This window comes from Tauraco erythrolophus, chromosome Z, assembly GCF_009769465.1.
Source record: "Tauraco erythrolophus isolate bTauEry1 chromosome Z, bTauEry1.pri, whole genome shotgun sequence".
Classification (NCBI taxonomy): domain Eukaryota; kingdom Metazoa; phylum Chordata; class Aves; order Musophagiformes; family Musophagidae; genus Tauraco; species Tauraco erythrolophus.
The window spans coordinates 20,483,535-20,546,657 of record NC_141496.1 but is presented as its reverse complement, the minus strand read 5'-3'; the positions used below and the strand labels follow the sequence as shown (position 1 = coordinate 20,546,657).

The following is a 63,123-nucleotide window of genomic DNA, read 5'->3' as shown; positions in this document are numbered from 1 at the left end:
ATTCTTACAGGGCTTAAACCACACCCACTGCATGAACGGCTGTTGCCTTTGAGCTGTGAACTGTTAGGGCTGCTTCTGCTAAAAGCAATTAATTATAATCCAGTTTTATGCAAATGATACATAATATTACACTTCTTGCTGTGAGAAAGTGATTCTAGTTCTTTTTTAATTCAATTAAAAGCAATTTAAAACAAACAAACAAAAATAGAAGTGGCTTTTTTTTCTGATTTTCATTTAAATACTCCCATGGAAAATGTCCAGCAAACTCTAATGATCATATATGTACAAAGTAGGACATTTGGTAATGTAAATGGACATTTGGTAATCCCCTATGACTAGACAGGATGTTGCTGTTAGACAATTGTGATTCACTATCAAAGTAGTCTCTGATGAGATAACAGTTAAGTAATTACATGCTTTGTAATGTTTTCTAAAAGTTAACTGTGATATAAAATGTGTAATCTTTGTCTTCTAGGAAGTTTTGATACAAATGTTTACTAGGCTTTAAGGAAAATGATGTGAATCATTTACAACTATGCAAGACAACGGACTATGTGGGTCACAGGAGTAAGACGTACAGAAAAATCACTGGATAGAAAGAATAGTTAGATGAATGAATATATCTTCAACTTTTATGTATGTAATGTCATGAAAACAAATCCGTGTCAGGAAGTTGTATGGTCCTCTGAAAAGCTTTCAAATGTGGCTGTAAGTACAGAATCCATACAATTAGTGGCAATATATTTCTAACAGCTTAACCACATTCAAGCTTTCCTTGACGTTGCGTTGTGCAAGAATGCTGATTTCTATGATAGTTCTTTGTTGACAGGTAGATGGATTTGTTTTTAGGTACTGAGATGCCTTTATGTTATTATTACATCAATGACAAGCAAACAAACTACAAAGGAGGCCTGCTAGACTCTTTAAATATTTTTTTTTAATCAATAAAACACATGGAATAATTTTACAGGAAAAAGAAAATGCCGTGCAGAATGCTGTGATTTTTTTAAAAAGAATGTAAATCCCCTCTTATTCCTGGTAAGTGATATAATTAACAGCGGTACATTCTGATTCTCCTGCTCTGCTTTATACATCTATACAATAGTTAAACCAAGAAATTGAAACAATTAGAACTGTGTGGAATTCATTAGATGAGTGTGACCCTAACTCCAGCTTCTCGGTGCCAAATGAGATGAAAACCCTTGGCTCCACTTGAAGGTGGATCCCCCTGACTCAAGCTCTGCAGAAGAAGAACATTGTGCTCGAAATGATTCAGCACAGGATATGTACTGAAGGGCTCAGGTAAGGGGTCGGGATAGGTGGGTTGAGTCTGTAGTAAGGGCTCATGATGCAGACCTAGAGTGACACCAGACAAGCACAGGGACATAAGCAGCAGCTCAGGGAGATCGCTCTAATGTAGGTGCTGTTTTCTAAGTCTTCTAAAATTACGTATGGCATCAACAACCTCTAGAACAGCCTCAAATTGAAGCAGGAGTGCTAGTTTAGAGCTCTTGTTTCTTTCCAGATAATTTCTACACTATAGAAATGTATTATGTCCATTTCCTCTAATAAGCTATTTTGGTGCTGAAGTTAGGAACTGAGCTGGGCCAGATATCCTCCATTGCTTAAGCTCTGGTTATACACCCAATTTATTATTTTTTTTATGGGCTTTTATTTAAATGAAAAAATGTTTAGCTTGTTAGTTATTAGGATCACATTACAACCCTAATGTGTCTTTTTGTTGGAGCAAAACAGATTACATGCTGTTCTGATATTTTTTGTGCCTGCCAAATTTCAGTGAGATGTTCCTGATGTTGTCAATATTGCTTTCAGTAGGCTTTGCTGTTGTATATTGTGAAAAGCAGTAAAATACTGCTCTTGAAGTGCTGTGTGGAAAGGCTCTTATGGATAAAAATAGTGATTTTACTAATTCAGCCTGTGTAAGAATAATGTACTATAGTGGTATTCCCTTTACATACTTATATTTTAAATAGATTTTATAATTGAAAATCTGATAATAGGACAAACGTAAACAGGGAGAAAGCATCACAACAAAGACGAAAGCAGTGTGGCTATATGAAGCTTATTACCTTTTTTACAGTGCAAAGCAAGTCTAAAAAGAATAGAACACTGATCTAAAACATACTGTGCATTGATAAAATACGTATTTTTGTGTAGTCTTTATCTAGGGAAAGAGACTGTTCTATTGACTTATATTTTTTTCAGTTAGGCTGATGCCTTAAAATAAGACATGAAATGTCATCAGAGAAGTAAGAAGCTCTGGTTAACAGCTTATCATAACTAAGAGTGAAACACTTAAATAAAATAAAAGTATACTACATAAAAATGATGTGTGGCTTGCACAACTTGTGAGTAATTTTATGAAGCCAGGAAAAATGACCTCATGGTTAACAAACTGGCTGAATAATAATAAATATAAGTATCCCCTTTGCTACCACAGACTTTCTATGTGTGCATAGGTGAGTCACAATTCCTTCATAATTCTGTTCCTTCACAGAACCATAATAGGATAACAGCCCTGCTATGTTTTCCCAGAGATACTGTAAGCAAAAAAACATTTACAATTCTGAGGCAGTCAGATGCTAAGGTGACAAGTGCCATCTGAATCTTTCAAACAAATCAGCAAAGTTGTACATTTTCTTAAAATAAAACCTGGATCTCAGATGGGACTGAAAACACCTCTGCAAATACCAATTTATCTGCACTGTTCAACAAATGGATTTTTTTGCCTTCCTTTTGAGGACTATTTAACTCGCACGATGAGGAAAGCAGAGATTCGATCCACAACCCCGCTATGTCATTTTCTCACTTCCATCAAGTCTTCCCTCTGTGCTCGGAACCAGGGCAACTCACCTCGTACCCCTTCGGATCGGGTGCGCGTTCAGGCGCGCGGACGAGCACAGCGAGCGCGTCTGCCGAGGCGGTAGCTCTCCCAGGCTCAGCAGAGCACAGCCACCCACGGTGTTCCCACGGAGGGCTCTGCCCTCTCCTCTGACTCATCCTGCTACCTTCAGCAGGCTGTTGTTATTATGGAATAACCACCTTTCCCACAGGCACAAGGAGAAACTGCAAACTTTCAAACTTAATCCTACCCGCTGCTTTCACATAACTCTCAGCCTTTCCTGATAACTACTCTCTCTAATTTAGGAACTAAATAGAAGGGACTTAAGAGTGACAGCATCTTTCAAACAAGAAAGCACCTTCTGACACACTTCCAGAGTTGTACTTGCCAGCATGTTCAACCCAATCTATGGTTTCTTCTTCAAGAAAAAAAGTCTTTATAAAATATATTACTGCTTTTTAAGCAATTACTATAAAGTCAGTGCTAAGTTAAAACCTTTGGAAAACTGCAATGATTTTTTTTTCCATTTCAATGACATTTGTACCAAGCAAAGGAACAAATTATCTTGGCTTCCTTGGCAAGACAAAGCTTTTCTGCAATCCAGTACATCTTATAGAACTTACGACGTCCCCTCAACATTTTCTGATCTATTGGCAATCAATGTTGAGTTGTGTCATGCTGAGGCAACTTTGCACTTTGACAGCACACATCCATTTTCTTCTCTTGGTTTTGTGTGTCTGCAAGTAATAAAGGAATCTCTCAAGCACAAGGCACAGCCCAAGATCCCCTAGGAGAGATCCTTGTGGAAGGAAATCAAGTGTGTGAAAGAAAGGAGGAAACTGAATAGTCTAAATAGCTTTAAAATTTTTTTTTTTGCTATCTAGATTTCAGTATATTCTCATATAAACTTTCAATCTTTGACACAAAATAAACATCATTTGTTAAGTGCTTATTTAGTATGCAAATTCTTCATCACTTCTTAAACTCAAAAGTAACAAAGATGAGGTGTGACTTCTAATACTAGGAGATAATATTTGCCAGTGCTGAGTTTCCTATCTGTGCTCTATTGTTAATTATAATTTTGTACACTTTAAACTTGTTGGATTAAATAGCTACAAAATAAATTTACAGTGACAGTTTATGAAGCACCCTCCCTGTTACTCCAAGATATACATCAAGAGTCAAACTTTCAGGGTACCTCTGATTTTCTGCATAAATACAGACATTTCATTTTGCAGATACAATTATGCCCCTGCTTATTCGAGTACAGTGTGCAATTGGATGGGCTTGAATGTTTTGTGCCTACATTTTTAGGCCTGCCAAAAATCTGTTTCAAGTTCAAATGGTTACATGATTTAACGGGTCAATCCCTTATGGTCCGCTTGACCATAAAAATCTCCTTCTTGGAGCATCCTGGTTTCAGCTGGATGCACTAAAATGAGCAGAAAGATAAGTCCAAGGTATTCAGTAATTTTATCTCAAGATTCTGGAGGTGTTTCTATCTTCTGAATCGTCATGACCATACAGTGTTTGGCGCATTCTCAAAGTCTGCATGTTCCACTTCATGAACTGACAGTCTGCTCTCACAGAACTGGCATACGAAGGAAATTTTGAAAATCATGCTTTTCCTTTTGAAAATCATAAGGTGATAAAATAACCTGGGATTGCTACATACAAGCTGACTTGTTGCATAATTTGGAATGAAAAACAATTCCACATACATAGGTATATAAAAATATGATTACACAATTTCCATATTAAAAAACATAAGAATCTTTGAAGGCAGTTACTCTCAAAAAAATGAGTAACTCTTGAAAGTATGTCCTTGAGTATCACAATATGTCATAAGGCTGTTTATTCTTCCTTTGCATCACTCTTTTGAATGTGTGCTTGATTTGTTTCTTCTTGTTCTGCTTCCTGTTTTATTAATGCACCAGATTTTAGAAAACATTGTGACCACTGTATGTGTATCTAAGTTTATAATTTTACAGTAACAGTTTTGAGGCAGACCTGAGCAAAAATTTCTGCGTATTTTTTTTTCCTTTATTTCTCCATTTTCTTCTTTAGTGGTCTCTTGAAAAATCCAGCCTGCAGAAAAGAAAAAAAGTGATTAAGCACTGCTCAAAGCATACAGTCCATATCAGTAGTATTCATGTGCTGATTCTTACCACTATTTTAGTACTTTCAGTACAATAAAATGTCATTTAATATTTTATCACGGAAGTACCACATTGTTTTTCCTGGAACGGAAAAACTGGAGACATGTCATGAGAGCAGACAAAAAAGTACAGTTAATATACAGCAAGCAATGCTGAATCATTGTTATGCTTACATAATGTCAGAGGCTAAAATGCTTAATAATATCTGGTACTCAACTGAATAAATAATACTTTGTTTTGTACCTGTCAAATTTTTCAAGAGATTATATAAACTGTCACCTTCTAATGCAAGGATGAACTAAGTATTTAGCTTGGAGAAGAGTGCCCACTCGTGGCAATACTCACACCACAGGCCCAGCACCTCACACAAAGAGAAAACCTGGTTATCAAAAGCCACAGTCAAAGCTAACAAAAAAAAAAAAAAACTGAATAAACCCTTCGTAATACTAAAATATCTTTTTGTTTTTCTTTTCAAAACATACCGGCAATACAATTTTCAGTTGGTTAGCACTGCGTGTTACATATCAGAAAAATGCAGCGTTACTAGTTATTTTGTCATTTCTACAAGTTACACTCTACTTATTAGACAATATTACTGTCTGTGAGGTTCTACTTATCAGAACAACATGGCAGAGAATTTAAGCCTCTTTGTTGATTTTCAGGAAGACGAGAAAGTGCAGCTTACCTTCCACAAAGCAAATATAAGCAGTGCAAGAATCAAGAGCCCAGCGAAGATACTCAGGAGGATAACCCATAAGGGGACTGTACCCGGTGGGAGTTCTTTGGAAATCTTAATCATGGTCTGCAAAGTGTTCAGATGTAAGCAGTAAATTATTTGTCCTGCTAAACTATCAGCAGAGCAGCATATCTTTTGCCAGAACGCAGGGATTTTCCAAGGGAACCACTTCATTCCAAGTACAGGAAATTGTAGGAGGAAATTCAGAACATAATCTCCACCATGAAACTCTATATTTACATAATGTCTTGGACTTTGTGAGTGCATTAATTTCATGAGGGTTGGCCCTCCGATAAGTCAGTAGTCATTGTTATAAAGGATATAGGGCCAAAACCACGAGTAGTTGAAATGCATATTAGAGAGTTTCTTTAGTATATCCTTCATCACTCAATGCCTGCCTCCCTGAAAGATGGCAGTGATTAACAAGCTTCTAAACTGATTAAATTAAGTAAGTGAAAAGGATATACAGATACTAATTTCATTTTAAACCAAGTATCTGGTGTAAACTAAATTGAAATAAGGAGTATTCACATTTAAATAAACATGACCATATAGGAGTTTGAATTATTTTAGCTTAAGACATAACTTTATAGTTCAAAAAAGCATTGAAGAGCTGACCACTAAACATTCAACTCAAAACTATGTCTTAAAAAAAAGTTAATTCTGAAATTCCTTTGTTTGTAAAGGCAGGTCGTATTATCTGCAAGCCTCTCAGCTGTGTTTTCACTTCTGGATTAAACTTTAATCTATCACTTAGAAGAAATGCCTGGATACAATACCAGATTACAGTTGACCTGTGATGTTTGTATTTCCAAAAATATTTTTGCACAAGATGTAATTCACACTGAATATTACTTTGCTCTAAATTTTGAGGTTATTGACAGTAAAAACATATAGTAAGATTTTTTCTCTAAAAACGTACATTGTAATAAATAAGCTCCTGCATGTAAAAGTTATCACAGAAAAGGAATGCATTAACCACTATAAATGTCTTAGAATAAAGAGAGTAAAAGGATAAACAACAAATACAACAAAATTAAAGTCATTTCTCTTTATATCTGACACCACTACTATAATGTTGTATACTTTCTTATCTAAGAAAATGACAGGGAACTTCTGAAAAATAAAAGATAACTGTTTCAAATATATATCCTGGGTAACAAAGTGGAAAAAAATAATAAATAAAGAAATAATAAAGAAAATACAATGTGCAAAGAAAGAGTCATCTTCTAAATGATTCAGGACAAATTTCAAAATGCTATTGATTCCTTAAAAGAATTTTAATTATGTTTTTAATCTACATAGATGAAGGAAGCATTTATTCTGCAGCAGGCAGAAATACTTCAGACAGTACTTCTTCTCACCCAGGTACATTAGTGGGTAATGGGATTTTGGTATCATCACCTGACTAATTCTGACACTTCTACTGTACTATGAAATCACTTTCATTTAGAGTATGATAATACATTACAACAAGTAACAATCAGTTCACTAGTAATGAATGAAAATTAATTATACAGTAGCACAATAAATCCTATGAAGAGTAAGTCCATGAATTATCATGCTCTTACCTCCAGTTTTTGATGGTCATTTCTCAAAATCAGTGATGAGTTCTCACTCCTAAGTAATGCTTTCACAACAAGGGTTAAGCTGTGAATACTTGCCTGGAAGAAGAGAGAAATGGCTATGGTTTGTAATTATTTTGACGTAGAAAGCTTTGTAGAAATGAGAAGGGTGAATGCAAAACTTAATGCTGACATTTCAGGAGATGTTGAAATATTCGAAAGTCAGTGGAGCTGTTCATGTGTCTCACCTTCAGCACACATGTTTGCAAGATAGCAATACAGCTTTGACAGAGTAGAGAGCAGAAATTTCCAAGAAATACTAATTAATCCTGGAATATTACTTTGGCCACAGGGACAGATTTGGGCTTTCTAAAATTCTGCTGTATAACCCCTCTTGTGCTGTTATTTTCCAGACAAAAACGAAGACACAAAATGGGAACTCAGTATCAGAAATTTATTAACCGAGCAAAACAGACCACAGCCTGGTCGTTGTTGTAACCATCAGATAATGCTCGGGTGTGCTCTGAGGTGGATTCTCTCTCCTCTGCTCTTTGTGACAAAAACATCCTTTCTAGGCCTGAGAAATCTTTCCAGGCTAAAACTTATTAAAAAATCATATGCTTCTATGTACCCCTCCTTACATTTGCTGAATTAGAATTTGTGGATGTGTAAGTAACTATTAAAAAAAGGAGCATTAATGCATTAAGGAGTCTTCTTACCATGGTTTGAAATTTCTTCTAAGGTCTAAGTACTTACTTTAAGGATAATAAAATGCATGTAACTTAGTTTTGAGGAAATTTTAAAATAGCAAGAGGAATGATTTCAATTGCTAGGGGACTGTGGAGATTTAAGAAAATGAAAGGTATAATTTTAATAGACATTAGGAACATTGTCTTAAGTTTCTCAAAACCAAGAGCATTCTGAACACAAATGGCATTTACTTACTTTTATGATGGTAGGTTTCCATACTCTTAATGAAACATTCACTTGATATACATCAGATGGGACCAGGGCACAATTAATTGAGGCACAGCTGTATGCATCACAGTCCTGTTTAAAAGGCACCAGCATGAATTAATAGGAAGAGATTTTTCACATTACTAACATACAACCATGTAAACTACTAAATACACAGATCATAGACTTGCTACGACACCAATACTAAACTGACATTAGTTACTGGGGCTTTTTATGCAAAAATGACACTGCAGTATATAAAACGAGCTGAGATACTCATGCTGTGGTAGAACAGACTCGTTTTTTGCAGGCTCGCTTAGCCTTGAGGAACCTCTGTTACTGTAGGGACACAGCAAAAGGCATCAGCAGAGCTACTAAAGGAGGCTCAGCCTCTAACAGCAAGTGGTTTTCTGCCAACACAGCTATGGCTTCTCTGCAGTGTTTCTTGATCCTTTCAGATCATGGGACACCTGAATCTTTCAGGCAAAGCCAGGCATGTGTGTGAAAACCGAAGTGTCTTGACTTGCCAGTATCACTTACTAACTGGAAAGGCAGCAGAATTATGTTCAATGCTTTGGAAACATTTGCTTAGTCTAGACCTTTATCGTCTCTGTGAAGGACTGCGATAAGCATGGCAAAATACTCTTCTCATGGCATGGTTTCTTTTGGACCAGAAGCTCAACTCATACCTCTGTGCTGAGGAGGTAGTATGATGGTTTTCTCCCTGACAAGCCAACAGAACTACGGCAGCAAAATTACTTTGCACCTCTTCCATCTAAATGTGAGAGGCTAATCCTTTCCAAATGGGATCATCTATTACATTTCTACCAGTTGTGTGGGATCAGTTAGATCACAATGCTAGCATTTGAAAATATTTTCAGATGGATGTCTAAAAAAGTTTCAACTTGGAGATGAGAAGGTTTTAAAATACTACTATTTATTATTTACAATGGAGATAGAGGACGTGAAGATTTACTCATCTGTCAAAAGTGCTACTGTTATTTACACATTTGTTAAATTTAAGAAAAACAAAACCACCCCACATTCAGTTCCACAGAGAGTTTTGTAGCCAAATAAAAACTACAGCTAGTCTACATAAAGATGTTTTTCAGGCTATTAAGACAATGTGTGTTCCATAAGATACAGTTTAAAAGAAGATTTTATGTGTTTATCACAGAAGTACACAGCTCAAAGATCTGGGTTAATATCTGGGATGATTATATATACTATACGTAGGCTTACCATAATTGTATCCTTTGTAGGTTCTTTTATTTTTGGCAACACAAATGGTTTCCCAGTGCTGATCTTTAAGGGATCTACAGGGTAACTAGTTTTGCAGATGGCATTCTATTAGCAGAAATACAAATGTTATTGTCTGAATATCCAATCTATTACCAAAAAAACGCTCTAGAAACAAGCCAACATTAATAATTATTCAAACATTATTCAAACAACAAATGAGCTTTTTATGAGATAATTTAGCCTAAACTCTATCCAGCTACTTAAACATCTGTAGAAGCAAACAAGAGCTTCCTGAAAGATGACCACTACATCAACCAGCAAGAGTTGGATATTAAAAGAGCTGAATAGTTTTTGCAAAGGAATCCACAGACATTCTGCCTTAGCAAGCAGGCAGGCAGGTTAAGAGTAGGATTCAGGAGCTCCTCTTGCAGTGCCCAGGAGGGGGAGCGGGTACTGGAGCACTGCTAGACCTCCATGGCTCCCTCACAGGCATCTGGAAAATCCTTTGATGTCTTCCCTGCGGGGAAGTTTGTTTTTTTCAGTCAGATCATTCACTTTCCAATTGCTAGCATGAAGAGGATTGCAAATTCCCTGCAGTGCACTTTGGCACACCACTATTACTAGGGTGTAGCTAGTGATAGAGGAATTATACCCACAGAGAAAGCACAGATTTGTTGAGTTTATGTGCAAACTTGGGTCAAATGTGGTGATTTAGTGGGGAGCACTAAAACGGCCAAGCTGGACTTTGGGAGAGCTGACTTTGGACTGTTTAGAAGTCTGGTTAGTAAAGTCCAATGGGAGACAGCTCTCAAGGGTAAGGGGGTGCACGAGGGATGGTTACTACTCAAAAAGGAAATTCTAGAGGCACAGGAGCGAGCTGTCCCTGTGTGCTGGAAATTGAGCCGCCGGGGTAGAAAACCAGCTTGGATGACAAAGGAGATTTGGGAACACCTCAAAAGAAAAAGGGAAGTCTATAAGTCTTGGAAGAATGGGCAGGCATCCAGGAATCAATACAGGGAGGAAGTTAGGGCATGTAGGGAGATAATCAGGGGGGCAAAAGCCCAACTGGAACTTAGACTAGCCTGCTCCGTAAGGGACAACAAAAAGTCCTTCTATAAATACATTAATAACAAAAGGAGGGCTAAAGATCACCTCCAGCCCCTACTGGACACAGAGGGTACGTTAGTCACTAGGGATGAGGACAAGGCTGAGGTCCTTAATGCCTTCTTTGCCTCAGTCTTTAATAATAAGGTCAGTAGTTCCCAGAGGAGCTGGCCTATGGTGTCTGAGAGCAGGGAGGGAGAGCAAATCGAAGCTCCTGTGATCCAAGAGGAACGGGTCAAGGATCTGCTTCATTGGCTGGATGCCCACAAGTCTATGGGGCCTGATGGTATCCACCCGAGAGTCCTGCGAGAGCTGGCGGATGTCATTGCCAAACCCCTGCCCATTATCTTTGGGCAGTCTTGGCTCACTGGGGAAGTTCTGCTGGACTGGAGGCTGGCGGATGTTACCCCCATTTACAAAAAAGGGTGGAAGGAGGATCCGGGGAACTACAGGCCTGTCAGTCTGACCTCGGTGACGGGCAAAGTCATGGAACAGGTTATCTTGAGTGCTATTAATGAGCACATACAGGTTAACCGGGTGATCAGGCCCAGTCAACATGGGTTTATGAAAGGCAGGTCTTGCCAATCAAACCTGATCACCTTCTATGATGGGGTGACCCGCCTGGTTGACGAGGGAAGGGCTGTGGATGTAGTTTTCCTTGACCTCAGTAAAGCCTTTGATACAGTTTCTCATAGTGTTCTGGTTGAGAAACTGATAACTGCTGGCCTGGATAGGCACACCCTCCTTTGGGTTAAAAACTGGCTGGATGGCCGGGCCCAAAGACTGGTGGTAAATGGGGCTAAATCCAGCTGGAGGCCGGTCACCAGTGGGGTTCCCCAGGGCTCAGTGCTGGGTCCAGTTCTGTTTAACATCTTTATCAATGACCTGGATGAGGGGATTGAATGTACCCTCAGTAAATTTGTGGACGACACCAAGCTGGGAGGCTGTGTCGATCTGCTCGAGGGTAGGGAGGCCCTTCAGAGGGATTTGAACAGACTGGATCATTGGGCTGAGGCCAATGGCATGAGCTTTAATAAGGCCAAGTGCAGAGTCCTTCACTTGGGGTATAAAAACCCCAAGCATCGCTACAGGCTCGGGGAAGAGTGGCTGGAGAGCTGCCTGGCGGAGAAGGACCTGGGGGTGTTGGTTGACTACCGGCTTGATATGAGCCAGCAGTGTGCCCAGGTGGCCAAAAAGGCCACTGGGATACTGGCGTGTATCAAGAATAGCGTGACCAGCAGGAACAGGGAAGTGATCCTGCCCCTGTACTCGGCACTGGTGAGGCCGCACCTGGAATATTGTGTCCAGTTTTGGGCCCCTCGCTTTAAGAGAGATATTGAGCTCCTGGAGCGGGTCCAGAGAAGGGCGACTAAACTGGTCAAGGGGCTGGAAAATAAAACTTATGAGGAGCAGCTAAGGGAGTTGGGGCTGTTTAGCCTAGAGAAGAGGAGGCTGAGGGGAGACCTGATTACGGCCTACAAATACTTGAGAAGGGATGGTGGGGAGGTGGGGGAAGGGCTCTTTACATTAGTGTTGGGTGATAGAACAAGAGGAAATGGGTATAAGCTTAGTCAGGGGAGATTCAGGTTGGATGTTAGGAAGTATTTCTTCTCTGAAAGGGTTGTCAGCCACTGGAATAGGCTGCCCAGGGAGGTGGTTGAGTCCCCATCCCTGGATGTGTTTAAGAATAGGGTGGATGATCTACTTAGGGATATGGTTTAAATGGGGATTAGGGACGGTTGGACTGGATGATCTCTAAGGTCTTTTCCAACCTAGAAATCTATGAAATCTATGAAATTGTCTAGGAATGAAAATAATGGGGGAAGGAATTTAAGAACAAACAGCTTTTATGTGGATTCTAAACAAAATATTTCAGGTTCTTTTTTTTTTTTTTTTTTTTTTTGTTTCAAAGTGAACCTTTCATTTAGGCCATTTGGTTTATTTTTCAGTGGTTTATTTTTTCACTTCAAAACCAAGTGAAATATTTGGAGAGAGGTCCACATGTGTGTGTCTTTCAGAGAAAGAGGGAAAAAAAAAGATTTAGGTCACCAATTAGTGACATTTGGGTTCTTCAGCCATCCAGTTATTGATATAGCTCTAGTTTTAATACAGATCTGGAATCATGGGATTTGCTGGAATTCTAATCTCCCCCAGCTGCTCTAGAGGAGTGAAATGGAAAAACTCAAATGAAGGCTGCAGTGAAGAGCCTTTGAAAGACATGAGCTACCATCCCCTTCAAGATGTCTCAGTGCCCCAGAGAAGGAAGAAGCCAGAGGACTGCTCTGTCCTCTGTGCAGGAAGCAGATGTGCAGGAAGGCTAATTTTAGTAACAGAAAGAAGAGAACTACACAGGAGATTGAGCTCCAGATGTAAACAGCAGGACTAGAGCATTTGCACTAAGCACTGCTGACAATGGAGATAATTTGGGGCTCAATAGGCAAAACTGAGAAAGAAACTCCTGTCACTCATATCTCAGTCTGGATTTCTCATCACTTGGCAATATATCACATGAACCTTGTTACAGTCCAGTTATTGTTCAATGCCATTTTAAATTTGCTTGTTTCCTTCTAAGGAAATTTATCACTGTCATCTTATGCACATCTGTACATACTCTTAACACCCCAGCATCTTGTCTTTTAGACTGAAAGTAATATCTACCTTGAAGCAAGGCATAATCCCAAATGCTTGCATTTTGCACCTCCTTACAACAAAAATTTCAAATTTAAATTAATCATAAAAGTATAAATTCCTAGCTTACTTCGGAATGCGACAATGCAGTAAGGTAGAGAAGAGTGTTCTTGGCTTCTGTTACATTGGGAAATAAGATCTGCAGAGTGAGGTTTGGCATTGGAAAGTGTTCACCTTTTTCAATCTATAAAAAAAAAAAGAAAATTGCTTTGTTTAGTACTTTCCTTATTTTGTTGGTTTTTGATTGTGAGTTTTTTCCTTTGCCGTGTTTTCCTTTCCTTCTATGTTTTTTCACATTTCCACAGTCAGTTATACAAAAAGTGGTGTGATGAACTCCTACTTTTTCCCTGAGAACAGCCCGTTGTGTAATAGCAGACACATTTTCTGTGGCCTTTGGTAATACAGTGCTCTATTGAGGGAAATTAAATGAATGGGATGAAAGGGGCCATTTTGACATAAATTCCTTCTTGTTATCTTGTTTACTGCATCCTCTTATCATCTGGGACTTCCATCTAAGGTATTTTCATTTCAATTTTTAATAAAGCCCTGAAAATGCTTTAACATGAGAGAGAAGCCACTGTACCAGTGGTGGCTCCTGCTGCTTCCTTCTCAGGTGTGCTTGGGCAACAGACCTCCTGCTCATCGGCTCCTTTCCCTTATTTTCCCTGAGAAGATCACAGGACACATCTGTGAGCTGCTGCTTCTTCTAAACAGGCCTGCTGTGGCCGAGGATGAAGAAAACACGCAGGTGGAACTTCTGGCAGGGTAATTGGTGATCCTGTTTCTGAAGTGGACGAGCTTACTCAGAAACCTGTTTAACCTTTTTCTTCTGATTACTCATTTGTGACAAGCTGCTTGCAGAGATGAGTTTTGCTTATGAGATCATAAATGGTAGGCTCCACAGTTTGCCAGCTTTTACATTCAGAAAACAAACTTTTTAAAATGAGATGAATAATGTCTTAAATATCCATGAAAGATTGGAGATTACTGGATTTGCACTTTTAGACTAAAAAAAGTAGCTGAGTAAAACACTGAAGCTGGGCTAAAAAAGATGAAAAAGTCCTTTGACATTGCTACATAATGAGAGGTAGAACTTTCCCATGGTCCATTTTTTACAGACAGAAGATGATTCAGAACTTTTATCTTTTGTATATGGGGCCCTTTTTTGGCTTTGGATTTGACACTGGGAAACAAGGATGCTCTCAAGGTAACTAAATTCAGTCCTACTGCAACGTGAGACGGTTTCCAGTTCATTAAATATCTTTCCCAAGTGATTTTAGGTTGCAGTATTCATTCCATTAGGAAGACAACATTCTTGGAACATGGCATTTGCCTTTTACAAAGCTGACTAGATTTTGGAAATATCTGTTCTAATCTCCAGTGAACGTAGGTCAAGTTCTTATTTACCAGAGCATGCTCTCTTTCCCATGCTGAGGGCAGCAGCTTTAAAACCCACCAGAACTACTCTGCAGGGATGGACCACTCTGAGATCCTCTGACTCACCTTATTCTGAAGCAAGCAAGAAATAAAATAGATGTTAAACACAAAATATCCATGTAGAGGGTTTAACTGCTGTTTAAGTAATATGCTATCACATTAAGTGATTCAAACCAAATGAAAAAATAAGATTAAGCCAGTACCTATATCATACAGTTTTAATTGTTTCTTACCCTATAATGTAAAGTGACTTCATCCCCAATCTGCTCTGTTGTGTTAATGGCAGTAGGAACGGTATCATTTGCTGCAATTATAACATGGTGCTCTTTGAAAACACTGTGAATTAAAAGAAAACACACAAAAAAACCAATAAGCACACAAGCTTCACAAAACATCTAGTAGGTAATAATATAGATTTTTTCATTATTTATGAATCCTCTAGGACTAGTCTTGCAAGTAAGAGTGCACTGCTACTTCCACTAAAGTTCAATGCATCTATTTTCTTAGTAGTACTCACTTTTTATTATGCATATTTAAAACGTTTTGTTCAGGTAAAACTACAAAATGAGCAAATATTGTTCTCAAAAATACTACGTCAAGGCCTGATTTTGCTGTTCTTATTCTAGCTATACAGTCTCTTATTCTGAGTATTGCCATGTGAAACAAGCAGAGTCTTACAAAAGACAGATCCAAGTAAAAAGAGAAAAAAATGAGCATGTTCTAAATTGAACCTTATTCCCTACGGGACAAAAAAAGATTGGATATGAGCCATGAAATGCATCTAAAATGAATTTGACTTAATTATTTACACCTGCGCACCATGCAATGTAGTCTACTAATAATGTTTATAATGCTTTTCAAGGATGGAATTTAACTGAATTCTAGCTATTTCTGAAAATACAGTGTACTACAAGACCTGCATTAAAGTTTATGTCTGAATTTATGAAAACAAACCCCTGAGAATCTAAAATTAAGGCTAAATTTTGAAGCTGGAAATCAAACACCACACCATGCAATATTACAGTGATACAAACTCAAGCCATCAGGAAGCTGGAAGTATTTGCTTTCTTCTGTACCTGGAATGCCTTTGAATGAATAGAGCGAAGTAAAAGAATCAACAAAAGCTGTTGTTGTACTTGCAAACTACAGATCAAATTTAAATAGATAAAATGGAGATACAGGAAGAGAGGGACAGTAATTGCTCCACTATTTCATGTAACTGCTCTTTTCAATGAAGCCTGTCCTTCCAGTTCAGGAACGTAGAAGCTGTCATCTGTAGATACTGAGCACAGTTCAACAGCAAAACAATTTTATATTCTCTTCGAACACCTGCTCTTTACTGTGCTAGCAAATAAAAGTACAAAGAAATTGCAAATACCTCACAAATATTAATCCTACTTCATATTTTACTGGAATCGTAACGTGTCCTCTGTTGTCCCTCAAGGTCTCAGGTGGTTCTTCACTGTCACTAAAACAAAATGACATATGCCACTCAGATCAGTGTTGTGGATGTAACATGATTACTAGGTGGGAAGGGGTCTTAAGAACCTGAAATACCTACAGCTCTGGGTACGAAAACACACTACTCGTTTCCAGTTAATTACTATATCCTAAAAAAAATTTTCAAAATACTATTTCGAGTAACTAAAAGGTTAAGTCCTGCACCAGTCCCAGCTCAGAGATGCATTTTTGTTAAAATTACAGACTGCAGTTGACTGGATGAAAATGGACCAAGTCATGGTAAAGGCTCTCACACCATCCCTGGATTTTGCAGGGACAGCAAACACTGAGGGCAAATGCATTCCTTTACTCTATCACAGACAACTTCTGCAAAGGTCTTGCTCTTTGAAGGCCAGACCTTTTTGTTTAGCATAAATTGTGATTCATGCTAAAGTATGCAGTAATTTTGTAAGAGAATAAACCTTTCCTGAAGGTAAAACTACTGGAAATTATGATTCATTTGTGGCTCTCAGGCTGTAGAGACAAACATTTATTTAGTCCACTCAGTCCACTGCTGGACCGAGGACATCTGTAAAGCTGCCAGCTCTACAGAGTGTATAACCACTTCTGAGTTCAGAAAAGTCATCTTGCTTTACTATGACACACAAAGCTGTAGAGCTTTCTAAGGAAAAAAAGAATCAGAAGGTAAACAAGTAATGATTGCGACTAACCTTGTTGCATATACATGGATAGTAGCATTTTCCAGGAGATATGAAGCATTGAATTGGAATGATATTTTGAAGGAAATCTGTTTGGAGAAATATATTATGCATTTTAAAAGGGAAAAGAAAGAAATAAAAGCACACTGATAAGGTCTGATCTGATGAAAAATGAAAAAATTTTTGTAACTTTTTCCTATGGAATCCTTATTCGCAGTTTAACACTTTTCTATGAATGAATCCACTGGTTTTTGAAGTTGTCTCAACCAAGAAGGAAATCTCATAGTTATCACTTATTAAACAGAAGCCTCAAATTTTCAGAAGTGAGAAACCTTGTTATATAGTATATCAGAAATATATAACCAAATAATTCTTAATAGAAACCAACTGGTCTTGCAAGCAATTTATCAAAACCATTTTTTTTTTCTCTACTGAGGAAGAAACAAAGCTTCAAAGCCTGGCAATTACAGAGGACACGAGCTTTGTATGGAAGGGTGCTGGAATCTCACTTAATACATAGTAAGACACCTAGGATATTGAACAGAAATGTTTACAATGGAAATAAATGACTACTAGATGCATATTTTCAAAGGCTTAGTTTAGATGCTCCCTCTCTATTCCAATAGGAGGTAGAGACTTATCACTAGAGCTGTTTAAGCTGGAGCTCGATTTCAACCGAGCTGCTTGCTGGAAAGGTCTCTCACTCCCCACTGAGCAGAGGTGAAGTCTTGATGCCTGGCTTTGGCAGATCCAGGTTAGCATTTCGACGTACCATCTTATTCTCTTTTCAACCAGCTGATTAAATTTGTATATACAAAATAACTAAAGTCATAGGCTCTAACGTGTGGAAAGCCTCAGTATCTAATGTCTTATCAGTATATCCTAACCAATGTCCCAAACACCAAGAGACAGATCCTTCTGGCCAGGTGTGCCACTTGCCTTCTGACAGTGTCAATGATGGCAATGTCCACCTAACACCTCCTCACATACCACAGCTGACTGCCCAAGTTGTGAAGATCTGATGTTTTCCTATCTGGCTCAAGGACAGCTAAGGAAACATTCATGGACAGGTTTTGGGGTCAACGCAAGAGAAAAGAAATTCAGAGGTGATAGGGATTGCCTTGGCCTTAGAACAACATAGAGCAAGGAGAACTTGCATGCAGGGGGACTTTTTACCTCTTCTGCAGGTTTTAGAAATGGATATCCCACTTTACAGGTGATGTTGTGATTAGATTCACAGCTGTCTTTCTGTATATCCTAAAGGAAAAAGAAAGCAAAAAAATGACCTCGTGCAAAGTCTTTTTAAATTTTGACTAAGCATCAAGGGCCTGTTGAACATATATACCATTGCTACTCTTCATCATCAAAGCATTGTAAGAGTCAAAGCCTTAACTGAACTGGAACAAAATCAGGAAGCCACAATTTCTGCAAAACAATTTTGACCTGTGGACATCTGCATAAATTACTAGCCATTATTCCCTTCCAGTGAAATTGTTTGGAACTTTAGCAGTTATATAAAAACTGGACACCATGCAAATTACTCATGGGGTCTAGCAGATAAATATATGTGTAAGTACAGAGTTTTTACATGTCATTTTGTAAATGTTCTCCTAACTTGGCAATAAAAGTGACATTCATACTCCACAAATTATTGCCACAGGGTCAGCAAGAGTGTTATGGATCCCTGACTTCTCCTAATGGGCAACATCAGGACTGTTGTCAGCAAAGTTCCCCAAATGTTTCCCATCTGAACTGAGGTGAATTTGTAGCTTACCTGTTGAGGCAGGCAGCAAAGCACCTACTTCAGAAATGCTGTCTGAGGTAAGGATGAGTCAGGCATGGATCTAAGCCACCCTACCAAGAGAATGCTTTTTCTATACATGTGCAAAAGGAGAATTCTAGAGGCTCAGAAGCTGTACTGGTGAATAATGAGGCATTTCTGGCTCTACAGATGTATGGATGATTTGTGGTGTTGACGTTCATCTAAGATGCAGGCACTTACTATCTAAGTGTCATTGTGAAACTTGCGTATGTACTTAGGAAGGCTTAGGCAAGAGTCCTCTCAGGTTAACATAAATACAGTCTTTTAGAGGGATAAGCGAGGACAGCACTCCCAGGGAATCTCTTCCCATCAGCTGGGATGATGTCAGATCAGTGAAATTCAGGCTTGATGAAAAGGTTTTCTCAGATCTCCCTAACAATACAGATTGTGATAAATGTGAGAATATGAAAAAATTCTTACCTCAATACCAGCAAAAATAATATTTGGAGAATACTGAACCAAAACTCTAGTATTATAGGCACTATCTTTTTTGTTCTTTACAGAGAGCTGGATGGTGAACTTGTCATTGCGTGACTTTACAACGAATGGAGAAGAGCTGTAAAATAAAGTAAGAATGTTGGACATCTTAACTTTTGAATCTGTTTTTAACATAAAGAGGAACTTCTTTCAGTGTCCGGACTATATTGTTTCTGATTTGGAAATTATGCCACAGTATTAACTTATTAGACTACAGAATTTATAATTTACATAGAAATTTTGTACAGATATCAAGTGATACAATAATCCCAGTGTAGTTACCTGTCTCCAGCTATGCTTGCTTTTACATTCAGAACAAGATCTGAAATGCATTTATTTTTGGCTCCACAATCTTTTGTGAAAGGAATCTGCAACAATAGTATTTTTATTCTCAATTTTATTATATTTATTATTAAAATTAAATACTTGCATTTTAATTCACTATCTAATTTTATATAAGGTCTTCTGTTTGACAATCAAAGAAGTCTTCCCTAATATTAATCAGTTAAACATGCCAATATCCAGTAAAATGCACAGGTGAAACATAAGCTTTCTACTCATTCCCTTCTAAGCGATTCATCTAGATTAGAAAAAGAGGCAATGGTAGAGGTATGAATGATGCAAAGTACCGTCAAAGTATATGACTAACATCCCTCTGCTCTTCTGTGTAAAAAACGACAATAAAATTGATTGTACTCTCTTCTATCTTCAGTTAACTCTGGACAGCTTTAAAACCCCAGGCTAGTTCCCAAGCACGTTGAATCAAGCTTTTCACTCCTGAAAATTCATTTAAAGGCAACTCCTGGACAGGCTCAGCGACCCTCCCTCTTTAGCCAATTTGTAGACAATACTTTCAGCTCTTGTGTGGGCTATGAATTTTACCTTAAATACCTCGGTTATCAATAAAGATTCTTGCTGACTTACATATTCAGATATTGAATTTGGCAGGTTGCTATCAAGAACAGGCCCACTCTCTGGATCAGAAAAATTGAACTCCAGCAAAACCTTTACAGAGTCCTGAAAGTCAGGCTTATCCTAGAACATAAAGAAAAAAAAAATCGCTGTTACAGACATTGATTTTAATATCTAAGGAGGTTAAAAACGCCAAACAATGCTGAGGTAAACTATTTTTTAGTCACACTGTCACCATCCTTGCTGGAGAAGCATTTGAATGCTTGCAATTGATGATATAGGATTTAATGTGCAAGACATCCTTTTTATATCTACAAATGTTTTTGTGTATCTCATCTCATCATAAAAATGTCACACAGCCTGAGCATATCCAATACAGTTTCATTTAAGAATGTCTCAGAACAGTCAACTACAGACTTCCCTCTTTTTGTTGTGCTTAAAGGATCAGTAAGAAGAGCAGCAGCAATCACCTTGTGTGAAGTCAAACTGAAGCCTGCTTTTAAGAGAATTATTGCATATTCAAGCAAATTCTGGGCGTTTATCATTCGTTTTGAATTATGATACAACTGTGAAGTCACTAAACATTCTAATACACCTCGATCCACTCTGCACATTAGTTACAGTCTGGGCAATTTCATAGTCACAGTTGCTAATAACATTTCTGTTTTGCAGTAAATAAGTATTCCAAAAACCTAATTTGCGAGTTCTTCTACTGCATTTGAGTGGATGAATTGCACCAATACGCAAACTAGACCTCCAGCTCACATGCTCCTGCTGAGTTTTGAATTCATCCAAACTACTAACCATGCTAGCACTTGATTACACTAAGTGTGTTATGCTCTTTCTTAAGACAGACACAAACAAAGAGACAGAGGTAAATAGACTGTACGTGTAAGTAAATAGTTTATATCTATATACATATACAAATCAATATATCCTAAGTAGCAAACAAATTTTATGTATACTTCTTAAGATCAATTCTGGATGCAGATTTTGTTGCCCAATTTAAAATCAATAGAATATATTTGGGTTATTACAACATCAACACAAGAGAAATACTTTAAATGATTTACTTGCCAACATGTAGAAGTTATGTTTAATACATTCTGACCCTTCAACAGTTACATTTTTTTGCATTTTCCTCTCATGGGTTTCTGTGAACAAGCTTCGAGATATTTGTCTTTGTGAGTCAAGAGTAATCCAATATTGCAGACCTGCAAAGGCAGTTGAGATCAATATTATGAACGAATTTGCATCTACACATTCTTTTTCCCCGCCGTATCTTAATGCACTTTGAATAGCAAATTTAGAAGAGATGCATTCTGGTTTTGGAGAATTAAATGAATGTGAGCATAGCAGTTTTATAGCATCAAGATTCCATAGCTTAGTGCTTATCTACTTACTGGATTCAAATGTATCTTCCTTCGACTTTAGTCTGCTCTTAAAACAAATTGTGGCATTTATGCAGATTGTTTTTCTTTTGTTTATCTGACAATTTTGTTGTTGGATATTGATGCTTCTGGGTGTAAATTGCATGGAAACATTTACTTCAGCCACATCACGAGACCTTAACAAAAACGCAAAGAGAGAAAGTGCCTTGAAAATAATAGCAGCAACTTTTTTTAACTTAAGAATGAACTTAAAAAATGTGCAACATTCAACATTAAAATATACATAGGTGGTGGTCTAGAGAAGTAATTATACACTCTATACATAGTACCAGTCATCAACAAATTACAGAGAAATGGTCACAGGGTTTCTCTACAGTGCTGTACCTGTTTCAGAACAGATACCAGATGAAAGGGAATATTTCCAAAAGCATTTAAGCAACTCTATAGAGCCAGTCCCATTTTAGAAGAGATTGAAGGCCCAGACCCACCCTCAAAGGTACCAACAGATGAATGTATAATTATATATGAGCTGCAGGGTTGCCATCTCTTACACTGTGGGTAGATAAACAGACTGAGATTCACTACCAATTTGCATCACTTTAACTCTCCTTTGCCTCTGTCTCTGCAGTGCATTCCTGCCTCTCCCTTTGCTCTGGCTCAGTTCCCTTTTGGCCTTGAGATGGAGTTTGCTGGTGTACTAAACCAGCAGAAAATTTAGTTGGCAAAACAGCTTTCTTCAGATTTGTCATCTAAACAATGCAGTGAAGGGGCATCTCATTGCATTCACACATGGAGCTTTGAGAAAGACAGACTACTAGATGAAGGTGAGGACAAGCTGGCAGCTTGAGGATGGCAGCAAGACTGGCAAACTTGATCACCTAGCAGGTGAGTTAAGTGGAACAGTTGGACTAGGAAAGCAAGGAGCTGGCTTAGCAATCACCTTCCCAGATAAAGAAATAGTTTTAGTTGTTCTTTAGAAATGAGGGATTACATGTTAACTTGTTTATTTCTCTTACTGGTATTTTTCTCTTCTGTCTTAAGAAATGTATTGCTCACTATGCCATCCGACTCATGCTCTTTTGTAAAGAAAATGAATTTACTGTTAACCAGAAAATTTAGTTAAATTTTTCCAAGATTTTCTGTAGGGATTCAAAGCAGAGTTTTCTTATCAGGAAGTCAAATGAAATTTCTGAGTGACTCCTTTACATTTGAACCTGTCCTTGATATTGCTAATAAGATAATATGCAATATAGTGGGAAAAAGAGAACGCTTAGGATTTTTTTTCTTTTACCTAGTGCCACAAGTGGAATCAGTTTCTATCTTGAATATGGTCTAGGAGGGCAAAGTCTTCACACTAAGCTAACAAGGTTTCTAAAATATTCCTGTATTTATTGCTGTTATCTATCAAGTTTTATACTCGTTCCTTCAGAGAGAGATGGGAAAATACGCAGATTCACAGCCAGTATCAAAGCATGAGTTGAAACCTGTATTCTCCCAACAGTCCTAACAGTAGTGCATGCAAATTACAGTGGTATCCCCTGACAAAGGTTGATTTTCTGGCCTGACAGCTGCTGTGAGTATCCGTACCAGAAGAGGGCAGCCCCACCAAGGCCTCCAATGGTGACATCTATCAGCCCGTCATCGTTTAAGTCCATTTCTCCATGCACAGACTGGCCAAAAAATTTCACTTTTTCTCCATCTCCACCTGATGCAATACGCTGTGAAAAGCATTAAGAGGTTTATGCAGTGCAGATTGAAGGATTTTTTAAGAACATTCAAGACGCATTTGCTGGCAGTTAGATGGCTTTTATACTCTTTAAATATGTTAGATTTTCATTACAATACTCCTAAAGCTGTTACCATGGTGATGAGCACACTATACATTTTAAGAACTGCAAATTTTCTACTTTTCTGGCTGTACAGAACATTTCAGAAGGTTTCTAATAGAAACATGTAAACATAGTTTCTAACATTATTAAAGTCAAATTCAGTTAAATCAATCTGAGTTTAAAAGTACAGAGCATTTTAAAAAAGAAGCCGTCACGACAGGTGAAGTCACAGTTTGATTCTATGTTGGGAATATAGGGGAAAACAGGATTTGTTCTACACACACCTACAGCAGCTGCCAATCTATAAAGTTTTACTTCATACCTGTGAATATTTTTTACTGATTGTGTTGCCACGGCCATGATAAATATAAACAGCTCCTCGATGATCATCCTCTAAGGGAGAACCTATTACAATGTCATTATATCCATCAAGGTTGAGATCCTTCACTGCAGCAATCGCAGTCCCGAAGCGTGCACCGCAAGGCTCATTCTTAAGAACTTTGCAGGTGTCCTGTTTCAATGGCGAACAGCATGTTTGCTTTATGGGTTCGAGACTCATCTGGTATTCAAACTTTGTCTGCAGAAGAACAGATTTTGAATTTGTGAATTTCTATCAACGTTTTAGCAATGCAGGCTTTCAAGAGCTCCTGTCCAGAAGACAAACTGATGAATTAAATGAACCAATTACATCCTATTCCTAGTGATTCACTGTAGAAACTATGATTCTGTAACTATAATTCAAAAGTTCTTTCTGAGCAGTGAGTGGGAAAGACATTCTCGCTCCCTCCCTTCCCGCATCTAGATGCTTCTGCATATTTCCTGAAGTTAGAGGTTCACAGGAAAGTGTAGTATCATAACAATATTTGGATGTTATTGTAAGTAAACCACTTCATTCTTAAGACAGTGTAAAGAGTTCTTCTAAAGGCATTCTCTTAATCTGAGAAGTAAGCCAAATTTCTAATGAAACACAGATGGCAACACTGTTTTTCCAGAACAAAAGTCAGCATTTCTTTTACATAGTCTGAATTCTGTCCTCAGTAGACATATACTACATGGCCTAACATATATATTCTTCTGGTCCAGTGTGTACCCTAGACCAAAAACAGACACACAGTATGGTATGCAACCAATCTTTCCAAGAGATTGGCCCCTTGAGTTTCATGTTAGAGATTGCCAGCAGCAAGCAGTTACTGCATCTCCTTTATTTGGAGATGGATAAAAGGAAGCACAGGAAAAATAAATTTCAAACCCTCACATTACTGGAGGACATGGAATTCTTGTTTTCTTGCCAATCTCATTCACCAGCCATTTGTTGTTAGCAACATGCATGTAGAAACTGGAAGAGTTCCTTGTCAAACAGATCCAGTCTTTTCAAGCCCTTTTCTTGCAATAGTATTTTAGGAGACCATCATTGCTAGGACATGTTTTGATAACTGTTATAATGACACAGAATGGTACTGGACTAAAAGAAGAAAGAAAGAGGAAAAAGTATGCATAGACATTGGAAGGAGAGACTTATCAAATTAAGAAGCTGAGGTGTAGCTGGTATATTCCTGAATGTAGTTGTGACATGTTTAAAAGCTGTTGGATGTATGGGGTTTAGCTCTAGGTTGGTAAGCAAGTCACAAGGATACTGAAGCACACATTTTTAGAATGGATGAGCCCTACTGTTCTCTAATCTGTGAAAGTAAAAAGAAAATGTGACAGAAAATTAATCCCATAAATTTGCATCTATGCCATACTGCAGCTTACAGGGTATAGTGCTTATGTATATAACATACTACATTAGAAAAAAAGTGTAAGACAAGAGTTTGAGAAGAAAGTTTCCAAAAATGATCTGTAATACACCCTCAATTGTCAAAATCATTTTTCTCTGTTTTCAATAGGTTATCTTCCCCCATTCAAATTATCATATTTCTTTAAAATAAGGATATGAAGACAGTAAAGGGCATGTTCTGTTCCTGGTCAATAAACATCATCCTTACCTTGTTCAGACCATAGACATATACTTTCCCTTGCTCCTCTTTCTCAATTCCCATATACATAGGAGCTCCAACAAGGAGAAGGTCTGTAAATGAGTCCCTATCAATGTCAATTGTGGTAATAACACCCCCAAAGTATGACCCAATCTGCAGGAAAACATAAGGTATAAATCAGAGACAGAGTCAGCAACATCATGCAACATTTCCTATTCAGAGACCTGTTTTATGGTTACTTACAGCAATGCCAAATGCTAACCATTAGGTAGAAATTTTCTTTGCTGCCCTAGAAGATCTTTTAGTCTGTTTGCATCTGAAACTTGTTTTCTGTTTTAGAGTCTGTTGCCAGTTTTTTTTTTATTTAAGAATAGTTCATTCAACTTTTAACTCTCCTGAGTTTGAAAGGTACTAATCATACCTTCCGCTTGCTAAGGAGAGTAGGACCTCTTAAGACAGCATTTGAACAGAAGTGTCTTAGGAAGCTAGTTTTCTCTTCAGTCCCAACAGTACATAGAAGGACCAAAATCAATGGCCTTAGGCTTGCCAGGGGAAAAAGGTAAGATGGTGAACAAAAGCTCTGAGACAATGCAGTGCTCCAAAATTCATGAGTTGCCACTAAATGCAAGGAACAAGATCTACACAAAGAGCTAGATACATTCATAGCCTGGATACAAGGTGTGGGAATTTTCTGATGACATTAGCCTCACAGTTGAGCTAGACACCCTGCATTTCCTTTGTGGCCAGCATGAGAAGCATCCCTTCTAATGCAAGGTGCATCTTATCTCATGAAAGATGCTTAAAGTAGGCCAGATCCCTCCAACCCTAAAAACACCTACTTTCCTTCGTGGGCTCTAAAAGGATTGATTGACTAGCTGAGTTGCAGACATCAGCTACAGGTGAAAATTAGATAACCTGAATCCTGCTGAAAGAAGCTTGTACTGCAGACTGGGGAAACCCAAGTAGGCAGGTCTTTCAACCCTCGTGCATAATATTATACTACCATTTTTAATTATGTGAGTATGAGGTTTTGTTTGTGGGTTTGTTGTTTTTTTTTCCCCTGCAGGAACAGCTCTGTCAGCTGCTACTCAATATTTAACAAGCAGCTATTCAATATTTCATGCTATCCCAGCTGATGCTCTCGCACAGAGCCCTGCTTGTTCCATCCGTTTCCTGCCAGTGACATACTCCTTCCACTCAGCAGACATAGAAAACTGCAAGTACAGAAATGGCTACAACCACTTTGACACTGATGAAGGTTTAACCCTCAAAGAGAAAATTTCCAAGGGTCTCTGACCACTGTAGAGTTCGCTTTCCATTACTCACTACACCAGAGCATCTACTTAACCTCTCCTTCTGATCTTTCTTACAACTCTGTTTTATTTGCTCTTCTGATGTAGAGTTCTCATTTGAAATCACTATTGCTATTTCTCATGCCATATTCCTCTCATATGTTAATCATGAATGCATACTTACTTGTTCTCCATTTAACCTCTGAAGTACTTGTACCTCTCTTCCTTCCATTTTATAAATGATAACTTGACCAGTGTGATTGTATCGCGGCTGTCCTGCTATGTACAGTACACCTCCAGGTGTCAATGCTGAATTCACAGTATATCCTAGGAAACAGAAAAGAAGTCAAGATGCAATACACACGATGCATCAGAAATAACTTGCTCGGATTCAAAGCCTTTTTAAGGCTTAGTCTACAACTAGATGTTTATCCCTACTTATGCTAGAGAATAACAACAGAGTTAATTAAAAGGGCTGGAAGAGTGTTTGCCTACAGCTTCAAGGTCATTAAACCTGTTCACAGGCTGGTGAGTCATGTTCACTTTGCCATTCTCACACAGTGTAAGAATATGACGGTACTGATGAAATAACTCGTGAATAGCTGGTTGAAAAGATACTTTCAAAGAACAGTTGTTACCAGCTAACTGTCAAACTAATGGAATCTTCCAAATGTGATTCTGAGAGCATTTTGAACCAAGCTCTGTTTAATACTAACAACAATTTAAAATCTTGGATGAAGGAAGAATTAACAAATTTGCAGATGAATCATAACTGTGGCAAGATTGCAACTATTATGGAGGATAGGATTTATATTTAAAATTATTTTACAAAATTTGAGATATAAAAAATACAGCTAATGGCATTCTGCAAAGAAGACAAACAGTGTACCTAGGGAAAAAATGAAATTATTCTAATGTTGACTCTTCATCAGTGAGAATGTGGCTTAAATGAGATGACAGAGCAAACAGAACCATGAGGTGTAGAAAGCAAGACCAAGAGGAGAGAGCAAAACCACTGATGCTTTTTGGTAGAAAAAGCTGAGAGGAAAACAATAGCTTGCCAATAAGAAAAACATTATTATAAAAAAGATAGTGGTAAACTATTGATCTTGTCCATTGAGTGACAGAAATCAGTTTAATTTTAAGCAAAGACTGAATACTGTATAAAATGTTTTAACTATCAAGGCACAGAAAAACCTTATAAGAATACTAGAGGAATCTGTGAAATCTTCTCTGAACAGATTCTGTATCTCTATTGGGGAAAGTCTAGATATATTTAGGCCTGTAAGTGGTTGGACTAATTTTTTTATTGTAGAAGTAGTAATTTTTTCTTAAAAGAATAAGAAAATCATACAGTAGACATGTCCGTACAATAAAAATTTTTCCAGGCTCCTAGAATATAAGAAAATATTCTGTAAGATACTCTTTGTGAATTAGATTTGAGAAATGTCTTGTAGCACTTGTTGAAAAGTGTTATAAGATGGGCTATTTGTCTTACCTAGATAGGCTGCAAGGGGTTCATTTTTTTCTGAAAGCCTGTCACGAAAAGTGCCATTAGTTGGCATTGAAACACCACTGTCCTTCACCATGAGCACTGTGCCATTCCAGTCATATGCTCCAACTGCTCCAAGCATGATCCAATCCTTATGCAAAGAAAAACAAAAAGCCTGTTCTCTGTGTGAACCATCTTTAGACATCCATTGATCATGATGCTCACATTTGGATGCTTCCTGTATACTTACATATTTAGCCCTGCTTTTCCTATTATAATCTCCCACTTTTTGTTACAAATAACCCCAACATAAACAATAAAAAATAAAGAAAAAGGGCCATTCAGGAAAAGTAGCAGATGAAACACAGGTACTACAACTTCAGCTCACCATTTCAGGCCAAATAGAAAGGTAAAAGGGATTTGGAGAATACAATACACAAATGTATTTCCCAGACAAACTTTCAGAAACTTGACCCATTCTCTGTTGAATCTGTGAGTCTTATATAGTGTGCAAGAGCTTTTAGTCAATGAGAAATAGTTTGCTGACCTTTACTGCCTAGAGGCATGAAGGTAGCCTTCTAGATAAGACAGACAATCCTGCATGTGTCACTGCACCAAGGACTGAAGACTCACTCCTGAAGTGAGGTTCTGATTATAGGAGGCGAGTTGTTTGTGGACTTCGAGAACATGCTCTACCAAGCAGATAATCTTATAAATAATCCTTGTGCCCCCTATCAGGATAATACTTGATTCTAAGACGATACATCATCTGAAGCATCATGTGTGATGCAGTACAGAGAGTAAAAATGAACACAGAGCACTTCTGCAATAAAGTAGTTATGTTAAATTGTATCAAAGGTCTTTTTTTATCTTTTTTACCAGTGATATGGTGAGCTCTATGCAAAGTCATGTTGAAGAAAGTTTTCCTACGTATGTCGTTTGTCTTGGATTGCTTGGTGTTTGCTCTGTTCAGTTACTTTCCCATTGTGTTTTTTTCCACTGCCACTACATTTTTGTATCTTTAAAGCTTAACTCTTCCCAGTTCTTTTGCTCACATGTGAAATTTTAATTTCATTTTTATACTCTGAGCAGATCATCACAACCGATACATTTTGATTTTTCAAGAATAAATAAAATATGTAGGGAGTGATTTTCTGCTAATACAAATCTGAGGAATTTTTGCATCCCAGATTAATAAATATCTACCCCTTGAGAAGGTATTCAATGTGTTGACAGAACTAAGAATATATCATGTTACTAATAATGCAGATCATACCCATGACAGAAATATCGTTTTAATGTATCTTCTGTCTCGGTTTCACCAACACAATGCAATATCAATTTATACATTAATATTTAGAGAGAAAAATTTTCTGGTTCATGGAATCATAGAATGGTTTGAGTTGGAAGAGACCTTTAAAGATCATCTAGTCCAACACCCCTGCGATAGGCAGGGACACCTGGCAGTAGATCAGGTGCTCAAAGCCTCATCCAACCTGGCCTTGAACACCTCCAGGAATGAGGCATCCAGAATTTCTCAGGACAACCTCTTCCAGTGCCTCATCATCCTCGCTGAAAAAATTTCTTCCTTATATCCAAACTAAATCTACTGTCTTTCAGTTTAAAACTGTTATCCCTTTTCCTGTGACTACTGGTAGAAAGTCTTTCCCTGTCTTTCTTAAAATATTATAGACCATTTTCCTGATAGAAAGTGCTATGGGAGCATTAAATTTAGAGCTCTTGTGAATAAGGTAATTATTCTTTTAAGCTTTCATTGTTTATAATCATTCCTTAAACACATTTTTACAAAAAAAACCCCACCTGGATTATGGGAAACTCCAAAACTTCCAATAGCAAACAGGCTGTACAAAGAATTCTGAAATGCTCATTCTAAATTCATGCCATCACCACCAAAAATCTACTTTGCAAAAAACCTATCTATTTTCAAACAGTTTGTTTACCTGAGAATAATGAGCACTAAAACCAGCTTGAGACATTTCCATTTCAAATGAGGCTGCCTGCTGGTCTGTTGTTGCTATTAAACAGAAAAAAATAAGTTTCAAAAATAAATTAGTTTAAACCTGGAAAAAGTGTCTGAATAGTGTAATGAAAATGCTCATATGATAGTAAAGGATAGCATAATTAACTATAATATTCAGTGAATATAGCTTGCCATAGATTTTTTATAATAAATACAGAAATTAAGATCTGTGATAAATGCTACCATTAAGTACGAGAGTTTCCATTTTAAGATCATGTCTCAGAACTTGTCCAAGAAACATTTCTGGGCTAAAACTGAGCAGATTTGACCTCAGGCTGATGGTAAATATGTTTGGAATGTTTGATTAATATGGTTAAGCCATTTTCCACTTGAGCTAAGCGAACAATAAAACACCAGCCATGTAACTCTGGCCTTGTATTCAAGCAACTGAAAATTTGTAGCCAGCTGGTAGAACTTTAAATGAAAACCACTTGATGTTTGTATGAACCTTTGTAAAAAACAATATAGGAAAATCTCCGCTGTTCAAGAGTCATAAGCCTCAGGGAAGGGCTTGGGAACTATAATCCTGCCCAGCAAGTTAAAGGAAAATCTTCCTGTTTCTCTTAACTGACTTTGAAAAAAAAAAAAGATATCAGGTGATTTAGTACTTGTTTCAGTATCTTGTCAGGTAGTCCTATGCTAGTTATTAAACTCTGATAGGCTGCTTTGCTCCCAGGTACACTTGAAATATGATCAGGGAAGAGAAAGGTCTGCCTCTTCCTTTACTTAAAAGCAATACTCCAGGACTATTTTGCCACCTTAAGCACCACAAGTAAGGTAGCTATATTCCACACACTGATTTGTCCTTGAGAGTAAGAAATGGTAACGGGCCGTAGAGGGGAAGTATGAAATCTGCTCTGATGCTTGTCCAGGAAGAGTTCACTATTTGCTACCAGCTGGGTGCTGAGGCAAACCTCTAATTGTGTGATAGAAACTGAGGCATAGCAAGCCATAGCTGCATGAATTTTAGGCATCTGGACTATTAGATAATACTGAACTTTTGATACTCAGCAACTAAACCACAGAGGTTGCTCCGTGGGACATGATCTCTTTGCTAATTTTGGGGATTTGTAGCCAGTCATACCAAGGAGACATGATCTCAAACACAAAATGTTTGACACACAAACACAGGCCATCATGTTTCAAAAGATGTAGCTGCTTTGCTAAGTCTGAAAAACTCCTTTTGAACTATAAAACTCTTAAGTTGCATATCTGCTGATAAACAATATATTCATGCAGTAAAGGATGCTCCTTAACAAGCTGAGAAAGCTAGGACTCTCACAGTCTGAGGCAGAGGACAATGCTGGTACTGTTGGTGTGTGCAGCTCTGAATGCTGCTTAGATAACGGACCCCAGTCTAACTTTCCATTGAGTTTCAAACTGCCAAGCATCCTACAAAGGATATTTTGTGAAAAAACATTTGTGCCTGCCTACGGGTTGGATAAAACATAAAATTGCTATTAAAACCAGAAGTCCATGCCATGAGACATAGAGGCATATGAAAAAGATTATGTGTTAAAAATCCACTGGCTGTCAAGTACAGGTTTTTGTTGGATTTGATTCTTCTACTCTCTTTCAATTTTCTTTTGCATTTTTTTAAAGGCCAAAACCAAAAAGAAAACAAGAAAGCCAAGAAAAAAAGCCAAGTGTATTACTATACTCTCAAGAGGCTACTTAGATTGAGAATTCAAACAGTTTCAGATACAGAATTTCAAGAATCAAGGTTCCTGTGACTTCCACATTATGTACAGAATTTAATTCAGCTACCATGTATGGAGCTAATTCATCTTTTGCACATTGCACACGTCCAATAAAATGGGTTGTTGCCAGAAAGCTGGATGGGTCAGAATTAATCTGCTTCCTCCCCTGCCAGAATAATGCATCCATGGACACAATTGCAAATCTAGAATAGCTCCTGAAATACTTTTGGAGGGGACAGGAAACCATGCCTGAAGAATCAACAGAAACTGATTTAGTCAGCATCTTCTAGCTCCGGCCTTACCAACTCATTGGAGCAAGTCGACCTTGCTATTTTTTGACAAAAAGCTAAAATCCCATTTTCAGTTTCTATTCCCTTGCATTCAGATTATGTGATTTCTGGGACTTTTACAGGTGGAGGAAGCGACATTTCTTGTCTCATATTATAGAACCATAGAGTTGTAGAATGGTTTGGCTTAGAAAGATGATCTAGTTCATCTAGTTTGGCTTAGAAGGTTTTGGCTTAGATGGTTTGGCTTAGAAGGATCATATAGTTCATTAAAGATCGTCTAGTCCTGACCTCCCCTGCCATGGGCAGGGAAACCCTCCACTACACCAGGCTGCCCAAAGCCTCATTCCGCCTGGCCTTGAACACTTCCAGGAATGGGGCATCCACAACTTCTCTGGGCAACCTGTTCCAGTACCTCACCACCCTCACAGTGAAGAATTTCTTCCTAATATCTAATCTAAATCTACTCTCTTTCAGTTTAAAGCCATTGTCTCTTGTCCTATCGCTACAACTCACTGTAAAAAGTCCCTCCCCAGCTTTCTTGTAGGTCCCCTTCAGGTACTGGAAGACTGCGGTAAGATCGTACCGGAGACTTTTCTTCTCCAGGTTGAACAACTACAGCTCTCTCAGCCTGTCTTCAGAGGAGAGGTGCCCCACCCCTCGGATCATCTTCATGGCCCTCCTCTGGACCCGCTCCAACAGCTCCATGTCCTTCTTGTATTGGGGACTCCAGAGGTGCAGTATTCCAGGTGGGGTCTCACGAGAGCAGAGTACAAGGACAGAATCACCTCCCTTGACCTGATGGCCACACTTTGAATGCAGCCCAGGATGCGGTTGGCTTTCTGGGCTGCCAGCGCACATTGCCGGCTCATGTTGAGTTTGTCATCAACCAACACCCTCTGGTCTTTCTCCTCTGTGCTGCTCTCAATCCATTCTCCTCTCAGCCTGTACTTGTGCTTGGGATTGCCCTGACCCATGTGCAGGACCTTGCACTTGGCCTTGTTGAACTTCATGAGGTTCTCACAGGCCCACCTCTCCAGCCTGTCAAGGTCCCTCTGGATGGCATCCCTTCCCTCCAGTGTGTCCACAACACCACACAGCTTGGTGTCGTCAGCAAACTTGCTGAGGGTGCACTCGATCCCACCGTCCATATCGCTGACAAAGATGTCAAACAGCACCGGCCCCAGTACTGACCCCTGAGGAACACCACTCGTCACTGTCCTCCACTTGGACATTGAACAATTGACCACAATTCTTTGAGTGCGACCATCCAGCCAATTCCTTATCCATCAAGTTGTCCATCTATCATATCCAGGTCTCTCCAATTTAGAGACAAGGATGTCATGAGGGACAGTGTCAAAGTCTTAGCATATCACTGAGTTCCTACTGAAAATCTGGAAATGAAGAAACCTTTTGGAAGTGATGAAATTACTTAGCTCATCTCTTATGGTGTGTATGAAAATAATTTTCCACATTTTTTGTTTCAAATCTGTATTTTTTGTAATACTTTCAAGTCTATATAAAATCAAAATTGAAAATATATCAAGGCACAAGTATCCTAACAGTTTATAATACGTTTATGTTAAATAAAAGTAGTAATACCCAAGAAGTACATATTTGTTACTGAATTTTTACAGAAAATTAAAGCTGAATCCAAGGAGTACTGCAGAACTTGTTGATACTTAAAGAGGTACAATATGCTTGAAGTACCAAAATTACTGAAGGACATGATGACAAGGATTAGCCATCCCAAGAGCTGACTATCATATAAAAAGATAACATTTATACAGTTTAATCAGTTAGTTTCACCACTGTCAACATAACTACATTTTTTTGAGATATGTTATTTAGCCACAGCACTTGTTTAATATTAACATAGTTTGTAATTTTTTCTTATGATTAGAGGAATGAATTACTAAAGTCAATGGAAACTCATGATATAAAGCATTCTCCACCAGCAGGGAGTTCAAGCCAGCATGATTTACTCCACCATTTGGAGGCTGGGGTTTCACATGACAGACAGGCACTATCTAATGGCTACTAGTTGCTAAAAGGGACGCGGCGGAGTGTGACAAAGGGAGACCATCTCTTCCAGTGGAATCTGTTTTTACAGATGGTTGAGTGTTGGCACACAACTTAGAATTCGAGTACACCAATGTCCAGAAACTCAGTCACGTTAGGTCTTAACATCCTTTTTGTCATGACTAGCCATTGATTATTTCATTCTATATCAATTATATTTAAAAGGTGTAACTAACAGATTTTATTCTATTAATGAAAGACATTGATTTTTCTCACTTTTCTAGCAGTACAAAGCACAAATTGAAGACTAAATTTTCAATTTCTGTTTGAACTATTTTGTCACTAAAAGTATATTCTTCACAGTAAACAGGGACTTAACAAAAGAGCCCTCTATTCAATGAACTTTGAAGTACTCAATGAGCTTATGTAGGCTAAACTTTGGGCTTTAGAGAGATTAAATCTCCTCAAATTACTTTGTTTCAAAATTGAGGAAATAAAATCTTCCAGAAAGTAAAAAGATAAGAACATATAAACTGGAAAAAAAAAAATTAGTAATAAGCAGCTGAAAATAGTAATATTTGATTAAGCTAAATGGTACACTAAAAAAAAAACCCTCTGTGAAATATATCTCCAATTTAAAAAATTTTGAAATACTCTCTCATATTTGTACTATTTCTTGACATTCATCTCAATGTTATCTTTTGTTCCAGCTGTAAACTACATTATTTCAGCTACTAGTAAAGTTGAGATGTTGAAAAAAATAAGTTCAAATAGATGGATGTTTTCTTTATATGACACAAATCCCTTTAGAGTTGTCTGGTATAATTTATAACTAATAAACTCAGTCTTCTGTTAACCAGTAGTGTGCTTGAAACAAACAGAGATTTGGTCAGTGTTGCCTAATTTGGACAGAGAATGTAAGCAGACATGATGAGAGAATGGCTTTTCTGTGCTAAAATCTGAGTTTCCAAAGGAAAAATATATCTTCTCAACTCTATACACTGAGTCCATATTAACTTGTACAGCAAAGTTATATGTTGTAATTAAAAACTAAACAAAAAGATAACCTAAAGGTATAGGCAGATGAACATACGATCATGGGGCAATCCGGATATGGTCTGGCAATGCTTTTTTACCTAAGGGAAGGCAACTTCATGTTTACTCCAGCTAAAACGTTGGTGGTTACTTACTCTTTTAGGCTGTTGTCTCCATAGGCTCTAATCCATCTGAAAATATTTCACATCATTATCTATGTTTTTGATGTCTATTGTAAAATATTTTTATGATCAGCATGAAAAAAATACCTGCATAATACGTTTTATGCAGCACAATTCATTGCAAAGGAAGATAAAAGCAGGTGGCTTTCTATTTTCTTCAGCTGTAATGCAGGCATGAACTAAAATTTCAAATACCATCATACCTTCTAGAGCAAATATTCTCTCTCCAAGTGCTTCAACAATAGTTATAAGAGCTAATTCATCGGAGACATTGAAGAAATGTTTTTCAGTAGGCTTACTGGCAATTGATTTTATTTCCTCTACAAATTTCTCAGTACTTAAATTTCCTCTGCTGTAGCTGCCAAGAATCTAAAGAGAAATAAAAAAAGAAGTCAAGGATACATTTTATAATCCATTTTAAAAGATACTTTTGAGGAAAGTTGTCAGAGAATATTGGAAAATAATATCTAACCTCAATTTTTTCTATTAAAACCTTCCTTAAACTGATTTGAAACCATTCTTTTCCAATGAGAGCAAAACTGTATGAGGGCTCAGTTGTTTTTCTGAAAATATCAACAACAGCAAACAAAGAAACTCTATGGTGTATTGTCTGCTATCCTCATCTGTCCTTTTTAATCCTTGTTCACAAAATTCTAATGATTTATTCTATGATTCTATGATTTGTTGAAGTAGGCCTTAATTTAGGAAAAAAAACAAGACAACAACACTCAAACCAGAATACACAATTGCACTAGCTTCTGCCTCCACCAATTCTCCTCATAACGTGGTATATAAGCAATTAATGACAAGTTAATTAGGCACAGAATAATTCTTTTCTGTGTGCAGATTTTCCCTATAAATACATACAGCAACACTTGCATTCAGTGTTAACAAACCCATCACAGTGCAGGACTTCAGATTTGGTAAGCATTTTTACGCCACTGCTGTAAAAACTTGGGATGCCTCAGACTGCAAGTATTTCTCATAGGAAAACATGCTCTATACACTTAGTTTGAGAGGAAAATAAAAAACAAACTCCCATTACTAGCATTCCTGGTCACTGGAGCAATTCATATTTGGTCCTAGATAGGGATCTTATTGCTAAAAATTATTACAGCTTCAAGGACAACTTTTCCTTTAAAGATCTCTAGCTTTATGGAGAAAAATACTAAAAATTTGCGTGCTGCTGGATTCAACTTTTGGTTTATGTCTTCCTTTAATTTAAAGATAATGTCTTTCTTGATGTTTTATGGTTCCGTACCATCTCACTGTACCAAAATAAAGCAGGCTAGGAATGGAGAAGCAACAATTCAACATACTTTCAAAACAAACAGGAAAACAGATGATTTGAGTATAGAATACACAAATATAGTGGAGAGTTCACATCGAATCTGTCATTAATGTTTATATTTCTCAATATGGGTTAACTCCCATCATGTTCATCCTCTCATTCAGCTACTAAGTTTGCTCAACTTGAAAATGACAACTTTAGAATGCCAGCGCACAGAACAGCCATAATAAACCTGTTTTCTGTTCATGGTTTATGTTTGCTTTTTTTTCTTTTTTTTTTTTAATTAGGTAATTTGTCTATAGAAATTGCTCAGAAAACTTCAACTAATCCACTGTTCAATATTGCACTTAACAAAAAAGATTTGATTTTATACTGCCCCTCAAACTCTTTCTCCTTTTTCTTCACATGCAAACACATCTGTCATCACCAGGAAGACAGATACATTGCTTTTTCTTACGTGCTGTAAAATCAGAAAGTAAATTTTTAACGTTTTTTTCAGTTTCTTTTTTTCCTCTCTGAAATTATTTTATTTCCATAAAGATGCTGTGAAATGAACTTTTCAAACAGAAATTACATGTGGAAGATGAAACATGCCTTTAAGATTCTGAATTTTCCCATTAAATTTCACTTACGGCAATAGCAAATCTCTGAATGTTTTCATCTTCACAATCATCAATCACTTCTTTTAATCTGTAGTTGTCATGTGATTCCCCATCAGTCACAATAACCATTACTTTTTGTACTCCTCTTCGTGCACCATGAGCCTCAGTAAAAGCCTCTTTCCTAAAGGGAGCATAAAGCGTTTGGAGAAAGACAATGTCAGCATTTACAACATGCATCATATTATCATAGTCAACCATAAACTAAAAGACTTTATATTAACTAAGAAGCAGGAAAAAGAGATTAATATTAACCATGAACAGATATAACAACGATTAGAACTTACATGACAGTTCAAAGCCAAAGAGTTTCACAAACGTTCATTAATTTTTCATTCATCTGAGAGCAACTGTGGAAAATACAATGCTGGATAGTGAAGAGTCGTTCTCTCCAAATAAACTTCTGGCACCTTAAAACAGCTTTTGGCAGCTTAAAAAAACCCAACCCACATCACCTCATCCCAAAACTCATATACAAAAATACCATCAATTTCCACCCTTCCCACTTCAAGCAGTCAAACAGCTTTCTCAGTTTGACAGCCACAGATGGGCAATGGGGGACTGAGATTTTGGGCAGCTGCTCACCCAGACTCTGGAGACCAGAAAAGGTGAGGCTGGATTAGGGCTCTGCAGGAGAAGGAAGGAAGCAGGGCTTCCTCTTTTTAGAAGAATACTGCAGAACTCTAAGACTGGCCACACGAGTGAAAGCTGAAATGTAATGCTGATGATGGCCAAAAGTGGCTGGATAGGAAGTTTTTGCTGATAGTTTCTATATATATAAGCCAGCAACAGTTTGTGGTGCACAGGGACTTTCTGAACCACATATGATTTCTGAGTATTTGGCAATTTTCAACTGGCTCTGCTTTCATAAACGTGTTCAGACTTCTTCAAGCTTCTACTTGTATCTAAGGAAAACACTACTGGTGAATATGTGAGAATTTCATTGGATTTAAGGCATGTATCAACAAAATTTTGGTCAGATAATCAAATAGTTCATCAGGAAGATGCTGCATATTTCACTAAACGGTTGTTTGGAAAGGGAGAATGCAATCCTATACAGAAAAAAGTCATGCTGTCATGCCAGAAAAAAAGTAGAAAAGAAAAAAGATACCAGGACAACAAAGTAAGGTTTGAGATTTTCTGAGAGACTTCCCATTTACTGTCTGTTCTACAAAAGTCGGATTTCATTTTTCTCATAAAGGAAGCATTTCTAAATAATGTTATTGCTGCAATAGATCTTTAACATCCCAATGATCCACAGCTTCAAAGACTTAGGATATAAAATTTCTAGGCTTTCTGGCAAGAGTGGGTTTAAACATCATAATAATCTTAACTTCAGAATGAAGACAAATTAAAATAAAAAATTCTATTTTTTTCATGTTTCCTCCAAGAAACTTCATTTCCTTCATCCTTCTACACACACAGTTCCTACCTGCTCTGCGTGGACGTCAAAGATTGTCAGCCCTTTGTTTAGGACTACAATCTTCCTCTGTCTCTTCTCTTTCCCTATTTCCTCTATTCAAGAGACAGCTGCCTTTCAGGGTGCCATATACGACTGCTCTAGAGGCTGAACAGAGTCTGTTTATCCACCCTCTTCCTACGTTCTGTTTGCTTAGCTAAAATGAAGTCAGATGTCAGCCACATCACATTTTCAATGTATAAAATCAGAACCGTCACAGTATCTGTTTATGTTTGTTTCTACCATATACAGGACAATATTTTGCATGCGTACCTTGCCGTGTCTATTCCCAGGGCTGTCATAGTTTGCGTGCCACCCCGCTGGCGTATTCTTGTGGCTGCAGCCATCACATCGTCGGTTGTCGAGTAAGTATTCAGAAAAAATTCATGAACTACAGTCTGTCCATACTGAACAATTCCAACCTGAAGCACACAGTTCATATTAAAAGTCAACTACCCTTAAAGAAAAAATCTGTATCTCCTGCGGTGGGGTAAATGCCCGTCTGTACCTACGGCCAGGAAAACAATTGAACTCTGCATGTTTCCCTCAGTATGAAACACCTATAGGCATTTGAGTAAGATTGGCTAGAAGTCAATACCATTAAGCATTCTGAAGTTTCTAAATTGTTTTAATTAAAAATAGGAAAAAAGCCAAAAGCAGGCTCAACTCCGTGCTCTTCCTGAATTGAAGTAATCTGTGCTGCAGCTCTGCTCTCCCCTAGGCTAAGGCAGACAAATGCCATGAACACCAGTTACCTCTTCTCAAAATAGTTTTCCTTATAGTGTAAGAGGCCATGGTTTGCTCGCAACTCTCTTCATTCCGTCCAAATATAATATTCCTACATCTAATATTTTAGTTACCCAAAATATAGCCTAGAAACAGCACTGCAAGGACAAATTTAGGTCCTCAGGGTGAAAAGAAGACCCAAGTACCCCTATCTTGACGAAGACACCAGGACAGTCCAGGACATGGCTGTTCTCCCAGCAGGAGGTAAGCCAAAGTAAGACACCTGACAAGTGCCAGAGGGGGAAACGTGAATAAAACAGTGGCTTATGTAAAGCAGGAGAATGATAAGCAGACTCTAGATGACCTCAGCAGGACAAGTCTTTGTGCAAAAGACCAATGCATGGGATTGGAACCCAACCACAAATGCCTGAGGGAACTGGCTGCAAAAACAAGCGTGAAATAAAAAGACGAGGAGTATTCTTAAATATTAATTAATTTCTCTCATTCATCTCTGTCAGTCTTAATGTTTTGGCAAGTTCCTGACAGCTTTTACTGGGCAGAATCCACGCAATGTTCCATTAGCATATTTCAATTTTATGTTACACATGGCAATTTATAGGTGTTATTTAGGATAATGCAGTATTACGTGGCATTTATGTCTCACTCATCTATTATTAAAAGCACTCTAGCATTAAGGTACTGAAGATCAATCAGACCTCTGGGATGTTTATGCCATCATATTATTTTAGAAGTGGCTTAGTATGTACTTTGCAATTGCTTTATAGATAGTTTTTCAGGTACTTTCATAGCCTCTCAGATTCTGCACAATGTTTGTTTGCTTGTTGTAGAAAGGTTAGAGATGGATAAATATTTGATACTAAACATCAATATCATGATAATCATGAAAAGCTCGTTATGTACAACTATGGGACTATAATTATAACGGTATGTGGTAGTAACATCTGTCTCACTTAATTTCTATATTCTTTTGAAAGTACAATCAAATCTGGAAGAACTGATGTAAGTTCACAGTTACAAGTTGCTGCCTTTTAAGATGGTTTGATTCTCTCTTGGAGGCATGCCTGCTTCCACCTGCAGCCGAGAGCATCCAGAAGCTGCATGTTCTTGTGGGCAGCACCCTAGTAATCCTGCACAGTGTTGACACAACAGGTTGGGGCACACACTGTATTACCACTCGGAGTAGTCATGTGGCACTGACTAAACCCGTAGCTGAACATGAAATTTTTTACCTATTCCCTCCAAGGCTACTATTTTGTGGCATGTATCTGAAGTGACACACAGCGTAATCTGGACAGGATGCTGCTCATCACTAAAAAGACTGCCATTGATGGGTGATAAGAGATTTTCATTATGTTTGGTCTTTTGGAGCAGGAGGAGTGCCTTAATTATTCCAGGTCCATGGACAAGTGTAGCCAGAGACTATTATACACCAGGGAGCCCAGCGCTGTGGATTCTTGGGCTTCTTATCTGCAGCTTTGTGATTTTATTGGTACCAAGGATTAAATCAACTATTGACTGCTGACAGTGTGAAAAGTATCTGCCAGTCTTTGATGATTCTAAAGACCCAGGCTGGTGTTGTCATTTTCCTAAAAAAGACTACAGGTTGACATTGAGTTGTATCATTTCCTATTTGAAAGGAAACATTGTCCATGATCACAGCAAGTAAACATTTTGAGCATTTCCTTCTCAGGAAGTGAATGGGAAGAACATCTGAGTCTGGAAAACTGCACTGTGTTGCATAGCTTGTAAATCAGGAAGGAAGAGTGGCATGTGGTTATCTTATGGGATACAATTGTTCTGTGGAACCCTTCCTCAGCACTAGCTATGAAAACACTGATCATTATGTTCTGCGTATTTCATGGGATCAAAGATCAGCCATTCCTCAAAAAAAGGGTAATGAAAAGCTTCCCAGAACTGACAAAATACTACAGGGCTGCATATTCCAGTCTCCTACTGGATCACAGAATCAAGTCCATCTTGTAAAATTAGAATTATATTCTGTTAGATAGAAATGAAGATTTGAGCTTTTGCAGCCTTTCAGTCTAATGGAAAACTATAAATGACACATCTACGTAATGCAAACATGCTTTTATGGCACAATAAACATGCTCAAACTGTGTAACTTCAGCAAGCTACTAAGAATGATGCTTACATTGTTGTGTGTTTTGATCTGCTTGTTCCTCAAGGGTCAGTACTGGGACCAGTGCTACTTAACATCTTTGTTGGAGACATGGACAGTGGGATCGAGTGCACCCTCAGCAAGTTCGCAGATGACACCAAGTTGTGTGGTGTTGTGGACACGCTGGAGGGAAGGGATGCCATCCAGAGGGACCTTGACAGGCTGGAGAGATGGGCCTGTGAGAACCTCATGAAGTTCAACAAGGCCAAGTGCAAGGTCCTGCACGTGGGTCGGGGCAATCCCAAGCACAAGTACAGGCTGGGCGGAGAACGGATTGAGAGCAGCACAGAGGAAAAGGACTTGGGAGTGCTGGTGGATGAGAAGCTCAACATGAGCCAGCAATGTGCACTGGCAGCCCAGAAAGCAAATCGTATCCTGGGCTGTATCAAAAGGAGCGTGCCCAGCAGGTCGAGGGAAGTGATTCTGCCCCTCTACTCTGCTCTCGTGAGACCCCACCTGGAATACTGTGTTCAGCTCTGGAGTCCCCAACACAAGAAGGACATAGAGCTACTGGAACAAGTCCAGAGGAGGGCCAAAAAGATGATCAGAGGGCTGAAGCACCTCTGCTATGGAGACAGGCTGAGAGAATTGGGGCTGTTCAGCCTGGAGAAGAGAAGGCTCCGGGGTGATCTTATAGCAGCTTTCCAGTACCTAAAGGGGGCCTAAAGGAAAGCTGGAGAGGGACTTTTTACAAGGGTGTGTAGTGATAGGACAAGGGACAACGGATTTAAACTGAAAGAGGGCAGATTTAGATTAGATATAAGAAAGAAATTCTTTACATTGAGGCTGGTGAGGTACTGGAACAGGTTGCCCAGAGAAGTTGTGGATGCCCCATTCCTGGAAGTGTTCAAGGCCAGGTTGGATGAGGCTTTGGGCAGCCTGGTGTAGTGGAGGGTTTCCCTGCCCATGGCAGGGGGGTTGGAACTAGATGATCTTTAAGGTCCCTTCCAACCCTAACCATTCTATGATTCTATGATTCTATGATTTAAATCTGGAAAATGAAGTAGTACCACACAGAAGGATGTAATTCTGCTCTGCTCCAGAAAATCTAATATTTTTCCCAGCATTACTGACCATAATCTATTCAACATCTTTGTAATTTCTAAGTTTATGTTCCCTTCCCTAGCATTCCATGGCTTTTATATTACACAAGGGAATAATTCTTTAATTGTCTCCAGTTCCTGTGAAAAAGTGTTGTATGAGAGAACAGGCAAGTGAAGGACTGTTCTATTCTGGGACAAAACATTTCTGAGAGCAATCATTTATTGTTGTTCTATAAGTGATACAGGCCCGTATTTGGAAAGTATATTATTAAGCTCATGTATCTGTTAAAAACCAACAACAACAACAAAACCAAAATGAAAGGAAAACCATTTAGTACATTGAAATGATATATTAGGATTTTCACCATTGGGTTGTGGAGGAAAATCAGAAATATTTTCGGTTGTACTGAAATCATATTTAATGTAAAAAAAAGGAGATGCCTTGGGAAAAACTAATGGATAATACATTTTATCATATGGAGAGCTTGCTAAAGATACTTGAATCAAAGCAAAATTGAATTCTGTTACATTTTGTGTGTTCCCAGGGACACAGACAGAAATTACTTGTAGACTATTGCAAAGATCTTTCTTCATCCTGGATCTTTCTAATACCTCTTTATATACACTTCTTCTGGAGATAAAACTGTTCAAAAGATCTGTCATAGCATGACTTATTAGTCCACTGATTATATCTCCTTTGGCATGACTTGTTAGTCCACTGATTATATAATAAGGTACAGGCCACACACCTCTGACTGCCTATGTCATATGTTAATGGAGAAATAAAACCTGCTTGAAAACTTCTGAAGGCCATTCCAACATGGCTTTAAGGTTGGAATTGAGCATATCAGAGCATTCTGCTTTCTGTTTTGATATTCTTCTACCACAGAAGGTTGTTCATATGTAAAGAATCAAAACACATCGTCATATTAAGAAGACAGTTATCTTTACAAAGTTAAAAAAAGAGGAAAACAACTATCTTGCAACTGCAAACAGTGACATTAAAATATGGAATAAGGCTGGGAGAAACACTTTGGTCCTACTTGTACCATTTTTTCTCATGTAATTCCTTCTTCCTTTTCCACTTTTCTATCATCACTTTCCCTTTAATTCTTTAATCCCTAACCATCAGTATGGTAGTGTGGATTTTCTGAAGGATGGAAAGTGGAAGGGAAGGAAATACTTCTGAAAAAAATACACTGTAAACTTTGGCTTTTTGCCCCTGAATCTTCTGGCTTTCACTTTCAAATTTGCCAAACATGGGACACTAAGAAATTTATCTTCTGACTTGCCACAAATCTAATGACCAGTGTTCATGGAGGGGGTAAGTGGAAAAAAAAAATCTCGTAAGCCTCTAATCAAAACTTGGTTTTGAACAAGTCACACCCAAGCTGCTAAGGAGTTATTCTGTAATCACCTCATTCCTTTCCCGCGCAAGAGGAAAACAATCTGAAGTCAGTAAAAGTCCACTGTTTTCTACGTGCTCAACAATCCCCAAAAGATGAACACGGAAAAAATAAATTTAAACAGTCAGAAAGCAAACAATTGTCCCTATATTTCTACTCTGTGCTCCCAGAAGAGAGGGGAGAAGTCAGCCTGCTCTGTCATTTCTCCCCTTCCCCATTCAATAGTCTTTTAAATACAGTTTCTGAGGAAGGAGACAGTGTGGGTGGAAGAGACGGTATAAACTCGTTGCTACCTTTGGCTGTGCCAGGATTCCCAAGCAGGGAGCTTGCAGCAGAGGAGAGAGATGGGATATGTTCTGGGGAGGTGGGAAGGTAAGAGGAACCAAGAAAAGTTCACCCAGCTTTTGCCTTCCATTTCCAGTATTTCAGCCTCTCTCCTTATCCCATTCTTATCTCCCTCTCAAATGTTTCTGCTCTGTAGCAACCAGATGCCAAAGCTGACGTTATTGAGTGAACAAGTGTACATGTGAGAAGAGGGGTAGCTATGCCAAACTGTGAGTAGAATGGATTTTGTAGGTGGAGATGGCGGGCTGCTGGAGTGCAGGCCAGCAAGGGACATTTTGTGCATGAGCTGAGCCACACAGACGAGGCAGGATTCCAAAACCAAACATAACAGAGGTGTGGTAATGTAAAATTTTAGGAATTGCAGGGTGAGGATGAGGGGTGAGGGTGCAGTAGAGTTGATTGCCCTGTGTGCTATTCCCATGAAGCCCTTTGGGCAGAAGGGCAGTGATGATCCCAGCCCCATACTGTGAAGTTCAGGTTTAAGTCTTTTCCCAAGATGGCACATGTTGGAGTAATCATTAGCTTAAGGGACCAGGAAGAATTTATTATTTTTTTCCTTTCTGCTAAATTTGACAAAGTGTTTTTCCTTCTTCCTCACCATAACTGGAAGAACAGTGTGTTTAAAATAACAGGACATGATTGTAAAGTTGACAGTTTATGAGTAATAATTTTATCGGCCACTGTTCAGCACAGCCAACAGGGGAGTTGGGTGGTAACTCACAAACCCCAATTAACTTGGAAAACGATGGGGATACCCTCTACAGACAGAGGTATCCTTTACACGTTCTCCCAGTCTCCTTTGTGAAGGCAGGAGCTGAATGTTAGGAGCTAACCTGAAGTAGTAAAAACGCTAAGTATTGGCCTACAGCACATCAAACATTATACAGGATCCCAGAAAATCCTTGATTTTGGGAGAGGGAAGAGAGAGAAGTAAAAGGAAGACCAGGGTTCTTCTGTTGCTGTTTAAAGCTTTCTGTGTCAAAATGTATCCCAGTGCCCACCTTTCTGCCTTCCCCGAGTTCTGCTGGAATTGCTATTTACATAATCTGTTCAGCAGACTGTGAAACATATGTCAGATTCTCAGCTGGAGTAATTGGTTGTAGCTACCTTAATTCTGGTGGAACCACGTTAATTTATAGCAGCTGGGAATTTGGCCCTCTCCACTTATTACATAAATGCAGCTTCTGCCATTAATAACATGCGGCTTAACAGCCACTCGTTAATTATGATTTTGAATGTTTAAAAGCTGTACGCTCAGTGCTCCACAGTAAAAAATATTGAATGCTCCTCCGAAAAGCTTATGATCAAAGGCCGTCTGAACTATGCATGTGCACCTCGGAGGAGCAGAAATGACCTTTGTGCTATGAGCTACAAAAGAAGACACGAAGTAGTTCTGGGGAGGAAGGAAGTGGTAAAGGACAATGTTCAAGCGGCCTCACTTAACGCACTTAACTTTTGTCTCTAGGTTAGAAAGTGTTTTTTTCCAGACTGCCTGAGTGGTGGGGGAGGGAGAGACTCCCTGACATCGCTACTTGGCAGCAGACATTGACTTAGTTGTAGTTTCAGCTATTTTGTTTTAGTACCCCGTTGCCATAAGTTCTTGTAATTGAAGAGCTCCACAGATGATGCTCTCATTCCATTTCCTGTAAATCTTTTCTTTTTTTCCTTGCAAATTAAACGACCATAGAATATCTACCACGTTACCTGTGTTTGCTGAGGACCTATATCCATGTTTTTCAGGAGGCTGTTTAGGAAGGCTGTGACACTCTCCCATGGATAAATGCTGTTGGACCCATCAAGGACTATGACAATGTCCAACTGGGTTTTACACTCTGCAACACAAATTGCCATGTAAGAATTCATACTAACAAGGATCAAATACATCTCACAGCTCCAGTTACTTTTGTGATTAATAACAAATGCAGCAGGGTTGAACTGACCTGTTTGATGACAACTGTCATTGATCAACTTTTGCATCATATTTTACATGGTTTTTGTTCCCTTTGTCGTCATGGTACTTTCTTGTAAACAGAAATTTAAGGATGGGATTAGAAGATCCCATAACGGGAGTGTGTATGAGTGAACCCTATATTCTTCAATGTCAATCTGTTCCTCTTGAATTTTTTCAAAGGATCTGGTCTTTAAAATTTTTATCTATATTACTAAATTAGGTTTGTATTAGGTCTCAACATGCCATCATTATTTAAAAAGAGTCTTTTGGCCATAAGTAAAAAACATAAGCAACTATTTTTAGCAATTGTGTTTGGATGTTACATAGCGCTCTAATGATTGTTTATATTGAGATAAATTCCAAAAGTAGCAAGAATTTAGGTTATATACTGACAATGAAAACATTTACTTAACTTGGTAATGCTGGTAGCTAAGTTAAGCAGTTCATATTTTTTGGTATGCCTATGTGTATACATTTGTCTTGTCTGGCACTTTGTATTTTCAGACACACAAGAGAATTCCCGTGGTATGCATACCTTGCACAGATGGAGCAATTGCCTGGACGGTTTCAAAAGTGGAGCTGACATTAGAGCAAACACCAGTTGTGTAATGCAGACGCCCACATTTATAAGCATAGAGTGGTCCACATGCCTTTAAAAGATGAAAAAGGGTGAAATGTTTTTGTTATGGTACCTGAGGAAAAAACAGTCTTCTTTTAAAATTGGCAAAAAAGTCCTTGCTTACCAGAAAGCCTCCTTTTGGGTTAGTCACTAAGGTTGTTCCAAGAGTCATGTTTTCTTTTACTTCCATGACGTTAGGAACTGAAGTTGCAGCTATAAATAGATTAAAATGTTAAGTATTTGGGAACATGAAAACAAAATGTTAAAGTATATATCCCCTAGCATGGTGCTTCCAGCTTCTAAAATAAAACCCAGACTGACATTGGTTTCATCAGATGTTTTAGCACCCTTCCTCCTCCTTCTTCAGTTGCAACAATCAAGAAAAATTTCTGAGACTGGCTTTTATCCCAGAAAATTTGTCTGGGTTGCTGTCTCAAATAGTTTTCTTGAACTGCAAAAAAAGAAAAAAAATGTAAAACTAACATCACAAAGAAAGCAAGAGATTACTGTTCACACAGTTTTGTTAATTAGAAAACAAGCATTCATTTTTCACCCTGTCCTGCTATAAATGACTTAACACCATTTACATTGGTTACTGTTGTTACCTACTGACATTTAGGTTTTCAAGGGAGGAGATAAAAAATACCAGGACAGGTGTATTTAGTGAAATTCATATTAACAGGAAATCTCTTCCTGTTTACATCGGGTACCTCTTTACATGAGTAAAAAAAATGATTAATATTTACCTGTATGTTCTGGTTTTGACCAGGACAGAGATAGTTTTTCTTTTTAGCAGCAAGAAGAGCTCTATGTTCTGGTTTTAGTCTGGGATTCGTTATAAGAAGAATGTTGATAGCGCACTGATGTTTGTAGTTGGCAGTGAGACATTAAGGACTTTTTAGCTTCCCATGTTCTTGCCAGTGTGCAGGAGCACAACAGGATGGGGTGGGGCATAGCCATGACCCCTTTGGGGACAAAGAGTCCACAGCTCCCCTTATGATTTGAACTTAGATTTGAGATTGAGGGCTAAATTGGCCAATAAGTATTCCATATCACGCAGTGTCATGCCCAGTATATAGATGAGGGTTAACCGGAAAGAAGGGCCTTTACTCTTCTACAGGGTCTCACTCTTGGAGCGCTCTCTCTCTCTCTCTCTTTTCGGGCCTCTCATTCATCCGGGATTGTGCTGTTGAGACTTATCTGTTTTGGAATCACTTGTCAGGACAGGACACACGTTGGTCACTGGGTGGTGAGCAATTACACTGTGCATCACTTGTCTGCATATCTTATTATCATTATACATATATAGATATATATTCATACATTATTATTATTAAATTGTTTTTGTCTCAACCCACGGGTCTCCTTCCCTTTTCCCCTTTAATTCTCTTCCCCATCCTGTGGGGGTGGGGGAGGGTGAGCAAGTGGCTGTGTGGCATTTAGTTGCCGGCTGGGCTACACCACGACACAGAATCACATTAAGATGCATAAGCCTGGTTCTGGTGAATTACGTTGCCATCAAAAGCTTACTGATGGCTTTAGAGAGGTTTGGAAAGGGTAATCCATGAATCTATGTGCCATGGCCTTTCTGGCTCCATGGGCAGGACTTGACAACCACAGTCAATTAATGTTAGTCGTAATAAAGTTTTGATAACACAGTCAAATGGTCATTCTAAAATTATGCACGTTTTCCAGAGAACAATGAGAAGCTTTAGAATAAAACAATTTTTGATGTTACAAACACAACGGCTTTCACATTTAGCTCTGGAGTCCTAAGTAAATTTTCTCTATAGAAACAATTCTAATGCACATTTACTAGCTAAAAATCTCCTAAGATCTGACCTCTATTATTTCTACATGTGACACAGTTTTATTTTCTTTCATACCTGGTAAGTTCAGTTTTATGCAGGGCGATTGGTTGTCCCTTCCTACAGGGCATTTGTATACATCTCCTGTTCTTTTCTCAGGCTGGCCAACTAACGGTGAACCAATAAGCACCCTGCAAATTAAATAAGTCACCTGAGATTTCTTCTTTCTTAAAAGCCACGAAAGTCAACAAATACAACTTACAGAGAGAACACATCTGCAGCAAGGTCCATGGCAGGAGTACAGAATGGAGAGTGAGAAAATTATCTTATGCTAGTTCAGATACAAGCAAAAGCAGCCATTCAGTCTTCTCTTTAATAAGGACACAGAAAGAAAATGTGCCTAATACCAAATTACACAGTAGAATAACATTATAAAAAAATTCCAGTGCAAAATAAAAGCAATATGGGTGGGTGGACAAGAAGTATTAAGAGTAATACAGAAGGAGATATCTGATTTATTTAATATCTCCTTGATCTTTAATAAATTTTAGAAAAAAATGTATTTTCAATGCTGAGAAACCAGATGCCAAAGGAGAGGCTCACAAGCACCCAGAAGATGAATTCCATTTTGAATAATATGAGCCAGTAGCGCAAAATACATTTTTCTTCTCATTACTAAAAAATAATATTATTAAAAGTGTTATTAAAAGAACTTTCAGATCTTTAAATGTTAAGGATTTTTATTGTGGGTTTTTTTTTTCAAAATTTGGTATGATCAAAAATCATTATTCTCATATAGTGCTTTATAAGCACCACAAATTAGCATCCACTCCTACATACAGTTTTCAGCAAGAAACACTGCTTAGAGATGGACACTTCTTTTTCTCCCTTAAATCTTCATTAGCTACACTAAATAGTACAGCATTACCCAGCAGATAACAATTGGCTTCATTAAATGTATAAGGAAGAACTTGGAATATATTAGAATTCACAGCGCACACTGGAAACAGAAATCCTATCATTAAGAGTAATAGTTCAGTAAGATTTACTTCTGGACACCTAGATGATTGTGAAGAGTTAATGAGAGAACTGTTTCAACCTTTAATCATAAATTAACGATTCCAGACAGAAGATATTTGAATAGAATGACATAATAAGTAAAACAAAGTCTATAGATTTAAAAAAGATAGAAAGGAGAATTTAAACCCAGTACACAACCCAGCTTCTAAAAAAACCCCATTCTGGAATAACTCATTGTGATCCATTAAGAATTTTTCATTAATAATAAATTAATTAATTTTAAAGCAAAATAAAATGTTCCAAGTATATAGTGGATTTGACTGCTCTTTCAAACTAAATTCTGTAATGTATGCATTTTCTACACCCAAACTTAGAAATAGGCATCATAACCTATCATGTGTCCTTGACTTCCATTTAACAGCAGAGAAGCTGAGTGTGTTTGACATCCCATGGCCGGTGATTGATGCTCAGAGGGATCATGTCCTTGTGCTGTTCTTTTCTCAGAAAGAGAGAGCTCCGTGAACAGAGAGAAGTGGTCTGAAAGGCTATATTGTCTTTTTGCATGGGGGATTTTTTAAGGGACCCCAGTTTTATTGAGAAACAACCACAGTCAGGTTTGCAGAACATCTGTGGCTGAAAAGCTCTATCTGTGGTATCTAGGTGGCATTATAGCTGTTGACAAAGCATCACAAGGCTGCTTTGTGTATTTATTTTTAACTGTCAACCTACAGATTTCCTGCTCTGGATATTGCTATGCTGAAAGCAACTTGAAAGCTTGACAATTTAACAGCAGCTCTGGAGTTTAGTTTCAGAGATGTTCAGATCTAGCACACTAGTTTAGATACCCGTCTTCCTTCATCTACTGGAAAAGTCGCCATTTCCAGCTCATATTATTTTTCGCTCTTGAAAGGTTTCAGGACAACTTATAACAATACAGCTTGCCTTGCAAAAACCCAGCTCCTGGAATGGATACCATTTCCTGAAGGTTTAAATTAGCTCAAAGAAGGTCATTATTGTTCTCCCATGACCCCCATGCGGATGTACATTTAGACATTCTACAACCTGGGCAACCAAGGGCTAGCATTTTCAAAAGCAGACTCTGCAATTTCATTTCCATGAACATCCTCTATGGCTAATGGTGAACTCTGTGTTTCAGTGATGGACAAGCTCTCGGAGTCAGACAGCCCTGCCCTTGCTGGGGTGCTTGCTTGGGCAGTGCAGAACAGTCTGATCTGGCTGTCACGCAGTCATGTGCCTGTTGTCCCAGGCCACCCTTGGGAGCCCCTGGGTTTACCAAGAATGGCAAATTACTGGCAAAGCTCTGAGAAAACCAGAGCAATCTGCACAATAGAGAATGATGGAGATCTCAGGGTTCCCAAACTTTTTTCCATTCAACCGTTATTTCAGTCCTCCAGCCCAGTGGTTAGACTGGGATGCTTGTTCTTAACAAGGGAAAAGCATAAGCAGGTGTTTATCAACAGACTGAGAAGCAATGATACCAGTAAGCACACCCAAATGTTGACTTCTAATTCAGGAGAACAAGAAGGAAAAGACAGGTTAAGAAGAAGGCTCCAAGTCCCAAATGCGAATATATTACCAATTGCAATACATAATTAACCCTCCAAAAGGGAAGGTGGAGTACTGTGTTAATAAATATTTTGCCAGGGAAATCTTGCCACCAGTTAAAAAACTCTTTTCAGTCAAGCTCTGACAGAAAACTTTAGAAAAAAATACATAAAACAGATTAGTTAGGTAAAACAGGAGCTATTTCACTGCCAATACATTAACACAAGGACATGATAAATACTGGTTTTATTCCTTAAACAGAAAAAAGAGGGCTCAGGCATAACATAAAATTTTTTCAGCTCCATCAATGAGGGAACTTACCCACTTTGTGAACTTATTTATGTTCTTAAAGAAATACATGTAGATATAAATTTGGTTCTTGCAGTCTCCCAGTCTGTCAGGTTTCCTTAGGACTGTGCACTAGTTTAAAAAATATAACTGACAGAATCTGACTCTCACATATGGGATGCACTTACAAATAATAGTATAGCACCTGAGTCACTGAATACCCAACAATTTGAAGCTTCCTTTTAAGAAAAGAAAACCAGCTTACCATTTCCCTTCTTCATTTTCGTACTGTTGGACTGTGTACCCGAACATGTCTTCCAGAGGCCCACTGAAGGTCATTGCATTTTTCACATCAACATTGGAAGAACCGACGAGGTGAAAGAGAGCTTTAAAAAAAAAAGTAGTATGCAGCAATACACATAAACCCCAAGACTTTTAAGAAATCAAGGTTCGATTATGACTTAACTGAAGATGCAAGACAGGGGCCGAGAGTGACATTTTGGGCATATTTATCACAGCTGTTAAGAGATTTATAATGTACTTCCTTACACACACATAATGCAGCTAAATTCAGAGACATAGCAACTGGACTTGTGTATCCAAAACCTATTTTGCAAAGTCCATCACTCATTCATAAGTCGTAATTCAAATAACATTAAGTAAAATATTATTACCTTTAATAGTAAACAAAACAACCTTTTACTTATTTTTACTGCTTTTAACTCCGTGCATTTCTAATGTAAGAATATTAGACAAAATGTTCCTTCTCTCATTCAAGGTAGTAGTTCTCAAGTTTTCATAAATTTGAGAATTAACTAATTTTTAACTGTTTGCAGAACACAGACACAGGAAAAAATGAGGAAAAGCTTTCAAATTTATTGAATTTTAATCTATATTAGTGAAAAAAAACATATAGTTTTCTTTTAATTCTGTTCTAGAGTACCTGCAAACTTTCCATATTTGGAAAAGAACTGAATAAAATTTTAATGCAACCAGATGCTGTTATATCAAAAGTACCTGTATGTGTCTGCTTGCAAAAATTCAACATTTACCCACTTAGGAAAAGCTGCTCTACAATGGTGTGGTTGGACTATGATGAGACCAGTCATGAGAGCAGATGCTTCTTGAGACTGGTTTCCCATACCCTAAAGTTCAGTTATCAACATCAGAGAAAATACTGTAAAAATATGACTGTATAACAAGATTCAGAAAAATAGGGTACATAGGGTAAAAACTCCAGCTTGAAGCAATAAGCGCCAACACACTGTGAGGACCATTAATAAGCCAAAATTACTATTTATATATAAAAATAAGGCTATCTATCTTTTCTTTATATTTTATTTCTTATAGTGATCTTTTCCGTCCTTGTCCTGCTGAAGTCAGTTTCAAAAGCAACAACAGACTGCTGCTGCAGAGCTGTGTATTTAATGTACAAGAGCCAAAAATTAGTTGAATTTGTAGAACATCAAGACTACTTAAAACCACAACTATACACAACTTTAATTTCGTTTCAAAGAAGCAGTTTATGATCATTTGCTGACATTTAACAACTACATAAAAATATCCAAATCCATAATACTTGCTGTATGTCAAAGAATCTAAATAACATCCATTTACTAAAATATATCTGTGTTATTCACCATTGAGATGATCATATTCTCATAGAAAGCTTGTTACTATAATTAAGCTCCCAAGTGGTCAATGCTGATCTGCCTCACTCAGCATCTTATTTCCTGCTTAATGCACTAAAATTATCACAAAAGACTATTTATCATTTAGTAGGTATTTCCAGTTTCACTGGACAGCAAAAAAAGGAAAAGTTTCATTTGTGTTATTTTAGCTTTTCTTCCTCCAGTCAGAATCAGAAGTCAACAAATTAAAACCTAGTTTACTTTTGTTCTTCAGAAAATAATAATTACAAACGATAAGAAAAATTTCAGGGCTGACAGTGTGCTGGGAAACAATTTGCCAGAAAAGTAATCCGGCATTTTTTTATCTTCCTTAAACATTTATGTTTAAAGAAACTCTGCTTTGCCTATTCATATGCAAATGGTGTTTCCTCCCCCTACTCTTGGTCATCTAAGCATAGTTAAAATCAACAAAATTGATTTTTAAAAATTCAGTCATCACGGCTTCAAATCTCCTTTTGTTAAAATTCAGAGTAAAAATAATTGCTATTATTATTTTTGACATCATGTGTGGGGATCAGATCATGTCATTTAGACTCCCAACCTACCTCCTATACAATGAAAGGGTTCTAATGAGGTCACCTGCTAAAGTGTCTAAGTTTATTATTTAGTTGAAGAAGAAAGATAGATGCAAAATCCGTCCATGTCAACTTTCCTCTTAAAGATCTCCAAAAGTCTGTTTACTTTAGCCCCTGAATAAGACAGACATAACGTTCTCCTACAGGCCTTCAGAGGCATGGCTTTTTCCACCTTATGATGATACTTAAAACTTATTATGATGTGAAATATTAGTCACATTCCAGCTCATCTCTCCCCGATTACTTTTTCCTAAAGCTACCAAAGTCTACACGTGTACTCTGTGCTCTGTACACTCCATTATGATACCCTCCATCATCATCATTCCATTGTTTGCAAAGAATTTCTTCACAATGATGCAGTATTGACAGCTACTGAGATTTTTTCTGTGCTATATACACTATACTAAATGGTCTTAAATTTTCGGAATCTGTTATGCGATACACTTAAATCTCCTAATTTTAAAGAATATACTTCTAATCCTCATAGCTGCAACAGAAAGTTTGAGAACGTGAAATGCTAAAACAAGCAAACTAGAAGACAAAAAATGCCAGCTATTTGCCACTAACCCTCAAATCCTCGTGCTTCTGAGTGAAGTCAAATTAGAACCACTTATAATAATAAGTATTGAAACACAAAGCTAGAGGAATCAGAAGAAAGTAGATGGGCCAGATTGGCCAGAAATAAAAAGGTGGTGACTCCACAGAGCAGGGAATAGATCTGTAGACGTTGTCAACAAAGGATGTTTTGGATGCTAAATGTTAGGTATTAAACAGATAAATGTGTAAGCTAACAAAAGACAAAACCACCACGGGTTAAAAACCGTTCAGAAGACACATCTCATTCAGGAAATCCCCTTGGCTGGAAATATTAAAAAACTGGAAGAAGAATATTATATATGCTTGCTCAATTTTCATCTCTAGCTGTCAGCTTACACGCAATCCTGCAAACACGATACTGGATGAAATACAGTCTTAATTTGATCCGGTATGGCTATCCTTTTGCTCCCTCATCTTCCTCTTCTATCTCAGCCAGAAATCAGATGCTTCTAAGTTTGACTCCATACACAAACTGTGAGGCGTATTTTAATACGCAAATGTATTACGTGACTTTCCGTGGCTTCCATGTGCATATCAACATGAGCAGAACATCTCTGAATAAAAGTAAGTCATGATAAGCAGCATAAGATTAACTTAAAAATAATTCATAGATTTAAAGGTATCTTATTATATTTTCCATAGATTCTGTAAATGGAAATCATACTAGTCAAAGATATGTTCAAATCTGCAGATGGTAAATGGAAAAGCGGAGTTTACGGTGACTCACATTACACTGTTAACTAATCATAACCTATTGACTTATGGCAACCTGAGTTTCACATTTTGTTTCATTTTTCAGTACAAAGAACATCGTACACATGAGCTGACAATTCAGAACACTTGAAAACATCACTGATTGTGACTGCGAAAATGACACTTTATATTAATAACAATGTCTAACTTGCACTCTTCCAGACTTCCAGTTTCTGTGTAAGATGCAGGCATTCTCATCTGTCCCTAGCAAACTTGCGTATATGTGTTAAAAAGACTACTGGCAGAAGCAGTGGAAAAAGAAGAGCTACAGGGATGTTGGAGACGATTCTTTTGAGAGTTATGGGGATTGAGTAGAAAACAATATTTTTGTAAGCTATGTAGTATTTGACTACACACTTAATTACAATTAATGAAGGTAAATTAAATTAAGATTTTGAAGTATTTCATGTTGTGTTAACAGAATGAATAAAAATACTGATCAGAAATGCAGAATATAAACGTTTAGCAAAGGATAAAACTGAAGTTCCAGCTTTTAACTTCATGTTCTACAAGAAACAAGGCACTGTTGAAAACCTGGGACGACGTCCCTCTCACTATTGATTTACACCAAGAACACCAGCTGATGCAGGCAGCATTCTTTCCTGAGCACAGTTTGTACCTATACGTGAAAGGTTAGCACTCAGTCACCCAGACAACAATCCAAATATTATTTCTATTACAAACCTAGAGCAGTAGCTCATACTTGTCCAGTAGCCACTAATAAATTTTTTTTCTGTTTTATTTAATGAGATCTTTTAACCAAACATTCGTGTTGTCTGCCTGGTTATTCTGCCTCTAAGCAGGGTGAAACTAGATTTCGCTGGCACTTGTCCACATGCGTCCGGCCTGACCACTCTAACCTTTGCAAGCAGAGAACTGCCGAATAGACACTGATTTTCCTAGAACAGATAGATATAAACATAACTCAAACTGTAGAACAAAGCCTAACACCTGGCTCTTTACTGGTGAAAAACAGATCACCACAAATCACCCACAGTAAATGACAACATAAAGGTGATTTAGCTAAGCGAAGAGAGTAAATTCAGTTAGGATGTTTTATCTGTGTATGGTCTGTAGCAAATACCAATTGCATCCTCTAAAAATGGTGGTTATTCTGAGAAATATAAATTTTTTTTTCAATAAAGGGTAAGAAAAAATTTGCACTTTGCATTGAACAGGGTTTACACGTTGGCTGCATGCTACTTCTCCCCACTAGCATGTGGTCAAAGTGTTATTTTTGCTCTGTTCACCCTTACTGCTACAGAATTTCAAGTATCCTTATCAATTCCTCTGTATTTTGCAAGAAGGGACTGAAACAAAGCAGTTCTAAATGCAAATAAGGAGGACAACAAACCAAGGAGAAATGTCTTGCAAAAGTATGCACGGTTGGAAAATATTGGGAAACTCAAAAAAAGTTATTAGCAGAGAAAAAAAATCAGACTGCTTCCATCCTGGAAAATAAAAGAGGACAGAAAAATTTAAGCTGAAGATAAAAACAAGATTAAAGCTATTCTATGGAGTTCTCATATACGCGGACTTCTTGCAAAAATAATCAAAATTTTAAAAAAACACTGCTTTAATGTCTTGTACAGCACATATTACCACTAATGATGCTGTAAGGATATTTTAAAGACCTGCAAACAATGCAGGAGTGCAACGCAGCAACACAGAACAGTGCATCTGATGAAAACATGCTGATAGGTAAGCGATATAAGGAAGGATGACCTAGTTTATAAGGCAGTAACTGATGGCCTTTAAAAGTACTTTAGGTTGATACTGCAAAAGACTACCTGTCTCTTTTGTGATCTTACAAAACACACAAAGCAAACAGCATAAAAGAAGCAATTGGGAGGCCAGTGGCAGTTGCTCAGTGAGGGGAGCAGGACCAGGAGCATTGGCTTGGCCTCCCACAAAAGCTTATTTTGAAAATGGTGGCAAACAGTATTATCCTCTGCAATTAGAAAACTCTTTCACTTGAGGAAATTGTTAGCACTGTCTGTTGGCGTGGGCACGCATATGCTGCCGCTCTCGGCTAGCTGGAACCCAGCTAGAGAACAAACTGTGTCCTTCAGCTTTAAGTGCAGCACTCAGCCTCAGCAAATAAAACCTCCTGGAAGCTGCATCCTTGAGCTGCATCAACACAACACCGCGGATTTGGGTTCAGGGCTGGACTGCATCTGGCTGGCAGCAAGAGAAGATTAAACATTTGCCTGCTTGCAAAGACATACCTAAAAAAATACTATTTGTGAAATCATGGCTCACATACATGAAAGTGGATTCTTTGCTGGACCAGCAACTGGGAGAACCATCGCATTTCATTTCTTGCTTCGTTTGCAATAGTGTCACTGCAAAATTATACAGTCTTGTTTTATGAATAAGAGATTTAGTCACAGACATCCCAAGTGGAAAAAAATACGACGGCAGGGCACAATTGCTGTCTGTGAGCTTGGGGGCCACAGTGCGGAAGGCCAAGAAGGCTGAGGCCGGAGTTCCTGTGGCATTCAGTTCTGGTTGGCTACATATCAGCGTATTTCAAATAAAGCTGTATATTAAAAAAAAAAAAGTTGCAAGTTCTGAAACTTTTTCAGAAGGTTTAAATCAAGCCTTTTATTTTTCAGGGCTACAAAAGAACCTTTGTATAATTTTGCCTCCAGCATTTTTTCTTTAATCTTTAACCTTTGAAGAGCAAAAGACTGACTTTCTGGAATGAGACCAACTAATTAAAAAGAAGACTTTTTATTAAAAGTAGATAAATATCCCCAAAAGATCAAGAAATATATATTTGAAAGTGGTTCTAAATTCAGTAGCCACATGCTTTTCAAAACCAATTAAATGCTTTGTACAATCCATTAAATAAAGCTTCCTTTGCTGGTTTTGTACCGAATAATTCGTACTGGAAAATAGCTTTATAATGTGGTGTCAAGCCTGAAAATATACTGAATCAACGCTTTGTAATGTGGTTCCAGATGAATAACACAATGCAGTAGGCAAAACTTTTGGAAATAAAATAGCCAAGAAAGAGACCCCTCGGTTGACCGTCATCAGAATAAAACTGTTCTGTTCAAGTTTGGAAAGCAGTACTCGCATCGGCACCATTCTTAGGACTTTGCAGTTTGTCAGAGAAGGGAGAAAAAGCCTTAGAAATCTTTGTGAGGTCAATTACTAGACGTGTACAGATGTACATAGGCTTAGCAAATGTAGAAGCTTGATGGAAGTGAAACAACTCCTTGAAAATGTTTCTACTTGTCATCAAGGATCTCCAGTCCATCTTTCAGAAGTAGCTCTTCCATCAATACTTAATTCCATTCAAGTCCCTACAATCTTTATGTTCCCCTCTAGGCCCATTCTCCTTTGCTATCAAAGATAATTTCCTCCTGAACATCCCATTGTAACTTTTGTTTCCTACCATCTAGCTTTATCTATAAGCCCCCAGCAGCCTTTGTCTCTTGACCTTTTTTTTTGAGATAGAAGATATTTATAGTCCTCTATAATTAACTCCAATTTCACACAGAAAGCATCGTGCAAATGAATGTGCATGCTATTTTCTGAAATAAACCCCAGAAGCTTAAAAAGGAACAAGAGATTAATTTCATGTAAAAAGTGAGTAAATAAGGACTTTTTAACCAAAAGAATAATGTGTTATTCACAATACTCTCCAAAGCTGCTCATGGACCTATAGGATTTCCCCTTCACAAAATTCCTCTAGGTTAACAGGAAGAGTCGAGTATGATGTCTCAGTTTTCTGTAAGATTCCTACTTGGTTATTTATGCCAAATCCCAGTTTTGCAAGCTGATATCCTGCTGCTGTAAGCTTTTCACTGTGTTGCCTCATCAAAACCAGCATGGTAATCCAGGAACAGCAATTGCTACGGAGAACACACATTGAAGTCCTCAGCAAGCCCCACAGTCACTTCTTCCATAATGATTCTTCATTTGACTTCACATCGTTAACTGGACTGCTATTCCTACACTAACTAGCATACTTTATGTATTTCTAATTAATGTTGTTGCTCTTAGGCTATATTAGTAGATCCAATAATAATCTTCTGGTTTCTTTTAAACAAGTATGATGCTAACTGAGTATCCAAAGCATTATCATTCTTATCATGTGAAATAATTCCTAAATATTTCCCAGTATTCTTTTCAGGTTTCCTAAGAAATTAAATTCCCTGACACTTGCTTAATGGGATGAAGCAAACCCAGTCTTTTTTTCATTCTTAAACAAGTAGATCCCATATCTTTTCTAGCTTATGTAATCACATAAATCACTTCACTTCAAGCAATAGTTCCCTCAACATGATACCTGTGATTCAATGCAAAGATATAGATGGATTGTGTAATAGGTAGCACAGCTGGTTAAGAAGGTCAAGCCATCACTACCTGGTTAAAAAAAATGGTGTGACCATTCTTACATAGCGTCACTCTACTATGGCTAATAATCAGCTAATTTAAAGGCATCTTGAATCAGAGATATATTTTACAATGTAAGAGTTGAAGTTTATGATAAAAACATGTGAAAGCTTGTAGAAATAGATCAGAAATTTAGAGGCAGAGATGTTAGTGTAATAGATGTTCAACAGTAAGTGTTACACCTGTATTGTCACTCCAAAGGTTTATTTTGAGAAGATGGAGACTGGTGACTTTTGTCATTATGCAACATAGCCTACACCTTTCATAATTTCAGTACACCAATATAGTATTAAGGAAAAAGAAAGCACTGAATACTCATCACACTGGCAAATCCTGTGAGTTAGAGAAAATTACTCCCTGTCAGTGTTCAAATGTGAATGGCAAATGCCTTTGTCCACATATTTTTAAGCTTCTTTTGAATCCATGCTTTGTACTTGTGTTTTTCCTTGCCAACTAGCAAGCTATCTTTGAAAAATAAATAAAAATATTCTGTCAAAAAATCAGAGAAAACTGCCAAATACTGCAGACAAATTAAAGTACTTCTGAGGGAGCGTATATTGCCATTATGCTGTTAAATACACATTAAAAATTCTATTTCTTTTAAGAGAATGTGAACCATAGCGTGCACACACACACAAATAAATAAAAAACCACATCAATTTATCTGATCAGTCTAGTCTTCATCAGTCTACCCCATCAAACCTAAAATCACTCATCTATGAAATGTTCCAGGAGGATGGAAATTCCTTTTGAATCTTCTGGGAAGTGTGATAATCTGAGAACTGATGCAAGAAATGATGCCTAGATGAAAACTCATGTTACCATCTCCCTACCAGGATGAAGGACAACTATTATGTTTTTTGCCTTCCTGACTTGGTATCATTATTCATTATTTTTTTCCCCTCAGTTGTTTTCAGGGACTGTTGGATAATTTTTCTCAAAGGTCAGCAGTCTTAAGGCTAATAACAGAGTGGAAATGCTTTAGTGGCACTAAAGGCTTTCTGAAAAGCAGCAGCTTTTTCCATTCTCTAATTCACGATGGCTACAAACTCCTGTCTTTCATCACCTTATGTTGATCATAATCATTGGCTCACTCTCAACTGAATCACTCAACGCTTCAGGAAGAGAAGAAATCCTCCAAAAGGAAGCACAAATATCTTGATATGACCCTCTCACACCCGGCTAGCCAGAGCACCCCAGAACTTAAACCCAAGACAGTTTTTATACAGTACAGCAAAAACATATGCAGTCAACATGCATGCTAAAAGCCAATAATTCATATTTTATGTCTATAAAATGCATCAGTATCAATTCAGCTGTGATCCAAGAAACTGTAATAAGTGCAGTGGAAGAGAAGAGATGGAAGCTTACAAATATCTATCTTTTCCTTTGGTCCCATATAACTTTGTTATGCAGTGATTGGGGGTAAAAAACAACTAAAGGAAAAACAATTCCATGTTTCCCTGTTTACAATATGCATTCTCATACTTCAATGGGGACTTGAAAATGTTTAAACTATAAACTGCTTCTTAGCACAAAGACGTACATTATTTTTCAAATTTGTTCTATAAAGTTAACAAGTTCCAGCAAAATGTAAATAAAAAGGATATTTACAAAACTGAAAACTCCATTTAAATGGCACAGGCAGATGTTACAACGATCTAAGACGGAAAATACTTCACAAACGTAAGTATCCTAGTAAAGTTTAAACCAACTTTTTCCTATTTAGATAATCATACTTGCAGTTTTCTCAGAGCAGAACTGGAGAGTAAGGGATGAAACCTACTGTTGCTAAAAGCAAATTTTGAAAGGTTTAAAACCACTTGACGTTTAGCTTACTTTGAAAAAAATGAACCATCATCCAAACAATTCCTCTTCTCTATTGCATATGTTAACTCTTTGCAATGAACAAACTGCACTGCCAATAATATTGTTCAAGATGTTTTCCTAAACTCTTTCTTCTATCAGTAACCAGAAAAATGACTACAGTGAGAATGTAGTTGATAAGAGATTGCTCCAGGCAGTAATGGAAAATAAGTTACATATTTGTCGAAATGCTGGAATTTGAGCACGAATGGTCCCCAGACACTAGCACTCTCGCGCCGCAAGGTCAGATGGAAGTGCCTCTTCATCCCCAGCTGCACAGCAGTGAAATGCCCACAGGGAATGCCAGCTCTGTTGTCCAAGAGAGCTGCTTGCTTGCTCAGATCAGCTCTGACCAGCTCCCTAGCAGAATCTTCAGCCTGCCTCAAGCACACAGCAGCACGGGTAACCACAGTATCAGCTCTCTACCAAGACATACAGAGCTTTCCCGGTTTGAAACTTGTGACTGCTCACTGCTAAAAGAGACATCTATGCTAAAGATGCTAAAACATCCTCAGCCAGGCTGTTTCCATACTCATCTTTACCCAGAAGTTGTTAACTCTGATAAAAAATCTTTTCTTGCACTGCACAGTTTAAAGAACATGGCTCCGTGGTAATATACCTTTTACATTTTTAACAAAAATCCAAGCAGACAAGAATGTGGGTGTGCAAATGACCACAGTGGTCACTAAACTTAATCTTCCATGAACATGAACCACAAAACAGCTGCCTAATCTAGAAAAGGCCACAAAATACACTACCACATACACATCGCAAAAGACACTGCACCCTAAGAAAACCTAAAGATCAGCAACATGAACATTTGTTAATTTGCACAAAAACACCTCCACAAAAATAATGATACTGCACTAGGCAATTCATCAATGGCTGCTACACGTATTTATTTACTTAAGCAGCTTTACTCAGGCAGCTTTACTCATCTTATGGTCTAAGACAATCACAAGGACTTTCACAGGCTCGCTGTTTTATATGTTAGTAGCTAATCTCCAGTCTACTCATGAGGTGAACATAATTTACAGGCAATAGATAAACCTGAACTTTCTGTAAATGGATTCATGTACCAGTAAGTCAGGAAGTGGCATACAGCGTTCACTTCAGATCATCACAAAAATCAACAAAGCCAAAATGCCAACTTCACACTGGTATCGCTCAGCTGAAATGAGAACAAAAGATACCCCTCTAGTGTATGTTAGAAACTTATTCCCTGAAATTAAAATGTGTGACATGTTTGAAGTGGAATATGATCAATATTGGTATCTCTACCATTGCCATTTCACAGTGCAGTTTGGGAAATAAAGTAATTTTTAAAATCGCAGAAAAAGTTTATAGAAATTTAATAGTCTTCTTTTATGTGGTATATTTTTATAGTCGAGACACTTTTTTTTCAATTAAACAGTTAATAAATTCTCCAAAAGACAGTATATCATCATGAATTATCAATATTGAATAGCAACGTACTGAAAC

General features: G+C 37.8%; 1 protein-coding gene across 1 annotated transcript; it reads right to left on the bottom strand.

Annotated features, from left to right (window-relative positions):
- Nucleotides 1–4,906: 4,906 nt before the first annotated feature.
- Nucleotides 4,907–57,674, bottom strand: ITGA1 (integrin subunit alpha 1). The gene is made up of 30 exons (XM_086629288.1): nucleotides 57,632–57,674; nucleotides 52,015–52,135; nucleotides 48,954–49,066; nucleotides 47,192–47,280; nucleotides 46,984–47,098; nucleotides 46,202–46,329; nucleotides 39,051–39,199; nucleotides 37,292–37,442; nucleotides 35,572–35,737; nucleotides 30,063–30,136; nucleotides 28,108–28,252; nucleotides 26,794–26,936; nucleotides 25,327–25,470; nucleotides 23,664–23,918; nucleotides 23,100–23,230; nucleotides 21,525–21,688; nucleotides 21,199–21,335; nucleotides 20,134–20,244; nucleotides 19,492–19,577; nucleotides 19,153–19,288; nucleotides 18,087–18,167; nucleotides 16,923–16,999; nucleotides 16,130–16,219; nucleotides 14,985–15,087; nucleotides 13,385–13,498; nucleotides 9,523–9,627; nucleotides 8,269–8,373; nucleotides 7,330–7,422; nucleotides 5,708–5,824; nucleotides 4,907–4,951 (listed from the first exon to the last, which is right to left on the bottom strand). The coding sequence occupies exons 1-30, from the start codon at nucleotides 57,672–57,674 to the stop codon at nucleotides 4,907–4,909; spliced, it is 3,531 nt and encodes a 1,176-aa protein (XP_086485414.1).
- Nucleotides 57,675–63,123: the final 5,449 nt, after the last annotated feature.

Coding starts and splice junctions, on each gene's coding strand:
- ITGA1 (XM_086629288.1), bottom strand. CDS start 57,674: ATGGTTCTCCCAGTTGCTGGTCCAGCAAAGAATCCACTTTCAT. Junction 47,099..47,191: donor ACCCAAAAGGAGGCTTTCTG/GTAAGCAAGGAC, acceptor CATCTTTTAAAG/GCATGTGGACCACTCTATGC. Junction 15,088..16,129: donor GTAGGATTAATATTTGTGAG/GTATTTGCAATT, acceptor TTTAATTCACAG/TGTTTTCAAAGAGCACCATG.